The following is a 72,089-nucleotide window of genomic DNA, read 5'->3' on the forward strand; positions in this document are numbered from 1 at the left end:
AGGTCAAAACTAATATACTGATTTGATCAGTGACCAGATCACCACATAATCAATTATCCAGAGCACAATTGCTCTCTTTATGCAATATTTGCCACAATACACTATTTGGCAAACAAAGAGAAACAAACTTTAGAAATCGAGTCAGAGTCCAAGTAAAGTAACTGCTGTTCTCCTCAATGGTGACACCTTAAACACAATAAGTGGTGGTGTTTTTTTATTGTTAATTGTTAAGTAAAAAATGACTTAGTTCTTAATAATATCACTATATGGATTTTTTCAGAGTCTGGCAGAAATAAGGCCAAACAGGTTGATAATAAGTAGAGCTGCTGTTTGTGGAGTTGCTCAATGATCCTCTGCTGAAACTTTTGAGAGATTTTATGTGTTTTATTTCAGTTTATTTCATCTATGACTGTGACTGAAATCAGTTGTAATTTTGTGTTTCTCTTCTGTTTCTACATATTAACAGCAGTTGTTCATCATCAGTGCTCAATCATCACTTAATTAACCCCATCATTGTCTCATTAACCTTAACTCTGCTGTTGAGTACATTTTACTCAGTTTAGAGAGGGACCAAATATTCTCTGAACTGAGTAATTTTTACTCTGAGGATTTTGCTGTGTGAGTTAGTGGTGAAGTCGGGTTATGTGGGGTCTTAAAAAGTAAACAAATATGTGCTTATTTAATTACATTTTCCCAACTAAGCAGGTTATATTTCTTTAATATTGAACAATGGTGAAATTGAACTGATTTCTCATCAAGGCTGTTTAAGGATTGTTTGTTTGATAATTCAAGAGTCTTCAGAGTAGTAATGCTAGCTTGGGACCAAGTGGTTAAACAATAAGTGATATGAGAAATGATCATGAAGTGATAATAGATTAGTGCAGCCTCGTGACATCTAATCAGGAATAAATCTAAAATTACTAAACTGAATCTGACCCAGTTACAAACCTTTTTAACCTGTGACTTAAATGATATCTAATGTGTAATAATAATAATGTGTATTGTGTTGTACCCAAAGCACTTATCTTTAAATATCTGTGTTGTGTGCATCATCAAGACTGATTTTGCTTCATTTAAAGAGGCTGTTCACACTACAATAAATATTCTGTCACTCATTTTACTCATGTTGTTGTTTCTTTCCTCTGTTGAACACAAAAGGAAGATCTACTGGAGAATGATGGAAAAAACAGCAGTATTTCTTTCCTGCTATGGATGTCAATGGTTACTTTAAACGGTCAGAAAACTTCCTCTTTGTGTGTGGAGCTGTCCCTTCAATACTGTGTGTAATATTCCTCTATGGCCACAAGGTGGCGCTCGACATCTGACAACCACTGACACAGTCTGACAGCCCATGTGTGGCTCATTTTACCGCAGATATTTTCGTTGCACTTTTTAATGTTTGGTGTAAAAGACATCAGAGAAGACAGACACAACTATATGTGCTACTGTCAAATAGAAACTCTTTATAATTTACTAAAATACTCATTAGAGATGAGAGTAGCTTCATGTTTTAACAACTGATAGTGAAAACTGTAAATTAATATTATATTATTTGTACCCATCTGAAAAATTAAAAGTAATTTAAAGTAAATAAATTCATTTTAAAACCACTGTATTTCTAAAATTAAAGTAAATATTGAATATATTAAATACAAGTTTTAAAAAATGTTTTAAATTATAAAGTCGTCAGTAATTGCTTACAAATGTGACAAATTCAGCTGGGTTTCTCAAATAAAGCAAATACTATAATAATGTATAGTAATACTATAGTGTTGTGGGCCATCTGTTGTGGTGATAGTGTGGTGACAAAACACCTACAATAATGTAAACAAAGAAATGTAGTGTTCTATAACTATATGGTATATTACACTACAATACACCACAGTTTACTGTAGTACAATCTAAAGTATACTACAGTATTTATTATAACAAGGTGTTGTACACTAATATGTAACACACGTTACCATAGTATGGTTTGAAAACACTATAGTGTTTACTACTGTATTTTTCAATCGTGTTGAGAGATGTTATTTTTACTCTTTATTATTATTTTAATTGAAAAAATACACTGGATCCGTAACACAAGATGGACCATATATCAAAGATATCTTGATAGTACAAACTCAAAACTCTACAGGCCACCCATAGAGTGAAATGTACATAACATTAAATGAAAGGGATATTAAATATGAATGAGTTGTTATTTACAATTATAATACGGAACTGGCTGGGACACACAATACAGCAAGTTATATATGAACAACGAAATACATAAATAAATCACAAATCTATGAATAAATCAGAGGGCTGTTATTTTGTATCAGCTCGTCGCTTCCGGCGCTGTCGCGCTATGCAGATCTATACTGCATATGCTACGCTAGATTGGATGCAGTGGAGCGTCTACAGATCAGCGGGCGCAGGAGTCTCGTGGAGCCGCTGATGATGCACTGTTCTGTTGGAGAGACGCCGAGCGAACAGTAGTGCGTCCGGAAGCACTGCGCTTGGAACAGCGAGGAAACGTCCGCGTTTCGGGCTGAAAAACGTCATATAGCGGATTTCATCGACCGGAGAGTGTGTCCAGCTCCTCAGGCTACAGTTTCCGATACTTTCCCACACTTTATAACGGAACTCGCGTTTGTGGAAGATCGAGAATCGACTTCACTGAAGGGCAGGAGTGGAGCTCTGACCGACTTCAGAGAGTTATTTGAGAAGTGTTTAATATTGGATTGTAAGCGTGTATAAGTGAGTAGACACACGAGATATGTTCCCTTAAGTTCCAGGAAGCAGGGAGAGGGCCAGAGGTGAGTGTTTGCTGGACATTCTCTACAGCGGGAGTCCGAGCCACAGGTGTCCGCCTCAGGGCTCCAGCATGCCGGACTCCACCGGGAGCTTCAGCCTCCTGCAGCGGACCTGCTCTCTGGTGGTGCTGCTGTGCTTCTTACACATTTCTGTCACCGTCATTTACTACATGAGGAACTCGGACTCACGGCCAGCTTTCGCCCAAAACCAGCAGCAGAGACCGACGATACACAGGAAACTGGCGGAGCAGAGGGGCACGACCGAGGACAGCAGACCCGCGGCCAACGCCTCGAGCAGCGACCAGGAGCTGCAGATCTGCCCGGAGGATCCGCCGCACCTGGGTCAGTGTAATCAATCATCAGATAATTATTACAATTACAATAAAGACTGCGGTATTGATGCTGAACATCCAGCTTTACATCTTAAACAACTATAAATGACACTAGTGTCATTAACTTCGATTACTTTGTAGAATATCGATGTTAAATATATGCAAATGAAGTAAAAAAGGGAATAACTACACTATATAAGGCTTGTATCAGGTACGTCAACACACCTTAAGTCCAAAAGGCACTTGATTAAAAAAAACGACTAAAAAAAGTAGTGCAATCTCATCTTACTTTCTGTCAATCTTTATTTCTATAGCGCTTAATACAGTGTAGATTGTGTTGAATCTGAAAATAATCATTTAAATCCATTATACTATATAGCAGATTATTATCAGGCTGGTATTAGAGCAGTGGTGGATGCTGGAATCAGATAAAACGTTTACCTGGAAAGATGCTATTTTTATTAGCTGTGTTTTCATCTCATTTATTTACATTATGACATTAAATAAACAAGTGAAATATATATTTTCAGATCTAATTAATTTAAATTCAGACAATCTGCAAACATTTAGTCTTTAAAACACTGAATGGGTGAAGACCTCAGCAGTATTCTGACTCTGACTGGCTGTTGTCATCTTGCTCTCTTGTCTCGACTCAGTCTTTATGTTTTTAATTGTAAACCAGCAGATCTGAACTTTCAGGTTTCTCTGAAACAGCAAACTTGTAAAATTTGTGGCACTTCAGGGCCTCCTACAAATCTGATGCTCAGCTGTTCACAACTAATAAACAATGGTGGAAACCAGTCTCACATTTCAGATTAGAGCAATCTACAATCAACACTTAATTTTGATAATTATACACACGGTTAATAATTTACCAGGAATGAGTTTACTCCCTTTAAGTAAAGTTGACTGATCGCTTTTTACAGTCAGTATAAGTTTATGAATGTAAAAGTTGTTGGGTAAGATACTGTAAAAAAGTAATTAATTACATCATTAACATTGTGTTATTCTACTTTTCTAATTACCTCGTCTGAAAAGTAATTTAATTTGTAAATAAGAAATTTAATACTATAAAATCCCAATAAATGTTGACGAGAATATTTAAACTTTTTTAATATTAAATTTTTTAGGTTTAATTCTGTAATCATATAGACATTCATTTCTGACTTAAATTTCAGTTCATTGTTTATTAAGCATATGCAGTTGTCAGATAAATGTAACCCATCTAAACCCATCTAATTATATATATATATATATATATATATATATATATATATATATATATATATGTATATGTATATGTGTATATATATATATGTATGTATCCTCTTTTGAGTCTGTTGCTGTGGTGATGCACAGCCGTCTGTAGATCCACCCTCTTCAGAAAAGAGCACAGTCTCATTTGGATTTAAAGTGACAGTCACCAAAACCCCACAATTATGGTCAGTTTCAGATAGTTAGTAAACATCTGTGTGCTATTTTCAGCTCGAACTTCGTTACACACTGTAACTTTCTTTACATAGTAAATAGGTGCATAATTGGTCTCCCTTAAATGATCGGCTTAGTCCCTTTATTAATCCGGGGTCGCCACAGCGGAATGAACTGGCAACTTATCAAGCATATTGGTGCATCCCAAATGGCATACTTATACACTATTCTACGCCATTTTGTAGTATAAGTAGTGTAAGTAGTGCGTTCACACTGAAAACTAATTAATTACCCTGATGATGCACTCATTCGACTGCTTAAATGAAGTGTGGAATGATGGACACTTCACACACTACGACCGCAGCTTTGCTCACATAGCGGACGGGGCGCATATTTTAGATGGTGAAAGCAGTATTCTCCTACGAGAGTGATTATAGCGCCTCCTGATGGTGAATGTGGTTATACTCATGGCAGGTATTATTTGGTACTTTGGTCATTTATTTCACTAATTTGGCAACCGTCAAACATAATCTGGGAAACGGTTTGAGTTTCCGCTTAGTAAAAAACCATTGGTGTTGTGTTTGGGATCACACGCAGCGGATGCTCTTCCAGTCGCAACCTATCACTGGGAAACACCCATACACACTCATTCCCACACTCATACACTACGGTCATTTTAGCTTACCCAGTTCCCCTATAGCGCATGTGTTTGGACTGTGGGGGAAACCAGAGCACCCTGAGGAAACCCACACCAACACAGGGAGAACATGCAAACTCCACACAGAAACACCAACTGACCCAGCCGGGACTCAAACCAGCAGCCTTCTTGCTGAGGCGATTGGGCTACCCACTGAGCCACTGTGCTGCCCCTAAAATGAACAGTGATCCCTTATTTTATTTCAGCAGATGAGTGATTTAATTACTGCACTCGTTATTCAGTATCTAACTGCAGGCTAGTGTAAGTGGTCTCTCCAGCTGGACAGCGTTGGGTTAACTATGTTCAGGCGTGTTCTGGCCAGTTTCTCCTCTTCTTGACTGGTTTGCCTTGCTTGTCTTGTTATTATGAATCCACATATTTACCCAGTGTGCTCTAATTCATCACGCTCAGTGTTTCTGAGAAACTGGGCTTGTTATAAATGATGTGACCTGTCGCTTTTGTGTTCCTTCAGCCCGCTTTTCAAAAACAAAAGCATGTTATTACAGCTGTCATGACTCTGTAAACGGCGTTCTGTTGACAACACAGCCATTTCACCGCAGTTTCACTAGAGTGAGGTGGTATTTTCACATTATCTACAGATGGAGATTAACCGACTTCCCTCAAGCGCTGTGTGTGTCGTAATGGAAAACTGGATGAGGAGTTTAGCGTGTGTGTGTGTGTGTGTATAGTGTGTTTTTCTGTGATCCTGTAATATAATACACCTGTGTGTGAATAATAATGAGATCTCCAAGGAGAAGACACAAGCGTACACTCCTTCTGTCAGCATGCATTCAGAAAAATACATGGCTTCAGTAGGGCTGCCCGATATTGGAAAAAATATACATTGAAATAATAAAAAAATAAAAATAATAAAAATAATAGTTTTTCTGTGATATAAACTGTAAAAAACATCCCTCAATGAGCAGTTTTCCATATTTTGTAATGCATGTTTTTATTTCCCCCTGTTTATTTCTGCTTCTGAATTGCATTATGGGCTTCTGATGTTTCTTACAGCAACTTTTAACCTTATAAAGTGTGTAAAAGTGTCTTTTCTGAGCATGTGTGATAGTCTGCAGTGCTATATTGACTGGCATGGTGATGTATATTACGCTACAGAAACCTCGTAATAAACTGCAGCACATTATACAGGCTTCTTTCTCTAGATATTATCTCTTATATTATTTCAAACCACTAAAATGCCACTAAAAGTCTGTTTGTTAAATTGTAGAGTTGAGTTTTCAGCATCAGAAGTGGGCAGAGCAGAGATAATCATCCCATAATGCAATGCACCACCGCAAATAAACAACGCACGCTAAATACAGAAGCTGTTCACTAACAGATATTATTAACAGCGCAGTATTCACAACACCGTGGTATTTTCATCATACCATCAGACTCTAATACGGGCCGTGTGTGTGTGTGTGTGTGTGTGTGTGTGTGTGTGTGTGTGTGTGTGTGGTGTGTGTGTGTGTGTGTGTGTGTGTGTGTGTGTGTGTGTGTGTGTGTGTGTGTGTGTGTGTGTGTGTGTATTCTCCTGTAGTGGGTCCTCTCCGTGTGGAGTTCTCGGACCCGATCACGTTAGATCAGGTGCGGTCAGAGAATACTGTTCTGCAGGAGGGCGGACGCTTTAGACCCCCAGACTGCATCGCTCGGCAGAAGGTGGCCATGATCATCCCCTTCCGGAACCGAGACGAACACCTGAAGTTCTGGCTCTATTACCTGCACCCTATCCTGCAGCGGCAGCAGCTCGACTACGGTGTCTACATCATCAACCAGGTGTGTGTGTGTGCGTGTTTTATTCTGAGTGTGTGTGCAAGTGTATTTTATTGTGTGTGTGTGTGTGTGTGTTTGTGCTTTATTCTGTGTGTGTGTGTGTGTTTTGTGTTTGTTTTATTCTTTGTGTGTGCAAGTGTATTTTATTGTGTGTGTGTATTTTTTTATGTGTGTGTATGCAGCCTATTTATTGCATATTTAAATGTCGGCAAGTAATCAAGTTCTTCAGCCAGTAGTTATTTTACATTATGACTATACAAACATTGAATTAATCATTCTTATTGTCATACTTCATTTAAAGGGCACATATTCTGCCCCTTTTTACAAGATATAAAGTCTCTGATGTCTCTAGTGTGTGTGTGTGTGCGTGTGCGTGTGTGTGTGTGTGTGTGTGTGTGTGTGTGTGTGTTTCAGTACATCACAGCAGCATCAGTGAGTTTGTCAGTGACTGATCTTAGTTTAGTATTAGGATTTCATTTATTGTGAATTAATTCAGTCAGTGAATATGTTTTTGACTAATAGCTTTAGTTTTCGTTCTCTAAAATAACTGTGGTGTGTGTGTTGACTGCTGTAAACACTGATCTGTGACCTGGCGGGTCCAAAGGCCTGCGTGATACGTCTGCTGAAACACACAGATAAAAGAAGGACTTTAACTCAGTAACACATTTAAAGCAGAAAGACTTGTGAAGCCGTCATTTTTAATAGTCGGACAATACACATACATGATAATGATGCACATACATGATAATGTTATTATGAGAACTTCAAAATACTGTGAATAGTTATTTACACTTTAATAAGTGCCTTATATGAATATTCATATGGGTGTGTTAGTGGTTGTTCATCACAACAGCAAATAATGAAGACATAATCGGCTTTTAATTTTCAAACAAACATTAATCTGGCCTAGGGCATGCTGGGATATTGATTAGAAATGCTCCATTTATAGGCCTGTTGTTGGTTAACACTGTATAGTAAGGCTCTGTTTGTTTACATTAGTTAATTTAACTAAACTCAAGAGTAAATCTATTAATGATGTCAGTTTATTATTTATAGCTGATGTTAATCTCTTGGTTAACAACACATTAAAATCTTAATTGTTTTATTAAATGATAATATCTTATTAAAAGAGTTGAGACCTAATATAGATTAATTTCTCAATTTCATTTTAATGCATTAACTTATATTTACTAATACTAATATATTCTACCTTATCTATCTATTTATGTGTTTTTAATGATTAATATTATATGCATTATTACTTTGCTCTTAAATGTTGTTGAATTTATTCATTTGTTTCTTAATTGAATAGTTAATGTATTTGCTGTTATCGTTTATTATATGCTTTTGTAGTACATTTGGACTATAACCCACTGCACATTGCACAAAACTCTGATTATATTTCTGGAAACACATTGCACATTAATTCTGATAACTTTAAATGCAAAAAAAGTACTATATACTAATAAGGGCACTTAAAACACAAGTTAAAACACAAATAAGTGAAGAGTTTAGTGGAAAGAGACCTTGACTGTTAAAGTGACCGAGCTATGTTTGAGGTATATTATTAAAGTAATATGATGTTATAACAGTTTATTCAATATTTTGAGTGTATGCAGCCAGTCTAAACGTCTCACCTCTGTGGATTGTCTCCAGTAAATAGGAGTGCTTCTTAATCCTCTGCTTTGTTTGGTTTTATTCTGTGGTCGACTCCTCTTTTGTTATCTGGAATGTGGAGCTGGGCACGTCTGGGCATGAACACCGGATTTTTCTCATGCTTTTTATCTCTCTGGCCTTCTGGAGAAACATAGCCTAAAGCACACTCCTGTCACGCATAATAGTAATTTATATAATTAGTAATCTGAATTCAGTATTATTAATCCACATATCTACTGAATGCTGGATTCTGATTGACTGATGAGTAGTCTATAGTGTTTGGTTATTGTCAGATAAAGGCACAGCTACAGTAGTTCCAGCAGGTTTAGAGTGCATTACACCTCCATATCAGTCCGATGAATGATTAGAGTTATTTCACAGATAACAATTTAATTTAAAGGAACATTTCAGTATTTCTGAGATGTTATTTGCTTAATATTGCATTCTCTTATTCAATATTTGTTCATTTATGGACATTTCCAGAATAGAGAACTATTAATAAATCACAGCATGCAGGGGATGTTTTAGATGAGCATTAATTCCAATTCCATTTTACTCTAAAGAGGGATGACACTTAGGTCATTATATAATCTACACTACCTGACAGAAGTCTTGTCGTCGCTCCCAGTTGTAAGAGCACCAAATAATAACTTGATCATGTGGAAAAGTGTCAGAAGGTGGATTTTACTGATGAATCATTTGTTAAACTGCATCCCAATCATCACAATTACTGCAGAAGACCTACTGGACCAAGGATTCTCACAGAAATCAGTCAAGTTTGGTGAAGGAGTCATCATGGTTTGGGGTTATATTCAGTATGGGGGCGTGCGAGAGATCTGCAGAGTGGATGATCAACATCAACAGCCTGAGGTATCAAGACATCTGTGCTGCCCATTACATTACAAACCACAGGAGAGGGACAATTCTCCAGCAGGAGAGCGCTCCTTCTCATACTTCAGCCTCCACATCAAAGCTCCTGAAAGCAGAGAAGGTCAAGCTGCTCCAGGATTGGCCAGCCCAATCACCAGACATGAACATTATTGAGCACGTCTGGGGTAAGATGGAGGAGGAGGTGTTGAAGATGAACACAAAGACTCTTGATGAACTCTGGGAGTCCTGCAAGAAGGCTTTCTTCACCATTCCAGATGACTTTATTAATCAGTGATTTGAGTCATGTCAGAGATGTATGGATGCAGTCCTCCAAGCTCATGATGGAGTCAGACACAATATTCATTCTGTTTCCACTGCAGCATGACCACATATTCTATACTGGACATTATTGAAGGTTCAGTGAGCAGACTTTAGTCTAAGCAGAGTCAGACCTTACTGTCCTAATCAAATCAGTCAACATCAAGACATGATCAGATTTTATTGTGCTCGAGAGGCCTTTGCCTTTCATATAAGACACTTCTGATACCTAATCATCAACTAGAAGTCTTTGGTTGTTGTTCCTAAAACTTGGATAGGCTGCAAGGCTTTTGTCAGGTAGTGTATGTGCTCTTAAACAGTCAACTTTATTAATAATCACAAAGACATGAGACATGTTCCTCCATCCTGTAGTGGACGTCCATCAGAAAACCCACGCCATCAGTGTCTATAACTGCTGCTCGAAACAACTTTTGCTAAAATTAAATGTAAAAAAGTGATATGTCTATTCAGCATTAGAGGTATATTTATGTCTGTTGAATGCTTAATTCTGATTAGCTGAACTACTAATACATCACCACTGATCCTTAAGTAAAGTCTTAAACTCTATAGTGTAAAAATAAGGGCTTAATTAGTCTTAATGTGATTAATCTGTTTCAAAGGTCTAAAACTCTCTGTAAGGTAGATTTAGCTTTTGTTTTGAATCTGCTGAAAGCCTCTCTGTCTGTTTATCACCCTGAATGAAACAAGCAGAAGCCGATAAACTAGACACTCGCTGGGATTTCACTTACACAAGAAGCATTTTCTAGACAAACACAATATATAGTCTTGTTTTTGTAGAAATGATGAGTCCTAATTAAGTGAGTTTTTCCTCAAAACAAGCTAAATAATCTGACAATGGCAGGAGAAAAATAAATCTGTTTTTCCTTTTGACATGAAATTATTCCACTTCCCCTATTGTCAGATTATTTAGCTTGTTTTAAGGTAAAACTCTCTTCATTTTGACTCATTATTTCTGAAAACAACATTTTTTTTTTTTTGCTTGTCTAGAAAATGATGACTGATTTAAGAATTGTTATCTATTTGGACTAGAAATGAGACAGAACCTCTAGATGGAACAGCATGTCATGCAGTGTGTTGTTGTGTTTCAGTAAATAAGGTTTCAGACTGGTTCTTTTATCAGCTCTGGCAGAACAAACGTCTTGATCGAATGCATTTCAAACAGTTATCCTCAGTGGTTTGAGGAATTTTCCACATAGATAACGAGACTAATGTGTGTGTGATTGAGTGTGTGTGTCTTCACACTAATGCTGATTCTCTTCTGTTTTCTTCAGTGTGTCATGATGGTTTCTCTAATTATTCTCTTGCTCTCTCTGCCACCCCTTGTCCTTTCCGCACCTTGCATTATTTTTTCACCCTTCCATCCCTCATTCCTGCCCTTCTCCCTGTTTAAAGCTCTGTATGCGCTCAGGAAAAGGTGCGAGGTCTCGATCTGTCTGCGCTTCGCTGCCTGCGTCTGCTCAATGGTAAACTTCTTCATTTTCTGTTTCTCTCTCTCTCTTTCTCCTGGTCCTGGTTTTCCCACGGAGGGCAGTTCTGTGCCAAAAATAGCTGCGTTTGCCATTGTGAAAGCTCTGAAGTTCCGTTTTGGAGGACTGGCTTTGCATTTATCTGTTTTTAACCCCATCAAAGGGTCAATTCACCCAACAATTGAACTTTATTAACCTTCAAGTTGTTTCTAATCATTATGAGTTTCTTTTGTCTGTTGAAGATATTTTGAAGAATGTTAGAAACCTGTAACCATCAACTTCCATATAGGAAACAAAATACTACGGAAGAGTCAATGGTTACTGGTTTTTAACATTTTTCAGAATATCTTCTTTAGTGTTCAACAGAAGACAGAAACTCAAAATGTTAGATGCAAATAAAATGCTGACTGAATATTCATTTGTGAGTGAACGGTCTCTTTTACCAGTATTGGAGTAATGCATTACAAGTACTGAGTTTATGTAATCAGATTAAGGTTATTAAGTAACTCATAATGTAACCCAACTAAAGTAATTAACCCAATTAGTTACTTAAGGTAATCCACCATTTTAATGCATTACAATCAAAGGCAATCTTATTCACCCTCCTGTGAAATTCGTGTTATTATTCAAATATTTCCTAAGTGGTGTTTAACATTGAAGCATTGCTCTACTTTAGGTTCCCAATGCATTTAGAAATACACTGATTTTTGCTGCATATTATGATGTCGTGTTATAACATATATATATATATATATATATATATATATATATATAAAATCATATTTTGAGTGTTAATGCATTTAGGGCAAATTAAATTTAAACTATTATTTAATTAAATTAGTGAATTTTTAATTGCATTTTGCATCTTATAAAGCATTAAAATCAGTATGTAGTTTGCATCCTAAAACTGTGGTTGGAGGTTCTTAATTGTCGTCTTCATTTTGCTGCTTTGCATTTATGCTCAAGGTCAGTGAAAATTTCAATAAACAAAATACACTGACGTTTACATACTGCATTGCTGTTTTGCATGTTGCATTTTAAAATGAGTTTTAATCCCATTTTAACAGATGAAGGATTTTCTCACAGGGTTTTCTACATTGATTTTTTTCTGGAGAAAGTTTTCTTATTTTGGCTGAAATATGTTTTTTAAGGTCAATATTATTAACTCCCTTAAATTATTTTTGTTGATTGTCTCCAGAACAGACCACTGTTGTCTAATAACTTTACCCTAATTACCCTAGTGAAGCCTTTAAATGTGACTTTAAGCTGAATACTAGTGTCTTGAAGAATATCTAGTCTAATATTATTTGCTGTCATCATGACAAAGAGAAAATAAATCAGTTATTAGAGATGAGTTATTAACACTATTATGATCAGAAATCTTTCCTTAGGAAATATTTGAAAAATAATTAAAATTTCACTAAAGGATAATAATTTTGCCTTTGTGCTTTTTAAAGCTGCATTCATCAACACATTAACTGCACTGTATAAAATCTCTTCTAATGAACAGTTTCTGTATTGTGTGTTTATTTGTGGTGGTGAATGGCATTATGGGTTGTTGATCTCTGCTCGGTCCAATTTTGATGCTGAAAATTCTTGTCAACGAAGGCTGCATTTACACTGCAGATCTTGATGGTCACTTCTGATTTTGTGACTGCATCAGATTATTTTGATGACCTGCTTACATCATCTTTTAAAAGGGACTCGTATCTGATCGTCTGCATTTACACAGCACACGGCAAAGGTGCAAGGGGCAGGAAAAAAGAGCGGGCGCTGACCAACAGCTGATAATTAAACAGTGCTTTTTTTCTTCTATTCCTGTATTTAATCTGTTCGCAGCTTTTGACAAGCTGTTTTACTATAGTTTATGACAGAAAGGTTGTCATTTGGCCGTCTTATTTTGATATATAGGCTTTTTTAAACCAGTAGACGTCTTAATGTAATGTCCATGGCGTGATTTATGCTTGTGATGTATGCACTAGTTTTATATTAGTTTATATTGGTAACGTGGTGGACATCGTGCTCTCTTGCTCTTGTTAACATGCTGAAATACCTGTGCCACATGACAATATAAAAGCATATTTAGTCCTCAGGTCTGAGATTTAAGGTTTGGGATTCTGCTGAAGTCTGTTCTGAAATGAAAGTGTCAGACTTGACGTCATTCGCTATGGTTTATAATGATCTACCTGCTCACACTGCAGACTCGAGGGCACAGATCTGATTCATAACGGATAAATTTCCACATATGAACAAGGCCTGAATCTGATTTGAGTAAATCTCATGTGATTTGTTCCTGTGTACACGTACATGGGCCATATCTGATCTGTGCCACATGGCAGAGAAAAATCAGAATTGAGTCACTTGAACAGTGCAGTGTAAACGCAGCCAAAGTGACTTCTGTTGACATTTGAGTTGTTTGAAATAATATACTAATATCTAGAGAAATAAGTCTGTAAAATAGCAGAAATGTGCTGCAGGGTCGTGCTGTAGTAGTACATGTGATACACATAACATTATTTCAGAATGAAAATGCTGAATTTCACAGAAAGGCGACACGTTTACTCCCCTGTTTATGGTGCGCGTTAAAGGCTGAGAAAACACCTCCTGTGACGGCGCTAGATGTGTGTGGTGTTGTATAATGGCAGGTTTCAACACTCAACAAGGTTAAAATAAAATGTAAAATTATTTAACAAGTTTTTTCAGCAGCATCAGATGCTTCACAGACTTACTGAATGGTGTATGTTCAGTCTCAATGTTATAAAGTAGCCTCAAAGGAAACCGTGACAGAGGCTGCTAATGACTCTTTTCTTCCACAATTTAAGGCACAATTATAATAAAGTTAGATTTTTGATAACTGCTCATATCTTCAGCAGTACTTCAAATCACTCTAAGATAGGGTTGCACGGTTTATCGGTACTATGGTAGAATCGTGAGTAGCTCCAGAATACTGGCGGTGCCTCTGTAGTTTGTAAACGGTAGTATCGTCATTAATGGTTTATCCACAATAGATAATGTTGCTTGTGGAAAAGTCACTAAAATGTTCACACGTTTGTGCAACAATAAACCATTTTATTTTGAGTAGTCTGTAGAGCCCTTCAAGGCTGCAAAACTGTGTAGAATTAGCATCTTTTATGGTAGCCTATTGCACGTTTTCTAACGCTTCAGTTCGAACGCACATCTGAATCTGTTCATTTCTGTCTCTGTTAATATGAATTATTAGCAACCGCTAATATAATCGATCTCTTTAAAAGAAGGACTCACAAAGTCAAATTATTAATTGCTTTGGATTGTTACCTGGTAAGACTGAAGAAAATAGATGGAAAAACCCAAAATAGCAACAGGAAACATTAACAGTTTTGACCACTCCATATAGCCTAATTTTGGCCAGTTTTTTTTGGTAACAAAACGTTATTCTGTATTGTTGGTCATTTATCTACAGAATAAACAAAAATAATGAAGACATTTTAGATGAAGTGGGTGCAAATAATACTTTTTGGCCTTAAAAAAATTATGAATTGCATTCAAGTATACTTATTATGACATAAAATATAGTATTTCTGACCAGTGGTGTAGTCCTAAAAAAATAGGTGGTGTACTATTATCCACCCAATCCAAATTTTAAAAGTAGTCAAAGAAACGACGAAAGTCAATGTATATTTGATTCATTTGATTTATATATATACACACACACACACACACACACACACACACACACACACACACACACACACACACACTGCACAGCTGTGGTTTGCTGACTAACTAAAAAACGAGTTCAGGAGCGGGATTCTGCCGCCGCTTTTATATCAAATTTAAAGGGGACTGAGGCGATCCTTTAGTAGTGTACAGGTAATCGCAAAGGTGTTAGGGGGGCTAAATGGAAATATAGTAGGGCTAAAGCGATGCCCATGCTATTTTACAATTTTACTTGAACGTTTCAGCAAGACATCATTCAGCTGATTTGTTGTGATCTTTGAAAACTCAAATACTCAACGTACAAAAATAAGGGAAGTCTAATAACCTAAACAAGTGAGTATACTGAGAGTACGATCCTCAGAAGTCGTAATACCCAAACAGCTCATGGAAAAAAGTAGGCATACTGAGTATACGTGAGTATAGCAAGGACTACACCACTGTTTCTGACAATTCTCTTTATAATTTGAGTTATGAATTACTGTATCACAATACTATAGTGATACTTCAGCTGGTATAGTATTGTGAGATTAATTAATGGTATCGCGACAACCAAGACATATAAGATGTTGATTTTTATAAAGACTTAATATAAAACTTGCCTCTGAAGGGGAGAGAATGGCGCCTTCTCTTCAAATGCCTTCTGTGTTGACTCTGGAGCGTCGGGCGCATGCGCAGGGTAAAGGAATACTCGGGAGTCCAGTGAACTATCTATTAGTTAAATCAACTATTTTTAATGTTAAATCAGTGAGTGACCACCATGCTATTATTTTAATCTACATAAACTACAAATATTTTGTTATCTCCACTAATATTAGTGAATCTAAGTTTACAGTGTAGAGAAATAAGTGTGTAAATTAGCAGAAAATGTGCTGCAGTTTTTTACAAGGTTTCTGTAGCGTAATATACCACACCAACACACACAATACAGCACTGCAGACTATCACACATGCTCAGACAAGACACTTTATTAAAACTTTAAGGTTAATAAGTGTTGGAAAAAACATCAAGATCCCATAATGCAGCTCAACATCAGAGATAAACAGAGGAAAATCAAAACATGAGTGTCCAAATATGAAAAACTGATCATTTAGGGATGTTTTTGACTGTCTAATGAAAGGTAAAGTTAGGTAAAGGTTAGTGGATGAATGCTGTGTGAGTGAGCGATGAGAGGTTTCATCAGTGTAAGGAACACTGCTCTTCTTCTGGACTTCAGCTCTTTGTGTTCGTCTGCTTTTTAACTCTGTGAATGTGAAGGAATGTGATCAGATCTGCTGCTGACACACGAGAAGATGCTTTATGTGCACTGAAAGACCCGCACAACTGGAGAAGCTGGTTGTTCTCTCTCTGTGTGAGAGTGTCTCTGTGTGTGAGTGTGAATGTTAGTATGTATGTTAGTGTGTGTGTGTGTGAGAGAGTCTGCTTGTGTGAATGTTAGTGAGGTTAACAGCAGATCTTCACCCCTGAGGCTCTGTCCTCATCAGGTTTCATTCCTCCAGAAAGAGCAGAATGAGCCGCTGCTCTTCTGAACAGCTTTTTTCCAGGATCTTCTCTATGAAAAAGCACCAGAGTTTCCAGTATTTTCAATAATTCACAGATCAATGGTCAATCAAATACTGAATTATTTTAATAAGCTTGTATATATTTATTTATTTATTTGTTTTATTTTAGGTTTTATTTTAGGTTTACTTAATATATTATATATTATTTTTATTTACATTTTATTTAATTTATTTATACACCAAGTTGCGAAGCGCAGTTTGGAAAGCGTATTTTTAATAACTCATCTCTAATAACTCATCTTGTCTTTGGCATGATGACAGCATGTAATATTAGACTAGATATTCTTCAAGGAGGAGGAAACAAATTCTCCAAAACAAATGTATAATAGGAAATACAGTGAAAAATGCTTTGTTAAACATCACTTTGTAAATATTTGAACAATAATTTAAACGATTCACTAGAAATATATTGCCTTCAGCTGTACGAGGCATCTAAATCATGAATTATTCATATCTGTTTCACCTGTCACCAAGGGCGTAGATTTGCTCTTGACATTGGTGGGAACATAGAGCGCAAGCATTGAACAGCTCAAATTCTGTTTTGCGCTTTTAAAAAACACGATTAAAGTATTTAATAATATAAAATGAACACTTAAAAATATAAATAATCCCGTCACATACTGCAAAAGTCTATTTACATGATTGTACTGCAGTCTGGCTTTAGGGAGGTATGGATGTAGAGAAATTGAGAGAGGTGTGCGACACAATTGAACTGGTTTATCCCCGTTATTGATTTTCATAATCATGGAGGCCAAAATCAAAACTGAATTTTAATTAGTTGCACAGCCTTAATTCATAATAATATTATGGTGAACTAGTAGAGAACTTGAGTTGGTGTAGTTTAAGAGTTGACCAGGATTACTTGAAGTAGATTAGATTATTGGTTGGGATATTTCAGTTATTGGTGGATATTGGTGGGGACACGTCTCCTCCAATTCTACGCCCTTGCCTTTCACCAAGTAAACTGAAGGAGTGGTTTTATATTACACTAATTAGAAATGTAGAACTGGAATGAATTGCAATGTTGTATTATACAGTAATGTAATAAACCAATATTATTCTCAGTAACAGCCTTTAAACAGTGCTATCACGTTATGTTAGTTGTTAAAGTCTTCACGAACCCCGCTGAACTTTCACCGAGCATAAAAACAGCATCACGCTTCACTGCTGTACCTGATGGATAACTCACAATTGTCTGAAGTTAAACAGCAAAGTGGAAGTGAAATCATTTTTCTTCTTCTTCTTCTTCCTGAAATGATTTACTTCCTTCTAGAAGTGATCAGAAGAGACGGCCGGGTCAGTGTAGTCCGCAGCTTCAGCCTCTGCTGTTAGTCTGTTTAGTGTGTAAATCTCTGTATAAATATGGTTGTTTGATCAGTGTGTGTGTGTGTGTGTGTGTGTGACCTGTCTGATATGATCAGCACACACACTGAAACGCGTGCTGTTTATCACACTGTGCTGTCTCATGTGAGATTTCATTTAGCTGTGAAATTGAGATGATTGATTGAATATTTCCTGAGTGCTGTTTAATGGAGAATATTCTTTCAACACTTTTAAATAAATGTATTTAAATACGATATTGGAAATATATTACATTGCAGTATGTTGTTTTTCTGCAATATATATTGGAATATGACTATAATTCCACCAGATAGCTTGAAGAGCTTTATTTAGGAAGAACTCCTTCATTTAGACTGACTTGGGATCATTAAAATATTCCTTCATTTTCCTTCGGTTTAGTCCCTTTGTTCGGCAGGAGTTACCACAGCGGAATGAACCGCCATCTTATCCAGCATATGTTTTACTCAGCGGACACCCTTCCAGCCGCAACCCAGTACTGGGAAACACCCATACACACTCATTCTCACACACACACACACACAAACACTCATACACTACGGCCAGTTTAGTTGATCAATTCCCCTATAGTGCATGTGTTTGGACTGTGGGGGAAACCGGAGCATCCGGAGGAAACCCACACCAACATGAGGAGAACATGCAAACTCCACACAGAAACGCCAACTGACCCAGTCGGGACTCGAACCAGAGACCTTCTTGCTGTGAGGCCACAGTGCTAAACATTGAGCCACCGTGCTCCCCCTCTTATTAAAATTAATAAACTATTTAAAAGCATAGATTAATACAATAAAGCACAGAAAAGAAAATGTACAGTGCTCTATGGTTTTCTGGGGAGCCAAACTGTATTCACATACAGAAATTGACTAATCGCATATAAAGACACTGTATAATCTTCATTGTAAATGGGTAAATAAAATAAATCATTGGTAAACTTACAAAAGGTGCAATTTCTTGTCCCATGTTTAAAAAACACAAGCAGATGATAAAGATTTCCTATGGTTAAACTCCACAAATCTGATGTTTTCAGAAGTATGGCTTTTGCTCGAATATAATCCCAACATATAAACGCACATTGCAGATATCCATGCTGAAACCATATATTGTGCAGCACTACTTTTAAACATAATATCAAAATAAAATTAATTAATCGCACACAGTCATGCACAGTACATATGCAGTGAAATGCTTATACATCAGCATCTGAACAAAAAAACATAAATAATATTAATAACAATCACAATTAGGGGGTATAATGCGTCAAAACAGACAATTGTAGATGTATAAATAGCAGTTATAGCTGTAGAAAATAGAGCAAAATATAGATTAACATGTTGATAGTTTCATTAACTTATGTATTTTCTCTTTGTCATGATGACAGCACATAATATTAGACTAGATATTACTCAAAACACTAGTATTCAGCTTAAAGTGACATTTAAAGGCTTCACTAGGGTAATTAGGGTAAAGTTAGGGTCATTAGGTGAGTTATAGGACAACATTGGTCTGTTCTGTAAACAATCAAACAAATATATGTGGCTATTAATGTTGACCTTTTAAATCATTAAAAACTGCTTTTGTTCCAGTCAAACTAAAATAAATGATAAATAATAAATAATTAAATATAATAATACTTTATAATACTAAATAATAAAATACTTTATAAAAATAAATACTTCATAATAGGCGTCACGGTGGCGCAGTGGGTAGCACGATCGCCTCACAGTAAGATGGGCGCTGGTTTGAGTCCCGGCTGGGTCAGTGTGTGTTTCTGTGTGGAGTTTGCATGTTCTCCCCGTGTTGGCGTGGGTTTCCTCCAGGTGCTCCAGTTTCCCCCACAGTCCAAACACATGCGCTATAGGGGAATTGAACTAAACTGGCCGTAGTGTATGAGTGTGTATGGATGTTTCCCAGTGAAGGGGTTGCAGCTAGAAGGGCATCTGCTGCATAAAACATATGCTGGATAAGTTCTGCTGTGGAGACCCCAGATTAATAAAGGGACTAAGCTGAAGGTAAATGAATGAACACTTTATAATACTGAATAATAAATAATTCATTCTCTAGAAGAAAAATATTTCAGGAAATACTGTGAACATTTCCATTAAACCTGTTTATTTTTGTTTGTGGAAGAGTGAGATGTTTGACAGCAGGTCTGATGATGTTGAGCTGTGTATAGTGGATGTGTAATTGTGAACACTGTGTGTGTGTGTGATGACAGGACGGTGAGGACACGTTTAATCGAGCTAAACTCCTGAACATCGGCTACGCGGAGGCGCTGAAGGAGTATGATTACGACTGTTTCGTGTTCAGTGACGTGGACCTGATCCCGATGGATGACCGCAACATCTACAAGTGCTACAATCAGCCCAGACACCTGGCCGTCTCCATGGACAAATTTGGCTTCAGGTGCGTCAGTCCTGCAGAGATTCTGCTGTTCTTGTTGTGTTTCTGGTCGGTTTCTGCTCCCGTGGGAAGCAGAATTCATTCATTCACGCACCGGCTGCGCAAACGCCACATGCACCGCTCCGTAAGATTATTCTCACAATAAATATCTGTTCTCTCATCCTTCTGACTGAGTTTATTCTTCTGAGGGGAACACTTTCAGTGCTGTGAATAGCTTGTAAAGCCTCTCTCATTGTGGTCAAAGTAGGTGAGTAAATGAATAAGTGAAACTGATGGGCGCGATATGGATTGTCATGAACAGAAAATGGTTGAGCCTAATATAGGCTACTCTGAAACTGTGAATATTTCACTGTCGCTTTATTTATATCAGTATTTTATTGAACAGACCTGTCAGTGTGTGTGCTGAAGCATATAAGCAGTATTTTGTGGATAACTGACCAACAAAAGCGAAACATTAAAATAACCAACAAATACAGAACGAAATCAGTTTCAAAAAGATCATTTTTCAGACAAAATCTAATATTTCAGACATGTTTTCAGTTTCTGCGGTGAGTTTAGGTGAGGGAATGTTGAAGTAAAGCTGGCCTCAGACGCTTTAGTCTGCTTCAAACCCTATTTTTGCTAAAGAAGATATGTTATTTGAGTTTATCTCAGAACTATAGAAACTGAATTATGTTTAAATCAATAATATAAAACATCTGCACAGTATCGGGATCAGATATGCATCAATCGATACGCAAAATTTCGGTATCGGGATCGCATCGGTTCCTAAAGAATGGTGTCAGTGCATCCCTACATCATATCGCAATCTATTTCACAAACAAACAAGACATCGCAATGCCAGATTTATGCAGTATCATGCAGCTCCAGTGTCCTGTGTCCTGTCCTGTGTTTCAGACGTCAGCTGTGTTTAGACCCACATTATTGTTTGTTTTGAGTGTGTGTGTGTGTGTGTGTGTGTGTGTGTGTGTGTGTGTGAATATGATGCTGGTGCAGATGGAAATGCTGCGGTGTGTGTATTTGCATGGTGTTCAGCATTCAGGACTGCTTTACAGTGTGTAAACAGAGGATGTGTGTTTATAGGAGATGCTCTTTATCGTTGTATTTACTGGATTTCGGTTCAACTTTGAGTATTATTTCATCGCTTTTATTTTGTCACGTGTTTGTGTTTGATGAATATTTTTAGCACGGTGTCATTATCAGCACGGCTGCTTTACCTCCAGCTGAAGACGAACATGACTGTGTGTGTGTAACCGGAGTAACACGAGGTTGTTGAAGGTTATTCTGCTTTTCCAGAGAGATTATTTATTGGTTATTTTCACAGTTAATCCTCCACAATACTGTTGATTTAACCCAGAATATTTAACCCAGAACATCCTTTAACTCCCTCTGGGTTACTCCAGCAGGCCTTTGAGCTGTGGTTAAGTTCAGCGTCAGAGAGATGATCAAACACACACTGCACTGACGTCACACCGCTCAACCTGTAGATGCTGGAGTGTGTGAGTGTGTGAGTGTGTGTGGGAGTGAAACACACACTGACATCACAGCACTGAAACTGTAGCTGCTGGAGTGTGTGTGAGTGTGTGTATGCATGTATGGGTGAGTAAGTGTGAATGAAACTGAGTGTGTGTGAGCATATGCAGACATGCGTAAGTGTGCGAGCCTGAGCATGTGTAGATGTGCGTGTGCGTGTGTGCGTGTGCGTGTGTGTGTGTGTGTGTGTGTGTGTGTGTGTGTACACGTGTGAGAGAGAGAGATCATGTTATGTGAGCATGCACATGTGTGTCAGTGTTGTACGGACGTGCATGCATTTGTGTATGTGTGAGCATGTGCAGACGTGTGTGTGTGTTTGGCATGTTATGTGAGTGTGTGCAGATGTGTGTGTTCTCTTTGTTCATGTTTAGAGTGTGTATCTCTGATAAAGGTCTGGTTAAGCCCACACACACTCAGTGCTGCTCTTAGTTGTGTGTGTGTGTGTGTGTGTGTGTGTGTGTGTGTGTGTGTGTGTGTCTGCAGTGTTCTCTGCTGTTCCTCCATCTGGTTGTGATTTGTTGTTTGGAGTGTTACAGCAGAGCGTCAGCGGCCAGAAGCTGATGCAGGACAGAGAATCATCTGTTTCAGGCAGAACACAACACAAATAATATTCAGAGATGAGGATGACGAGGATGATGAGGATGAGGATGAGGCACTGACGCTCTCTCCTCCACTGCTGAAGTGTGTGTTCATCAGAATGTCTGCTCCTCTTCATCATGTGTGTTTTTGTCGTGATATGTGAGTTCACCTGCAGCTATATTCACACCTGATCATTCCTCAGGACACACACATGCAGACGCAGAGCTGGAACTGGTCTTACGGCTCTTAATTCTGTCATCATCTGCATTGAGTCTCAAACCTGTTTGAGTTTCTCGCCTCTGTGAACACACAGCCAGATACAATGAACATTCTTCACATTATCTGCTTTGTGTTCAACTGGAGAAACAAATGAAATGAATGTGTTCAGGTGTCTGTCTGTCTGTCTGTCTGCCTGCCTGCCTGTCTGTCTGTCTGTCTGTCTGTCTGTCTGTCTGTCTGTGTGGTTGAGGATCGAGCTGATCTAATGTTCACATCACACAAAAATGAATGGAAATACTGGATTAAACCACACACACACACGCACACGCACACGCACACACACACACACACACTTCTGTAGAGCCCCTGATGTTCAGTTTACAAGATTTCTTTCTCTCTCAGTGCTGGAACTCTCGTCATGTTTATCCAGCTAAATTAACTCTTTGAGTGTCAGTTTTTGGGGTTTATTTGTTTTGCATTATAGATCTATATTATTATTATTATTATTATTATTATTATTATTATATAGAGTATATAGTCTTGTATTTGACAGTAGATAACAGTAAATTGAAATAGCCTTGATCTGTAACACATTAATGTTTAAAAATATAAATATTAATGTCATTTATGGAACAACAGGACTGAAAATAATAATTCCAGTATTACATTGTTAAATGAACTGTGTTCTGTTTTTTAGTATTAAAAACCCCAATCTACACTACTGTTTACTACTAGTTTGGGGTCAGTTTGTTTTGTTGTTTTTTTTCATGGTTTGTTTTTTAAAGAAAATGATTCTGTTCATCAGGGCGGCATTTATTACATGTAAAAGTTAAATATTTATTCATTTTAAATGACTGCTTTCTTATTGAATGTAGTTTCAAATGAAATGATTACTCCAGTCTTTATGGCTTTTATTACTATTACCGTTAATAATAATAATAATCATAATAATCATAATCATAGCAGCATGGTGGCACAGTGGGTAGCACAAGAAGGTCTCTGGTTTGAGTCCCGGCTGGGTCAGCTGTGGTTTCTGTGTGGAGTTTGCATGTTCTCCTTGTGTTGGTGTGGGTTTCCTCCGGGTGCTCCGGTTTCCCCCACAGTCCAAACACATGTGGTGCAGGTGAATTGGGTAGGCTAAATTATCCGTAGTGTGTGTAAATGAGTGTGTATGGGTGTTTCCCAGTGATGGGTTGCAGCTGCAGGGGCATCTGCTGTGTAAAACAGATGCTGGATAAGTTGGTGGTTCATTCTGCTGTGGTGACCCCAGATTAATAACAGGACTAAGCCGAAGGAAAATGAATGAATAATCATAATAATTAATAGTAGAGTGATTTCTGAAGGATTGTGTGAATCTGAAGACTGCAGTAATGAAGCTGAAAATTCATCTTTACAGTCACTGGAATACTGTCGGCACCAGTGGTGTAGTGGTTAGTGCGTCGACACATGCACTCCGGTGATCACGGCCTCGCGGTCCTATGCCGATCCTTTCCCCTCTCTCTGCTCCCTATGCTTTCCTGTCAATGCTCTATACCAGGGGTCACCAAACTTGTTCCTGGAGGGCCGGTGTCCTGCAGATTTTAGCTCTAACCCTAATCAAACTCACCTGAACAAGCTAATCAAGGTCTTACTAGGTATACTTGAAACATCCAGGCAGGTGGACACCGGCCCTCCAGGACCGAGATTGGTGACCCCTGCTCTATACCATCCTATACAATAAAGGTTAAAACCCCCCAAAAATAATAATAATAAATCACTGGAATACTGTTAAATTAATAATATCAGTTATATTATATTATTAAATTATAAACTTCTTTGAACAGTTATTTTATAACTGTAGTTTTACAGTTTGTTCTGTATTTTTGATGAAATAAATGCAGCTTTGGTGAGCAGGAGAAGCTGATTTTAAAAACATTTAAAAGTCCTATTGACCCCAAACTTTTGACGGTAGTGTAAATTATTCAATATATATTTAACATATAGATGAACATATCTTTGGTTTCACCAATACATTAAACTGCTCTTGTTTTGTAACATTAATTATTTTAATATATAAGTATTAATGTAAATCAGTTTTTAATTATGCAACAACCAAAAGCAGAAAAGGTCATTTCCACTATTTATCAACACACAAACGGACGGTTATTAACACATATTTTATTATTTATAACTAATTAAATTACATTATTATTTATAGGAATATTTTGTATTAGAGGTAAAGATCATCTAGATTTGTTTTGTTTGTTTAACAGTAAACTTAAGGGTCTTGTTCTGTATTTCTATATTCACTGTATACAGTGCTCTGCATAAATGAGTGCACCTCCTGTTGAATATTCATATTTCATCCATGTCTCAGTGAATATAGACAGTAATGTTTGGTGCATTTAAACAGAAGTTTTATTAAACAGAGATATTCATTAAAATAAGAGTTTTCTCATGCAGCATCTTTAGGAACAGAACAATAATACATTAAAATTCAACATCTAAATTAAAAAATCCAACAGAATGTAACATTATTATGTCTTGATTATTCCTGTTTATTATAATTGTTTAATATTTTCCTCCTCGTGTGTAGTGGTCTCTGGACTGTGATCTTGTTAGATTAGATGATCAGTTTGTCTTTGCTAGTGACTAATCTACTGTATCTGCACACATATACTACTGTACAGCAGCCTGGAGACAATATTACTGTAACAGAGAGATCAGTGAGCTATATTATTGTGATATAGATTTTACAAGACGCTATATAAATATATCTGAAATAAAAAAAAAGGCAATTATTAATCAATAGTTTTATAACTAAAATTGATGATGACTAAATATGTCTATATACCTATAATAAATATTATTTTAATAACTCATGGTGCCACTGGTTTATATCTGACAGCAGACATGTTCTGAATCTGGGCTGTGTTTTCCTGACATCAGACTCCTGCTATGGTAATTCCTACGTCAACCAGGAGCTGTTGTTTGGGTTTCTAGAAGAGACGCTTCTGATAATGACTGTAGTGTGTGCGTGTGTGTATGCGTGTGTGTGTGTGTGTGTGTGCGCGTGTGTGAGAGAGAGATGAGCTTCAGTTCATTATAAGCGTTTCTCATCACCACTTGCATATGGCAGTGCAAAAAGCAGCGTTGTGGAGATGTTAGTTTTCTGGAACACACTCCTCATCTGTGTGTTTGTGCTCGTCTACAGGCTGCCGTACACACAGTATTTCGGTGGTGTTTCGTCGCTCAGTAAAGAGCAGTTCCTGAAGATCAACGGATTCCCTAACAACTACTGGGGCTGGGGCGGAGAAGACGACGACATCTTCAACAGGTCTCAGAACATACACACACACACACACACACACACACACACACACACACACACACACACAGAACTATACTGACAAGCATCGCTCCTCATATCGTTATAAACACAGAATACAAATGCTCCATTCAACTCCAGTGACTCACTGAGTCAAGTGATTCATTTAGAGTGAGTCTTCAGTAAATGACTCACAGATTCAAATGGTTTATTCAGAGTAAGTATACAGTAAACAACTCACTGATTCAATTAATTCATTGGCAGTGAGTCTCTAAGAAACGACTCACTGATTCAAATAATTCATTCAGAGTTTCCAGTGGAAAAACTCATTGATTCAAATAATTTGTTTCGCGCTAGTCTCTAGTGAACAACTCAATGATTAAATTAATTCATTGCGAGTGAGTTTCGGGTAAACAACTTACTGATTCAAGTGATTCATTTAGAGTGACTTTCAAGTAAACAACTAACTGATTCCAGTGATTCATTCAGAGAGAGTTTCCAGTATACAACTCACTAATTCAAGTGATTCATTGTGAGTGAGTCTGCTGTAAACCACTCACTGATTCAAATAATCTGATCTAAGCGGCTTTCCATCTAATGATTTAAATCATCTGTTCGTGGTGAGTCTCCAGCAAACGACTCACTCATTGGAATGATCTGTTTGGCATTAGTCAGCAGTAAACAACTCACTAATCCAAATGATTCATTCGGAGTTTCCAGTGAATAACCTATTGATTCAAATGATTTGTTTAGTGCTAGTCTCTAGTGAACAACTCAGTGATTCAATTGATTCATTGAAAGTGAGTCTCGAGTAAACAACTCACTGATCCAAGTGATTCATTCCGAGCGACTTGTAAACTACTTACGTGTGTATATATATATATATGGAGTTTTCTGCAGTATTATTATATTAGTGTGTTATTATAGAGTGTGTGTAGTGCGTTATTATATTAGTGTGTTTCAGTGCACTTCTGTCCTTTCAGTGACGTGTGTTATTTTTGTGTGAATCCTCCAGAATGACAGAAACTCAGCACACACCCTTACTGAAAGTGTTAAGAGTAAAAATAAAGCGCTGTTTTCCTCCCGTAGCGCAGTCAAGCGCAGAGCCCTCTGCTCCAGTAAACCGGAAACATCGATTCAGCTGAGGCTCCGCTTTCAACCTCACACTTCCTGTTTCTGAGTCTGACACAAACAAACCACCACACCTCTACACAATAATACTGTTCTGAAGATTCATTCAGCTTTACACCGCTGAAATGAATAGCATTTGACCATATATTCAAATCAAAATATGATGATTTAAATCACAAAAATAGATCACAATATTACTGCAGGTAACACTGGAGACTGGAGTCAGGATTCAGAAAATATCAGCTCTACATCACAGAAATAAACAGCATTTTACCATATATTTAAATCAAAATAACATATTGAAAATCTGATCAAATATTAATTATGGAATGTATGTTTAAATGCTATTTATTTTTGTGATTTATAGTTTTAAATATTTAAAATCACAAAAATATATCACTATATTATGGCATGTAACACTGAAGACTGGTGTGATGATTTTAAAAAAAATCAGCTTTTAATCGCATAAATAAATTGTGTTTTACTGTATATTTACATCAAAATATGATCATTTAATTCACAAAAATATATCACTATATAACTGCATGTGACACTGAAGACTGGAGTAGTGATTCAGAAAATATGCGCTTTACATCACAGAAATAAATGACATTTTACTGTATATTTACCTCAAGATATGATATTTCAAATTGCTAAAATACATCACAATATTATTGCATGTGACACTGAAGACTGGAGTAATGATTCAGAAAATATCAGCTTTAAATCACAGAAATAAATAGCATTTTACCATATATTCACATCATAATGTGATATTTCAAATCATAAAAATGCATCACAATATTATTGCATGTGACACTGAAGACTGGAGTAATGATTCTAATAATTTCACCATTAGGTTTCAGAAATAAACGACATTTTGTCATATATTCGCATCAAAATATAATATTTCAATTCACAAAAATATATCAATGTTATTCTGGAATAATCATCCTGAAAATGTAGCATTACTTCACTAAAATAAACAACATTTTACCATATATTCTCATCAAAATGTGATGTTTAAATCACAAAAATATGTCACAATATTACTGCATTTAGCATACAGTATGTTTATTCATGCAAACAGACCACCATAAAATCATTACTAATGGAGTGCAGCCGAGCGTTCCAGCATATTTGAGAAATTCTGTTTTTCTGTTTGAGATAAGAAATGTCCCACTAGCAGAAGGACGAGCAGATTAAACTCTTATCATGTGTACAGAAGAAAGACGGGTGTTTTCCCACAGCTCGTGTGTGTGTTTCTCCAGCCTCTGTTATTTAAAGGACAGGATGGTCTGGGAGATCTGCTGGCATCAACACCTGCTCCGCTCTTGTTATTCATATGAACAAACAGTTCAGGAAACAGAACAGGAACCGCTGCTCATTTGAGGATGCCTGAGAGTGTGTGTGATATTCATAATAAGCCCTCAGATATCAAACTCTGCCAGACGCACGTGTACACTTTCATATCTCAGGGTTACAGTCTACAGTTTTAGTTTTCAGTTGCTTATATAGCCAAAGTGAACTAGGTCATAGGTTTATGGTAAAATGTTATTTATTTTTGTGATGTAAAGCTGGAATTTGCAGGATTATTACTCCAGAATAATATTTAAACATCACATTCTGATGTAAACATGGTCAAATGTCATTTTATTCTGTGATGTAATTCTACATTTTCAGGATTATACTTGCAGAATAATATTGGTATATTATTAGAATTTTAAATATCACATTTTGAAGAGAATAAATGGAGGAATGTCATTTATTTTTGTAATGTAATGCTAAATGTTTTGCATTATTACTGAAGAATAATATTGATGTATATTTTTATGATTTAAAATGTCACATTTTGATGTGAATATATAGAAAAATGCTATTTATTTCTGTAATTTAAAGCTTGACATTTTATAATCATTAATCTAGTCTTCATATATTTTTATGATTTTAAAAATCACATTCTGATGTAAACATGGTCAAATGTAATTTTATTCTGTGATGTAATTCTACATTATCAGGATTACTATTGCAGAATAATATAGATTTATTTATGATTTAAAAGATCACATTTTGATGTGAATATATGCTGAAATGTAATTAATTTCTGTAATTTACAGCTGGAATTTCAGGATCAGTACTCCAGTCTTCAGCATTACATGCAATAATATTGTGATGCGTTTATACATTTAAATTGTGTTTGTGTGGTTTTGGATTCAGTGTTTTGTTCAGACTATTTGATTCTTACAACTGAGAGTGTTGCATGATGGAAACACCACATTCAGAATAAAGATCCTTCCCTTAATTAATTTTTACCGTCGCTTGAAGATTAATGTGAAAATATGGAAATAGATTTGCCAAATACACTCTGGCATCGTGAACATTAGACCCTTGTAGACTACTAATATAATAATATAATATAATATAATATAATATAATATAATATAATATAATATAATATAATATAATATTATATATAATAATATAATAATATAATATATAATAATATAATATAATATAATAATATAATATATAATAATATTATAATATAATATAATATAATATAATATAATGCAGTCCCCCAAGTTTTTCACAAGTTTTTATAGATTTTTTTAACTGATTTTGTGGTGTTAATTGCCAGTAATTAAAAAAAAATCCATTAAAACATATATATATATATATATATATATATATATATATATATATATATATATATATATATATATATATATATATATATTACTATATTTGGTAGCCTACTATGTTAGATGTGCAATCTTCATGACAGAAATGATCAAAATAAAGCTTCTTTATTTTGGTCTCTTGTCAAGACGAGATCTAAAACAGGTAGGGATTAAGCTAAAGGAAGGTTGTATAACCTGTATTTTTACCCACGATCTTACTTTCTCTCTCTCAGATTTCATACCCAGAGCATCTGACATTGTGTACATTGCTGAGTACATGCGTTACGGCATCCCATAATACACCTAAAACACAGATTCCTGTAAAACACGTCAATGGCAGGGAAGCGTTTTATCTTGTTAACTGCAAGGAAAGAGGTTAACGAAATCATTTATTAATTTAAATCACATCATTATACCAGCCATTCATGTAAAGCACAATTAAGGTCCTTCAATTCAGTCACGTCCACTGTCTGTTGTCCTTGAACCAATCTCCATCATTGTAAGCTGCTTGCTTTTCTGTCTGTTCCATTGCTCCGTTTGTTAGAGGTTTGCTCACACTTTCTTTTGCAGTCTGAAGCGCGTAATTCACTCTATTTGCACCACAGGATGTCTAATCGCATCTTTGCACATACTTCACATGTAAATCACTCGTGCTTTATCCGCGTCTGCTAACTGCACAGGCTGCAAAACATTTTCCCCCACTCTCATGTAATGTTAGGATTGTGAGGGCGCTGGTGAGACGTCATTTTTCGAGAGACACTTCATGTGCGCTGCGTATGCAACATTTATAAGTCACGTAAAACAAATCAATGCAAACTGAAATCAATCTAATTTTATTTTATGGTTTGGAATTTGATGTTTTATGAGATTATTTTAAGAATTTTGCAGGATCTCAAAAAATTGTGAATGTTGTAGATTTTGAGTTGGATTCAGCGATCACAAAATTGTGAAAACTAGGGGGTCTGCTAATGTGAAATAAAATAAGTTATCAAATATGAACAAAGCCAATTGTTGGGTTAAAGGTGTACATTAATTTTGAATGGAAAAACTAATTAACTCTCTGTTGCATTATGAAAAAACAGCATTAAACAGCATTATGTGTGCATTGTTTACTTTTGGTTGCTAGGTTACCAATACTACAGTCGGCTGCTCTAACAATTGATGGAAACGCAGCTAGTTCCGAAACTTGCTGGGTGTCCATCAGTCTGTGTTGATGCAAATTTTGAAGTATTGTGTGAGAAATGAGTGATGAAAACACCAAATTGCAAACAAATTTAATTCACAAAAAACATTTTTACACTCTTGAGATGGGTGTGGACTTGTGTGAAAGGATTAACGTTAGTAATTAGATATTGAACAACATTTGCAAAACAGTGAACTTTACGCTTGTGTGCCTCCATTACACTTGCCAATTAAAATTGAACAGGAGGGCGAATAATTCTGACTTCAACTGAATGATAAGTTATGGCATCTCCCTGCTCTAGTCTGAGGTAAAACTAAGCATTGTGTGAGTTTTCTGAATGTTGAGTATTTTTGCAGGATCTCCTCCAGAGGGATGTCGATATCTCGGCCTGACGGACTCCTGGGCCGCTGTAGAATGATCCGTCATGAGAGAGACAAACAGAACGACCCAAACCCTCAGAGGTACTTATGACTAATATTATTGCATGGGGAATTATTGGGGATGCACAGAAATTAATATTCTGGGACACACTTTATATCAGGAGACCTTCACTAATATGCACTTACACTGACATTAATCATGTCTTACAATCCACTTATTGTGTAAATACATGTTTTTACATTGTACTTATGATTGGTTAAATACATGCATGCAATTAATTACTGTAAGTACATTTATAATTACACTGTTGACCATCCCTTACACAGTACACCTGCCCATACCACTATAACCCAACCTGTATCCCACCCAGAGGTGTTCTGCAATATGTTATCAACACACACTACAACATATTTTAATAGGAAGTATATTTTAAAATGATAGTAGAGGTATTGTTTCAATTCAGAAATTATTATGCTCACTTCATGTGTTCTTTCTGATGGCAGAGCTACACCTGAAAAATGCAGGTGTAAATGCCCAAAACTAACCAACCAACCAAACTAACCTACTAACCAACCAACCAACTTACTAATCAACTAACCTACTAACCAAGTAACTTACTAACCAACCAACTTACTAAACAACCAACCAACTTACTAACTGACTTACCAACCAACTTACTAACCAACCAACTAATCACCCAACCAACCAACTAACCTACTAAACAACTAACTTACCAACCAACTAACTTACTAACCAACCAACTTACTAAACTAACTTACTAAATAACCAACCAACTAACCATGCACCCAACCAACTAACTAACCAACTATCCACCCAACCAACCAACTAACCTACTAAACAACTAACTTATCAACCAACTAACTTACTAACCAACCAACTTACTAAACTAACTTACTAACTAACCAACCAACTAACCACACACCCAACCAACTAACTAACAAACTAACCACCCAACCAACTAGCCAACTTCCTAAACAACTAACTAACCAACTAACTAACTTACTAACCAATCAATCAACTAACTAACTAACTTACCAACCAACCAACTAACTTACTAAACCACTAACTAACTAACCAACCCACCCAACCAATCAGCCAACTTACTAAACAACTAACCAACCAACTAACTTACCAACCGATCTACTAACCAACCAACAAACTAACTTACTATCCAACCAATCAACTAACTTACCAACCAACTAACTCACTTACTAAACAACTAACCAATCAACTAACTTACCAACCAACTAACTCACTTACTAAACAACTAACTAATCAACTAACTTACCAACCAACTAACTCACTTACTAAACAGCTAACTTAATAACCAACTAACTTACTAACCAACCAACCAAACAAACAACTAACTTAATTACCAAACAAACAACCAACTAACTTACCAACCGATCTACTAACTAACCAACCAACCAACAAACTAACTTACTATCCAACCAATCAACTAACTTACCAACCAACTAACTCACTTACTAAACAACTAACTTAATAACCAACTAACTTACTAACCAGCCAACCAACCAACCAACCAAACAACTAACTTAATAACCAAACAAACAACCAACTAACTTACCATCCAACCAACCAACTAACTTGCCAACTAACCAACCAACTTACTAAACCAGCCAACTAACTAACTAGCTAAATTAATTAACTTAATTGTTCATTTAATCGGTTTTAAATGCTTTGTGTGATGCTAATGATGTCATTTCCTGTCACAGATTTGACCGAATCGCGCACACAAGGGAAACCATGACAACTGACGGGATCAATTCGCTAAAATATAACGTGGTAAAAATCGAGAAAGACCTGCTCTTCACCAAAATCACAGTGGATGTGGGCAAACCCTGATTCCTGCACAGAAACCAAATAAAAACTCCACCAAACGTGCCTTCATTCTGAGAGTGGATTATAGAGAGATATATTTGACAGACGGGAGTTTAGCCATCTTTGCACATGTGATGGCGAGCGCAGGCATCGGCGGACTCTTCTGGAAGCGTCCGGAGGGTTTCACACTCTCTCCTGCCGAGGAACAAACTATATTTTGAGCCATTTAATTGCATTAAATCGCTGATGTACATGAGACGATGCGAGCTGATCTATGGGATTATTACTTCTTTATTTTATAGAGTGATCGTTAATCAGGAAGCTGAGCAATGCAAAACGATTCTGGGGGATCTGCTAATCAAGGGTTGTGGATATTCTGTAATCATCAACCAGAAAACTGGCATTTTTGGGGAGTCACGATTATGTTTACTTTACAGTTTTAATTAAACCCTAACAAGCATTGTGCGATACTGAAGCCATGATTTAAACACCGCTCATAATGTACGCAGCTTTAAATGAACTCATGTTTAACTTCATTACTGACTCGCTATTAAATAAGAGTAAATATCATTAAATCAGCATATGAGGCGTTATCATAAACTAATACATGAGTGCTGAGCAAAGATAATCACCATTAATTACATTCAAATTAAAAGGTAGAGTTGACAATTTAAGTGTGTGTGTGTGTGTGTGTGTGTGTGTGTGTGTGTTTTATATATTTATTAGGTATATCTAATACACACACACACATTAAAAATAAGTGCACAAACCTATTTAGTTACATCGTTATTTAAATGTATTTATAATTAGTGTCATATATTTTATGTCTAAATATAGACACATATTTCCTCAAATATATTCATGCACACACACATATATATATTATGTCAAACAAACTTTTATTTTGGATGTAATTAATCTACGCCAGTACTAAATAACATTTCATTAAATTACAATTTTAATACATTCATTCGTTTATTTTCCTTCAGCTTAGTCCCTTATTTATCAGAGATCACCACAGCGGAATGAACCGCCAACTATTTCAGCAAATGTTTTACACAGCGGATGCCCTTCCAGATGCAACCCAGTACCCATACACACTCATTCTCACACACACACTCATACACTACGGCCAGTTTAGTTGATCAATTCCCCTATAGCGCATGTGTTTGGACTGTGGGGGAAACCGGAGCACCTGGAGGAAACCCACACCAACACGAGGAGAACATGCAAACTCCACACAGAAACACCAACTGACTCAGCCGGGACTCGAACCAGCGACCTTCTCACCCAATTTTAATACATTTAAGATTGTATGAATGTATTTAAATTAGCAAACTTTTAGGAAGGTTTTCATGCAAATGTTATAAGCAGGATCCCAGGTGATCTTCAAAACTCACTCAGATCAACACAACAGCAAAACTCACTTCATTTGGACTCATTATTGCTGATTATTTCAGTTTTGTCTTAAATAAATGACTGCTTTTAGAGTTTGTAGATATTTTACTAGAAACGAGGCACAAACTCTAAGTAAGAGAAGCTTTTATTGCAGTGTAATATCAGTTTATTGTGTAAATAATGTGCAATATATAGTGTATTTGCTGCCTGTAGAGTATACAGTACTACATTTTGGGGCATTTAAAATAAATGTGTTGATTGAAAAATAGACTGAGCTTTATAAACAGTGAAACCAAGGCTTCAGTTTCACACAACGCTTGTTGTTTTGTTAATAAAGACTGTATTATAAATGGCATCTTTTTAGCAGGTTATTTGTACTTCTCAGAGCCTTTTAAATGACTTCTCTTCACGAGATGTCTGAATGTATGGCCTGCGTGGGGTTGATTCTCAGTGCTTGATGCACATTAGAGGATTATTATTATTAATATTAATATTATTTGCTGGAGCACCAAAAGCGGAGGCATCAGCTCAGTGTTTGGTGCATTAATCTTATCTTTTATCTGTGCTGGTTTGGGGTTTCTGGTGGCTGCGCATCAGCTCCAGCTCCATCAGATGCATTTGATTGTGTTTATTCCACTAAAGGGGACCTATTATGCACTTTTAAGCAGAGTTTAAGCACACGTGTGTGTGTGTGTGTGTGTGTGTGTGTGTGTGTGTGTGTGTGTGTGTGTGTGTGTGTGTGTGTGTGTGTGTGTGTGCGTGTGTGCGTGTGTGCGTGCGTGCGTGCGTGCGTGCGTGCGTGCGTGCGTGCGTGCGTGCGTGCGTGCGTGCGTGCGTGCGTGCGTGCGTGCGTGCGTGCGTGCGTGCGTGCGTGCGTGCGTGCGTGCGTGCGTGCGTGCGTGCGTGCGTGCGTGAATATCTCGATGGTCAACATGAATTAATTGTAATTGTTTGAATGAAACACTTTGATTGACATTCTCCCTTTGTACGTGTCATCAGAGGGGGAAAGCCCCGCCCACTAGTGCTCATCTCATTAGCATAAACAGCAGCCCTGAGTGAGAAGCAGCCGTCTGTCCATTAGATATTAGAGCTGAAGATAATGTCAGCATAGACTAAGAGGATTCTAGATGTGGAGTTTTAGATGAGGAGCGACATAGACTGACAGAAGCATCAAGCGCACACACACACACACACACACACACTCATCAGAGGTCATATTACAGCTTGTATGAGGGGGGTATAATAGGTCTCCTTTAATGCACGGTGGATTTCTGTGATGTCCGCTGGTTATGAAAGGCACATGACTATCCGAGCGCTCTCTACTGTAATGAAGCCATCGAGAGCTCTGCTGAATGAACCTGTCGATACTTGCCTTGTTTTCTCTCATATGTGCTCCAAAGCTCTTCTGTATGAACCAAAAACAATGCAGACCAAGCAAATGAATGTATGTCAGCCAGAGCTGCGTGATCACAGCACATGCACAGCGCAGACGTGTGATTAATGAGATTTATTGTGATGCATTGGTTGTTTGACCAAAATTTGACCAATCAGAGCCAGGGGCTTAACTATCTTTAGCCCCGCCTACTCAGTAGTTTCTGCTATTGGCTGGAGTGAATTAACCCAGAGCTGAAAATAAACACTAGTGGGCGGAGTCTAGCTGAAAGAGTCAGCAGCCAATCAGAGTCAGAATATCTGCATATCAGGTTTACACTCATTTAAAGACTGAATGTTTGACCTTTGACACAGTTTTAGTCTGGATTAGAGCTTTAATATCATTACAGAAATTAATTCAAAACACAGCTATTAAAAAACTGCACTTCTCTAGGGACATCTGATGTCATTATTGCAATACTGGATATGTTCCATCAGTGTGGAGCCGCTGTAGGTGATGAGGAGCGTCAGTCTGTCTGTACTGGATGTACAGAAGGTTTAAGTTGCACAGACACAAATGTTCCTGCACGCCGAACACCCAGAAGACTCGTAGATTTCCTTTCCAGCCTGAAAATCTCTCCAAAGCCTTGTAAATGTGTGTGTTGCAGCAGTTTCAGACAACGGCCTGAGTTTCAGAGCCAGCACATCATTCCCTCAGAGTTCAGTTTCAAATCATTTGACTTTTCTGTCTTTCCATCACACACACACACACACACACACACACACACACACACACACACTCGCATGATGCCTGTGTTTCTCTGACTTCAGTGGATTTCATTGTGGAATTATGGAAATGAAATAATTAAATTGTGTTTGATTGAACTCTGGGAGTTGTGGGTTTGTTGACCTGAGAGCTGATAGTGTGTAGGTTTACACACGCACACACACACACATGCACACTCATGCACATGCACACAGACAGACACACACATTTGCTCTCACACATGCACAGACACGTTCATGCGCACACACCCAAACCAGTTAAACATGTTAATATGTACTTAATGAGGACTCAGTCAAGATGAATGCAGAGAAGGCAAGTGCATTTCATACACAGTGGCAGTTCAAAGTACATAAAGAGGAATAAAAAAAACAAGTATAAGAACATAAAAACAAAGAATAACGGATTAAAAACAGATTAAAATGTGTTAAACAGACACAATAGTGTGATGTGTGTGTCGTAGCACAGTGCTCATTCAGTAAAGGCACAGCTGAACTGATGTGTGTTTCAGTCTTGATTTGAATGTGCCTAATGTTGGAGCACATCTGATCATTTCTGGAAGCTGATTCCAGCAGCAGGGGGCGCTGTTAGTAGCTGAAAGCCGATTCACCCTGCTTTGACTGAACTCTTGGAGTTTCTAGTTTACTTGATCCTAAAGATCTGAGTGATCTGTTAGGTTTGTATTCAGTGAGCATATCTGTAATGTATTGAGCTCCTAGGCCATTTAGTGATTTATAGAGCAGTAATAATACTTTAAAATCTATTCTGAATGTAACTGGGAGCCAGTGTAGAGACCTGAGGACAGGTGTGATGTGCTCTGATTTCCTGGTACTGGTCAGAATTCTGGCCGCAGCGGTCTGGATGAGCTGTAACTGTCTGACTGTCTGTTTGGGAAGGCCAGTGAGGAGGCCGTTACAGTAATCCACCCTGCTGCTGATAAAAGCATCAACAAGTTTCTCTGAGTCTTCACTGGAAACAAAGCATCTGATTCCTGCAATGTTTTTGAGATGATCGTCAGCTGATTTACTGCTCTGACATGACTACTGAAACTCAGATCTGACTCCAGAGTCACACCAAGATTCTTGACCTATTTTTTGTTGTTTGACCCTTAGAGTCAAGATACTCATTCACCTGGAGAAGCTCATCTCTGTTCCCAAACATGATCACTTCAGTTTCCTCTGTGTTTAACTGAAGAAAGTTTTGGCACATCCAATTGTTCATTTCATCAGTGCATTGGCAGAGGGTGTCAATAGCTGCATTTCCACTGTCAGGCCAGTGTGAGCCAGAGCTTTTATTGGGTCGGGCCATGCCAATAGCCCGGGAGCATGAGCAGTAGGGCCGAAATCATGTCGCGTATCCACTCTCAGGCTAGTAGCTTGCAGCGTGTCATGCAAACCCTGCCTCCAGAACGCCCCCTGACCCAAATGTCACACAACCCGGCCAATGCAGCGGGAATCAGGCAGATGAAGCACACCATCACATCATCACCAAACCATTAAACTGAAGCGATACAAACAGATGAGCCGCTACTGTACAGCATTACACTATATGTGTATACACACAGGCCGGTGTGTGTTTTCATTCATTATATTCATTTACTCGCAGACTGTAAAAGCGCACCTACAGGTGTTTCTCGACCAGGCGCAGGTCAGATTTACTCCAGGTCATCATTTATTTTATTTATATTAGTTTTGTCTAAAAAATAATTAGACCTGATTAGATTAGTCCAGTTTCATCAGGAATGCATCCCAGATCACCTTCTGAAGTGTTTGAGTGATCAGATTTCTATCCGATCAGAATAAAACGAATGAAGTGACCAAACAGCCTCAAAAACACAGACCTGACAGCATTAGTGCCTTAGCTGTGACGTGATATCTGACGGCTGAGGACTCCGCTTGCCATTAAAGCCTTCACCAGACAGTTATTTAAAAATATAATAATAATAATAGAGACAAAAATAGGGAAAGGGAGGTCATGTACTGGACAAATCACTAAATATATACAGGACGTCCAGGGCTAATGCGGCCAGTTAGCCTAGAACCTCATGTATTGGGACAGATCCTCATCTGTTAGGAAGTAACGTCAGCCTTAACTCACCCTGTTAGCCAGTCTTTCTGAACATGTTTAGTATTTCGCCATAATGACGCCTGTTTCTTTTCCGCCTCTCTTGCTCTAGTATGGATGTCGCATTAGCGCTCGGTGGGTTATGTCACATGACTCGCATCTGTGGCTTATTTAAAATGACACTTTATTATAAAATATAAATATTGTTTAAATTACAGCAAATTATTAAAAGACAAATTCTGGACCTTTTGGCCGTGGGGTTGCTTCGTTCGAACCACCTGAACCCCCCCTCCCCTGGCTACAAGCATATGACACTATTGTGTTGAGTCTACACAAGTGGACGCGTCATTTGTAAAGTTTTCTGTCTTCCTGTTGTGTTCATATTGTGTATTACCTCTAAAAGAAAGGAAGAAACCAGCTGCTCATGACATCAACTGAGCTGTAAAGAGAGCGCTTTTGCATCCGGTCTCTCTCTTACACACACACACACACACACACATATAAACGCGCACGTTTCATGCACAAACACACTTTTTAAACTTGACAAACTCTGAACAGCTGAACGTTACTCGCTTGTAAAGATCAGCTCATCAACACACACACACACACACACACACACACACACACAACTATAAACATTAAGCCATACAAACTAATAAACACACACACACACACACACACAAACACTCACAGAAGCACACTGATGCTAGAAATACATCAGTCCTCTCACACACTCACATATTGCGGTGTAAAACCAGCGTAACAGTCATCAGCATAACTGTGTGTGTGTGTGTGTGTGTGTGTGTGTCAGTGTGTCATCAGGGCGGCTCGTGCTAGGTTGTTTCAGCTAGATGAAGATCACATGTGTGAAATGTTTATGGTGTGTGTGTGTGTGTGTGTGAGTGAGAGAGAGAATATGTGTGTGTGTGCGTGTGTTATCAGGGCTGGTTGTGCTGGGTCGTTTCAGCTAGATGAAGATCACAGGTGTGAAGTGTGTGTGTGTGTGTGTGTGTGTGTGTGTGTGTGTGTGTGTGTGTGTGTGTGTCAGCCTGTAGATTTACACAAACAGGCCCAGCAGATGACACAAATGACCCAGAGAGAACATCACAGCTCTTACCTCACACACTCACACACACACACACACACACGTCTGCATCTGCTCTCTATAAGAGTGTACTCACACTAGGCAGGGTTGTTGACCTGTGCCGGGGTGTGATTGCTGATGAACACTGTCCTGCTAAACACTCTCTCCTCCTCTGCTGGAGCTTCATCATGATAAACAGCCTTTACTGCAGTGAGGGACCCCTGCTGAGTGAACACTGCACACTGATGAGGGAACACACACATTCACTGAGATGAAGATCAGCTGCTTTCTTAATGCTGAACACATCTGAGGACTGAAGCTAAACTGATCTGCTGTACTGTCGAGCTTCAGTGAAGAACAGAAATGAGCTCAGATTTCTGAGGGGGTGAATAATTGTGCCCGCAGCTGCAGCGAGTGAGGAGTCAGGGTTAATCTCACAGCAGCTCTGAGCACTCTGATCTGAGCACTGCTGCTGCTGTATTCTGGAGGACAAACTGACCGGTTTATAGTTCAAAGAATGTGTGTGTGGGTGTGTGTGGGGATGAGATTGTTTACATTTTCAGATACAAACTAAAGATTTAATATTTGCTTTAGAAGTGTGTTTTAGATGGTGGCAGCATCCTAAAACACACACACACACACACAAACTGGCGTCTGGCTGATCTGGAGACGGTGTGTGTTACGCTACCATAAATACCTGAGTTTATTACTCTGAGGAACTGAACAATAGGGTGCAAAGCTAGTTTGATCAGTGTTTACCTGTCGAACACGTCAGCTTGACATGTTTCTCCAAAGTTGTCTTCTGTGTGTGTGTGTGTGTGTGTGTATTTAGTATTTTCCTCCACGACGGCCTGGAAACACAACTGTCCATTATTCTTTATCTGACACACTGTTATATTGTGTGTGTTTGTCTTTATCAGGGGAATCAGGATTGAGCAGAAGTTAGGGGAGATTATTTCTTTCTCTGAACACCAGGGGTTTAGTGTGCATGTGCGTGTGTGTGCGTGTGTGTGCGTGTGTGTGTGTGTGAGTGAGTACTTGAGTCTGTGTGATTGTTCTGCTCTACACTCAGTCTGAGAGGGCATTTCTCTTTCCTGTGTAAAAGTGATGTGACCTTGAGCTGCAGGAAACACAGAGCCACCAGTGACAGACAGAACCACACATCCTGCCAGTGTGTGTGTGAGAGACAGAGAGAGAGAGAGAGAGAGAGAGAGAGAGAGAGAGAGAGACTGTGTGTGTGTGTGCAAGAGAGAGTTTATGTGTGATGTGATCAGATCAGTGATAGTATCAGGTAATATGGTAATATCAGCACAGTTGTTGTATAAACAGATGCGTCTGGTTATGATCTCTGCTCTATGAAGTTCACAGTCGGCCGTGTTGAGACTCTCTGTGTGTGTTTTTGGCAGTAAATGCAGAGTAATCCAGCAAACCCTGTTCAAGATAATGAGAAACAGAGCAGAGCTGTCCGGTCATCTGTTTGTGCTTTACTCCTGAGTGTGGAGGAGGCTGGCAGAGATCTGGAGGAACACTGAAACTGTGTGATCAGAAACTACTGAAGCCGAGCGATCAGAAACTACTGAAACTGTGAGATCAGAAACTACTGAAACTGTGTGATCAGAAACTACTGAAGCTGAGCGGTCAGAAACTACTGAAACTGTGTGATCAGAAACTACTGAAACTGTGTGATCAGAAACGACTGAAACTGTGTGATCAGAAACTACTGAAACTGTGTGATCAGAAACTACTGAAACTGTGTGATCAGAAACTACTGAAACTGTGTGATCAGAAACTACTGAAACTGTGTGATCAGAAACTACTGAAGCCGAGTGGTCAGAAACTACTGAAACCGAGCGGTCAGAAACTACTGAAGCTGAGTGGTCAGAAACTACTGAAGCCGAGTGGTCAGAAACTACTGAAGCCGAGTGGTCAGAAACTACTGAAACAGAGCGGTCAGAAACTACTGAAGCTGAGCGGTCAGAAACTACTGAAACTGTGTGATCAGAAACTACTGAAGCCGAGTGATCAGAAACTACTGAAACTGTGTGATCAGAAACTACTGAAACTGTGTGGTCAGAAACTACTGAAACTGTGTGATCAGAAACTACTGAAACTGTGTGATCAGAACGACTGAAACTGTGTGATCAGAAACGACTGAAACTGTGTGATCAGAAACGACTGAAACTGTGTGATCAGAAACTACTGAAACTGTGTGATCAGAAACTACTGAAACCGAGCGGTCAGAAACTACTGAAACTGTGTGATCAGAAACTACTGAAACTGTGTGATCAGAAACTACTGAAACTGTGTGATCAGAAACTACTGAAACTGTGTGGTCAGAAACTACTGAAACTGTGTGATCAGAAACTACTGAAACTGTGTGGTCAGAAACTACTGAAACTGTGTGATCAGAAACTACTGAAGCCGAGTGGTCAGAAACTACTGAAACTGTGTGATCAGAAACTACTGAAGCTGAGCGGTCAGAAACTACTGAAACTGTGTGATCAGAAACGACTGAAGCCGAGTGGTCAGAAACTACTGAAACTGAACGGTCAGAAACTACTGAAACTGTGTGATCAGAAACTACTGAAACCGAGCGGTCAGAAACTACTGAAACTGTGTGGTCAGAAACTACTGAAACTGTGTGATCAGAAACTACTGAAGCTGAGCGGTCAGAAACTACTGAAACTGTGTGATCAGAAACTACTGAAGCTGAGCGGTCAGAAACTACTGAAACTGTGTGATCAGAAACTACTGAAACTGTGTGGTCAGAAACTACTGAAACTGTGTGGTCAGAAACTACTGAAACTGTGTGGTCAGAAACTACTGAAACTGTGTGATCAGAAACTACTGAAGCTGAGCGGTCAGAAACTACTGAAACTGAACGGTCAGAAACTACTGAAACTGTGTGATCAGAAACTACTGAAACCGAGCGGTCAGAAACTACTGAAACTGTGTGGTCAGAAACTACTGAAACTGTGTGATCAGAAACTACTGAAACTGTGTGATCAGAAACTACTGAAGCTGAGCGGTCAGAAACTACTGAAACTGTGTGATCAGAAACTACTGAAACTGTGTGGTCAGAAACTACTGAAGCTGTGTGGTCAGAAACTACTGAAACTGTGTGATCAGAAACTACTGAAACTGTGTGGTCAGAAACTACTGAAGCTGTGTGATCAGAAACTACTGAAACTGTGTGATCAGAAACTACTGAAACTGTGTGATCAGAAACTACTGAAACTGTGTGATCAGAAACTACTGAAGCTGTGTGATCAGAAACTACTGAAACTGTGTGATCAGAAACTACTGAAGCTGAGCGGTCAGAAACTACTGAAACTGTGTGATCAGAAACGACTGAAGCCGAGTGGTCAGAAACTACTGAAACTGAACGGTCAGAAACTACTGAAACTGTGTGATCAGAAACTACTGAAACCGAGCGGTCAGAAACTACTGAAACTGTGTGGTCAGAAACTACTGAAACTGTGTGATCAAAAACTACTGAAGCTGAGCGGTCAGAAACTACTGAAACTGTGTGATCAGAAACTACTGAAGCTGAGCGGTCAGAAACTACTGAAACTGTGTGATCAGAAACTACTGAAACTGTGTGGTCAGAAACTACTGAAACTGTGTGGTCAGAAACTACTGAAACTGTGTATTCAGAAACTACTGAAACTGTGTGATCAGAAACTACTGAAGCTGAGCGGTCAGAAACTACTGAAACTGAACGGTCAGAAACTACTGAAACTGTGTGATCAGAAACTACTGAAACCGAGCGGTCAGAAACTACTGAAACTGTGTGGTCAGAAACTACTGAAACTGTGTGGTCAGAAACTACTGAAACTGTGTGATCAGAAACTACTGAAACTGTGTGATCAGAAACTACTGAAACTGTGTGATCAGAAACTACTGAAACTGTTTGATCAGAAACTACTGAAACCGAGCGGTCAGAAACTACTGAAACTGTGTGGTCAGAAACTACTGAAACCGTGTGATCAGAAACTACTGAAGCTGAGCGGTCAGAAACTACTGAAACTGTGTGATCAGAAACTACTGAAGCTGAGCGGTCAGAAACTACTGAAACTGTGTGATCAGAAACTACTGAAACTGTGGTCAGAAACTACTGAAACTGTGTGGTCAGAAACTACTGAAACTGTGTGGTCAGAAACTACTGAAACTGTGTGATCAGAAACTACTGAAGCTGAGCGGTCAGAAACTACTGAAACTGAACGGTCAGAAACTACTGAAACTGTGTGATCAGAAACTACTGAAACCGAGCGGTCAGAAACTACTGAAACTGTGTGGTCAGAAACTACTGAAACTGTGTGATCAGAAACTACTGAAACTGTGTGATCAGAAACTACTGAAGCTGAGCGGTCAGAAACTACTGAAACTGTGTGATCAGAAACTACTGAAACTGTGTGGTCAGAAACTACTGAAGCTGTGTGGTCAGAAACTACTGAAACTGTGTGGTCAGAAACTACTGAAGCTGTGTGATCAGAAACTACTGAAACTGTGTGATCAGAAACTACTGAAACTGTGTGATCAGAAACTACTGAAACTGTGTGATCAGAAACTACTGAAGCTGTGTGATCAGAAACTACTGAAGCTGAGCGGTCAGAAACTACTGAAACTGTGTGATCAGAAACGACTGAAGCCGAGTGGTCAGAAACTACTGAAACTGTGTGATCAGAAACTACTGAAGCTGAGCGGTCAGAAACTACTGAAACTGTGTGATCAGAAACGACTGAAGCCGAGTGGTCAGAAACTACTGAAACTGAACGGTCAGAAACTACTGAAACTGTGTGATCAGAAACTACTGAAACCGAGCGGTCAGAAACTACTGAAACTGTGTGGTCAGAAACTACTGAAACTGTGTGATCAAAAACTACTGAAGCTGAGCGGTCAGAAACTACTGAAACTGTGTGATCAGAAACTACTGAAGCTGAGCGGTCAGAAACTACTGAAACTGTGTGATCAGAAACTACTGAAACTGTGTGGTCAGAAACTACTGAAACTGTGTGGTCAGAAACTACTGAAACTGTGTGGTCAGAAACTACTGAAACTGTGTGATCAGAAACTACTGAAGCTGAGCGGTCAGAAACTACTGAAACTGAACGGTCAGAAACTACTGAAACTGTGTGATCAGAAACTACTGAAACCGAGCGGTCAGAAACTACTGAAACTGTGTGGTCAGAAACTACTGAAACTGTGTGGTCAGAAACTACTGAAACTGTGTGATCAGAAACTACTGAAACTGTGTGATCAGAAACTACTGAAACTGTGTGATCAGAAACTACTGAAACTGTGTGGTCAGAAACTACTGAAGCTGTGTGGTCAGAAACTACTGAAACTGTGTGATCAGAAACTACTGAAACTGTGTGGTCAGAAACTACTGAAACTGTGTGATCAGAAACTACTGAAACTGTGTGATCAGAAACTACTGAAACTGTGTGATCAGAAACTACTGAAGCTGAGCGGTCAGAAACTACTGAAACTGTGTGATCAGAAACTACTGAAACTGAGTGATCAGAATCTACTGAAACTGTGTGATCAGAAACTACTGAAACTGTGTGATCAGAAACTACTGAAGCTGAGCGGTCAGAAACTACTGAAACTGTGTGATCAGAAACTACTGAAACCGAGCGGTCAGAAACTACTGAAACTGTGTGATCAGAAACTACTGAAACTGTGTGATCAGAAACGACTGAAACTGTGTGATCAGAAACGACTGAAACTGTGTGATCAGAAACGACTGAAACTGTGTGATCAGAAACTACTGAAACTGTGTGATCAGAAACTACTGAAGCCAAGTGGTCAGAAACTACTGAAACTGTGTGATCAGAAACTACTGAAACCGAGCGGTCAGAAACTACTGAAACTGTGTGATCAGAAACTACTGAAACTGTGTGATCAGAAACTACTGAAACTGTGTGATCAGAAACTACTGAAACTGTGTGATCAGAAACTACTGAAACTGTGTGATCAGAAACGACTGAAACTGTGAGATCAGAAACTACTGAAACTGTGTGATCAGAAACTACTGAAACTGTGATCAGAAACGACTGAAACTGTGTGGTCAGAAACTACTGAAAATGTGTGATCAGAAACTACTGAAGCCAAGTGGTCAGAAACTACTGAAACTGTGTGATCAGAAACTACTGAAGCTGAGTGGTCAGAAACTAATGAAACTGTGTGATCAGAAACTACTGAAGCCGAGTGGTCAGAAACTATTGAAACTGTGTGATCAGAAACTACTGAAACTGTGTGATCAGAAACTACTGAAACTGTGTGGTCAGAAACTACTGAAACTGTGTGGTCAGAAACTACTGAAACTGTGTGATCAGAAACTACTGAAGCTGAGCGGTCAGAAACTACTGAAACTGTGTGATCGGAAACTACTGAAACCGAGCGGTCAGAAACTACTGAAACTGTGTGATCGGAAACTACTGAAGCCGAGTGGTCAGAAACTACTGAAACTGTGTGATCAGAAACTACTGAAACTGTGTGATCAGAAACTACTGAAACTGTGTGATCAGAAACTACTGAAACTGTGTGATCAGAAACTACTGAAACTGTGTGGTCAGAAACTACTGAAACTGTGTGGTCAGAAACTACTGAAACTGTGTGATCAGAAACTACTGAAGCTGAGCGGTCAGAAACTACTGAAACTGTGTGATCGGAAACTACTGAAACCGAGCGGTCAGAAACTACTGAAACTGTGTGATCGGAAACTACTGAAGCCGAGTGGTCAGAAACTACTGAAACTGTGTGATCAGAAACTACTGAAACTGTGTGATCAGAAACTACTGAAACTGTGTGGTCAGAAACTACTGAAACTGTGTGATCAGAAACTACTGAAACTGTGTGATCAGAAACTACTGAAGCTGAGCGGTCAGAAACTACTGAAGCTGAGTGGTCAGAAACTACTGAAGCCGAGTGGTCAGAAACTACTGAAACTGTGTGATCAGAAACTACTGAAACTGTGTGATCAGAAACTACTGAAGCTGAGCGGTCAGAAACTACTGAAGCTGAGTGGTCAGAAACTACTGAAGCCGAGTGGTCAGAAACTACTGAAACTGTGTGATCAGAAACTACTGAAGCTGAGCGGTCAGAAACTACTGAAGGTGAGTGGTCAGAAACTACTGAAACTGTGTGATCAGAAACTACTGAAGCTGAGCGGTCAGAAACTACTGAAGGTGAGTGGTCAGAAACTACTGAAACTGTGTGATCAGAAACTACTGAAGCTGAGCGGTCAGAAACTACTGAAACTGTGTGATCAGAAACTACTGAAGCCGAGCAGTCAGAGAGTGACTTCATGATAGAGATGTTTGTTATGGGCATTTTGTGGTTTTCTCTGCTGTGTGTGTGTGTGTGTGTGTGTGTGTGTGTGTGTGTTTGACTCAAACCCTTTCCTCAGCAGGGATTATTGTTCTTGGCTCCGAGTGTCAGCCATGATTCAGCGATGTTCACGGGCCCCGGGGCCCTGTGGGACACATTAAACCCAGATGCAGATGCGGATCTTCTCACTCCAGTCATTCTGCATATTCTCCACTTCTCACATTCAGCTTCTGAAACGTACAGTTACTAAACACTCATGACAAATATAATCTATTCAAAGATGACGTCATTACAACTGTAGAATGCTTATAAAATTTAAGTTAAATTATTCAAAACACTCAAGTTCAAAGAATGATTTTACAGTTCGCGACATCTTTACTTTGTGTATTGATGCATAGTAAAGTAAGGCACGTTTATTCATGCTAAACAGAATATACCTCAAAACAGAGCAGCACAACTGTCAACACTAATAATAATCATAAATGTTTCTTGATCATTAACTCCTCATACTATACTGATTTCTGGAGCATGATGAACACTGATGACTACAGTGACGATGCAAATAAAATAATATATACAAATAATAATGACACTATTATATATTCACATAGAAAAACATGATGAATAAATGTAGCATCTGTAAGAGAAAAGACACTAATATAAAAACATGCAATAAAAAGATGGAAATATTCGTAGAAAATAAATATTAGTAAATATGAATATAATGCATAATATAATATGTATACATATACACTCACCGGCCACTTTATTAGGTTGCCTGGTCTGATGAGTCTCCATTTCTGCTGCCACATTCGGATGCTCGGCTCACAATTTGACCTCAACAACATGAAAGCATGGATCCATCCTGCCTTGTATCAGCGGTTCAGGCTGCTGGTGGTGGTGTAATGGTGTGGGGGAGATTTTCTTTGGGTTCATTAGTACCAATTGAGCATGGTGTCAACACCACAGCCTACCTGAGTATTGTTCTGACCATGTCCATCCCTTTATGAGCACAGTGTCTCCATCTTCTGATGGCTACTTCCAGCAGGATAACGCACCATGTCATAAAGCACCAATCATCTCAGACTGGTTTCTTGAACATGACAATGAGTTCACTGTACTCAAATGGCCTCCACAGTCACCAGAGCTCAATCCAATAGAGCACCTTTGGGATGTGGTGGAACAGGAGATTGGCATCATGGATGTGCAGCCGACAAATCAGCAGCAACTGTGTGATGCTATCATGACAATATGGAGCAAAATCTCTGAGGAATATTTCCAGTAGCTTGTTGAATCTCTGACACCAAGGATTAGGGCAGATCTGAAGGCAAAAAGGGGGTCCAACCCGGTACTAGTGAAGTGTACCTAATAAAGTGGCCAGTGAGTGTATATAAAATATAATACATGAAACCCTTCTTCAAGCATTCCAGTATAGTTGATATTAATCTTAAACTATTATTCAGTCTTGTGATCGTCTTACTGAATATGTTATTTGTATCCTGAATGCTCTGCTGATGCAGTTATATGATTTATAAATGTAATGATATATTTTGTTGTTGTTTGTTTATCCAGGAAACTCTTGCTTTTCCTGGTAAAATAAAGGTTTAAATAAACAAGCAATGAAAGCTACACCTCTTCTGACATAAATCATCATTATACACTATTGTATTTCTTGTTCTTTAAAGACATTAAATGAGTTGAAGAAACAGGTTGAAGCAGTAAATGATCTCTCTAACACTCACTTTACACACTGTGGAACAGGAAGTATATTTCTCAATAACTCATATAAAATGACGCTGCTTTTACAGCCACTGTGTTTCCAAACATCTGAACTCATTTCCTGCTTCTACAGTAGAGCAGATGGTGTTTCACCACAGCAGCGCCTCCTGCTGGACCAGAACAACACACTCATTTATATTTTAGACATTATTTATAGCTCTAACATTCTTCAAAATATCTCATTTCATGTTCAACAGAAAAAAGATGTTTATAACTGACAAAACACACACACACACGCACACACACACACACACACACACACACACACAGTTTGGCTGATTCAGCTGTTTAATTTTACATACAAAAACTTCCTTGTACAAAAAAGCAGACGTATAGAACTATTAGAACCTGTGGAGCTCTGAGAAACTATTCTTACAATGATTGTTCATCACAGCTCTGGTTATTTGAGTGTTATTCCTCCTGAACAGTGTGTGTGTGTTATATTCCTCCGTCCGCTACTCTCCTGAGCAGTGTCTGTCTCTGCGCGGCGCTCATGTTCTCGCAGGCCTCCAGCAGGTTGCTCAGGATCAGTGTGTGTTGGACGGTTCTGGCCTTCACCCACACTCTGCCGTTCAATCCCACCACCATCTCACAGGGGAACATCTTCTCCAAATCTGAAACCAGATCACTGTGTGGAGCCAGCAGCCTGCGCAAACACACACACACACCATCATCACTAATAACTGCACATTTACATATTCACTTCGCTTCGTTGAGATCTGTAAACTCAGGGCTTCTGCTAGAACCCAGAACAGCAGAGTCCACTAAAGGAGGTCGAGCCTTCTCATTTATAGCTCCTAAACTCTGATATAGCCTTCACTGAGAGATACACACTCTCAGTTCAACACTAGATTAAAGACCCATCTCTTTAATAAAGCACACACTCAGTGCATCACATAAAGGTATCGTGCTCCATGCAGGTGAGTGGGCTTGACAAACCACCTGTAGGACACACTCCTCCTGTCCTCCTGCAGCAGACACTGTGTTAGAAACTCTCCTATGCTTTACATGTGTGTCTCTATAGCTCCTATTTTCCCTGCAGCCTGTGATGTTGAGTGTGTGTAGCTGTAAGTCAGACCTGCGCACGAGTCCCAGCGAGACTTTAAAGAGCAGCCCGTCGCCTCCGAACACACCCATCCCATTGGCTCTCCCGCAGCTGTCGATACACACCAGCTCCGGCTCCATGTCCTTGTTGGCGATGGTGAACTGACCGAACACCAGATCTCCAACCTGGAGGAGGAAACAGCAGCGTTAGGACTCATACACACCGAATGCGTCTTTGTTGGGATGAAGAGGGACGATCTGTCATTGCACTGTCGATCATCAGTCTGTCATACCTGCACGTTGGGTCTGTTCCTCTTGGTGGCTCCTTCAAAGGCCAGGTAGGACAGAGACGCCTGCTCACTTCCTCCAACATCCACTTTGAAGACGTCTCCAGACTTTGCGGTCACGATGCCGATCACACTCTCACCCTTAGCTGGAACATACTGCAGGAATGAGCGGAGGTTACTCCAGAACACTGACAGCTAGAGGAGTACAATGGGTTCATGGGACGTTCTAGAAATGTTTCAGCCAAACATGTAATGTATTCACCCTTTACTTGCTCCTAACTAGTTCAGAACACTAAAGATATTTTGAAGAATGCTGGAAACCTGTAAGCATCGTCTTCCATTTGTTTTTCCTACTATGGAAGTTGATGGTTACCGGTTTTCTGTATTCTTCAAAATATCTTCTCTTGTGTTTGACAGAATAAAGAAACGTGTAAAGGTTTAAAACACATTGAGAGAGAGAGTAGTGAGTACATTATCACTATTGAGTGAACTGACCCTTTAGGGAGACAAAAATAAATGATTTATAAAGACCAAACAGCATATATATCATGTATATTCAATACAGACAAGCAGATGAACTCAGAATATCAGCGCTGTGCCCTAAAATACTACTGAACATTATTAAAGTTGATTCAGGAATTACAGAGTTTATATTGAAGAGTAATACACTCTATTCTGAATCGGGTATTCTGATCAGTAGTGTGTGTTATTGGGTGTTTTCTGATTATTAGTGTGTTGTCTGCCCAGTGGTGTGTTTTCTGATCAATAGTATGTGTTAGTGTGTTTTCTGATTATTAGTGTGTGTTTTATGATCATTAGTGTGTGTTTTCTGCCCAGTAATGTGTGTTTTCTGATCAATAGTGTGTGTGTGTGTGTGTGTTTTTTTTTTCTGATCAATAGTGTGTGTTTTCTGATTATTAGTGTGTGTTTTCTGCCCAATAATGTGTGTTTTATAATCAATAGTGTGTGTTAAGTGTGTGTTTTCTGCTCAATAATGTGTGTTTTATAATCAATAGTGTGTGTTAAGTGTGTGTTTTCTGATCAATAGTGTGTGTTTTCTGATCAGTAATGTGTTTTCTGATCATTAGTGTGTGTTTTCTGATTGATAGTGTGTGTTAGTGTGTGTTTTCTGCCCAGTAATGTGTTTTCTGATCAATAGTGTGTGTTTTCTTATCATTAGTGTGTGTTTCCTGATCGTTAGTGTGTGTTTCCTGATCAATAGTGTGTTTTCTAGTCAATAGTGTGTGTTAGCGTGTTTTCTGATAAGCAATGTGTGTATTCTGATCAATAGTGTGTGATGGTGTGTTTTCTGCCTAGTGTGTGTTGGCGTGTGTTTTCTGATCAATAGTGTGTGCTGGCGCGTGTTGTGTGTGTGTGTGTGTGTGTGTGTTTTCTGACCCGTCTCTGCTGACAGTTGACCCAATACATGTTGGGTTGTTTGTGTTTCAGCACTCCAGCTCTACACACACGGATCTCCGCTCCGCTCCGCCTCAGCCCCGGGCCGCAGATCATCCTGTCCGCTTTCGGGTTCGCGTCACCGGCTTCAGGCGGACTGAAGGAAAACAGCAGATCACCTGGAAGAACCACATCTCCTATCCTCTCCTGCAGACTAGTGTGAACTGAGGAGTCCATGATGGAGGAGCGGAAAACACACACAAACACACGTGTCTGAGCACTTCCGGCACAAGGGACTCTTGTCCTATACAAAATAACGGCTTTATGCTTTTACAGTCATGGCGTTAAAGCGATGATTCAATGAAAAGTGAATATTTACTCAGTATTTACTCATTAAAAGCTCTCCAACCCTTTATTTAAACAACAAAAATATATTTTAAAGATATTTCTAATGACATTCCTTATATTACTAGACAGCGGTAACCATTTACATCCATTAGAAGAAAAATAAATGCTATTAAAGTCAACAGTTACTGGTTTCCAACACTTTAAATAACTTGTGTTCAACTGAAACATGGGATTCAACCTGTTTGTGACGAAAAGTAAATGATGACAGGGTTCATTTTGGGGAGATCTATTCCATTTGTTGTGTTTGTCCGATTTAATAATATTTAGTTTACATTTATTGGTCGTTTTTAAATACTAAAAGGAATGAAATCGGAAAAACACAATAAATAAATCAACAACCTAAACCAAAAGAGAAAAACATTCCAGCAAACAAATTTAATTAATTACCTTTAATTTTGGTAACTAAATAAGAACCAAAACTGTCAGCTGGGTTGTACATGATACTGGAATATACAGAAAACTGATGTTTTTGAGCAGTTAAATTAAATAATTCACAATAATTTAAATAATTAAAGGTCTCCCTCCACTTCCAGGAGTTTGAACACCGCTGAGCGGGAAATGAGGACTTTTGTGGCATTTCCGTTATGGCGGAGCACACAGAGGCAGAAGGCATCGGCCTGGCTGCAAACAGGTGCAGTTTTCGCTTTATTTTTCCCTCTCAGATAAACACAGACCTCTGGTTATCATTACTCTTAGTTTATCCCGAAACTCCACTGAGTCTCGTCTCCAACACGGCAGATTTGAGTGTGTTTTAGCCTCGTCTGGCCCGTCGGAGGGTGGACAATGAAAGAGGCACAGCAGCAGTCGCCTCACTGTGTTTATATCGCAGTTTCCGCCGATAATAAGAGCTTCAGGACACACACTGATATTCAGAAATAACCTTGTCAATCTGTAGAGGGTGTGATGTGGCTGTGAGATCAGCTGAACAGTGTGTTTATGACGGATACGATGGAGACTGGTCAGACTGGTGTTCTCAGCGCGTCAGATTCTGGTTTACTGTAATATTAACTGTAGTAAACACCGTCAGGGATGCAAGAGTCAGTGCAGATACACTCCTCAGACATCAGGGATCATCAGGAACTGTGATTAAAGTGTGTGTTCTGCTCATCTTCAGCGTGTTTATGGTGTGGATATCTGTTATTAACAGTGTTTACTCTCGCAATCAACGGATTACAGTATCGCGTTACTTTATTAAAGCAAACTGGACGTGTGTTTCTGAGGCAGGCGATATACCGTGAAAGGGCTGTTACTTTGTTTGTGGCAGAAAATGAGTTGTTGGTGTTTTGGGGATATTCAGGATTTCCTTTAACGCATGGACATGTATCTTCAGCTAATTGTGTTGTTTATTTATTGTCAGATTGTTCGTTTTTTGTTGTATGATATATTACATCAAAATATATTGCGATAAACAGATATTATTGTAGTTTTATTCCACTCATTATATAATGCCAGACAATATAATATCATCACAATGCAAGTGCGCTCTTCCAAAGAACACATCATACTTTATTTGTAAGAATATTTCATTTAATTATAGTCATTTTAACAGTTTAATAATCAGCCATTAGAGTCAGAATGTGAAACACATATCCTAAATAAATAATAATAAATGATAACAAGGTAAAGAGTAACAGAGGCTGTGATATCTGCTGTCAGATCTTTATTCAGTCATCAGACACGCACATGAGAATATACTATAGTAATTTATAGTAAACACTGCAGTGTATTTACCCATGCTGACACCTCCTATAGAGATAGAGATGTTGCTGAATTGGTTTGTATGTATGGGCTGTAAATACTGCATCACTAAAAATGATTGAGGTCATGTCCATATAATGGCCTATATATATGGTTGTCAGTATATGAGCTGAGTTATGTGGTGATATGTAATTTCTGTCATTTAAAGTGTGTGTGTGTGTGTGTTCAGCATGTCTCAGCAGGCTGCTCTGCATTTCCCCCCCGTCACTGCTCCTCCTGCTGCTCCGCCCGCCCGCCGCCAGCCTCTCCTGAGCAGCCCGGTGCCGCCCTACACCCTGATGAGGAGTCCTCCGCCTGCCGTACGCCCGCCCTTCACACGTCTGCCCTTTGACCCCAGCGTGCCTCCGCCCATGGGCACACCGCCGCTGCCGGTACATTCACAGGTACAGCACGCTTGCTCACACTTGAGGGAGAGTAGGAGAGTTTTTGTGCGATATATTCCTTTAATCTGCAATTTGAGACTGGAAGTGAGGTTATGACTGACACTATGGTTCTTCTCCTGAAGAGACCCCCGTTCATGCCTCCTCCTGGGGGATCCATGCCTCCTCCACCCGGTATGATCTTCCCTCCAGGAATCCCTCCGTCAGTGGCTCCAGCTCCGGCTCCGGCTCCCACTCCTTTGGTCTCCACTGAGGAGATCTGGGTGGAGAACAAGAGTCCGGAAGGAAAGGTAAGGGTGTGGGTCTCACTCATTAAATGCCCTGTCAAATTAAAATATATGTGTTTATTTAGAAAGATGTTAGTATCAGTCTGTTATGGCCCGTTTCCACTGGTCAGTACGGGTCACCTTTATCAGGCTTGTCTACGTGCTGGTGATGCTTCTCTGTAAACCAATAGCGTTCAGCTACGCATCCAGCTCCACCTTTTGTTATGCATGGTACTCTTTGCAAAGGGTACCCAAAAAGTGGTACGGTACGGTTCGCTTTAAGCTACCTTTTGACAGTGGAAATGGCCATAAAAGCATACCTTACCATACCGAACTGTACCACTCAGTGGAAAGGGGCCATTAGTCTTCAGGATGTCTATAATCTAGAGTCTCCAGAACTCACAAAGTTCACATGTAGATGATGCAGTTTGTCTCTTCCGCCGAAATGGATCAGCATTTCTATACGTGTCAGTTTCTAATAAAATCTGACCAATCAAATGCTCTCCAGTGTCTGACATGCCCCGCCCCCTCTCATTAACTGTTCATTTGATGCGCTTGAGCTCAACATTATGAAGCTGTCAGTAACTCCTGCTGTTGTGTGTTCTTCTTACAGGTGTATTATTATAACGCTCGCACCCGAGAGTCATCCTGGACCAAGCCTGAGGGGGTGAAGGTGATCCAGCAGGCAGATCTGTGTCCTCTGATGATGAGCCAGGCGGCTGTGGCGGCGGCGGGTGGAGGATCCACAGCTCCATCCGTCAGCATCCCATCAGCAGCAGCAGTCAGCGGCTCCACAAACACACTCGCAGCCCCTAGCGCCGGCCCCACAGCGGCCCCCAGCATCGCTGCAGCATCACCTCTGCTGCCCACTCCTGCCACAGGTCACCTTCTGTTTTAATATACTAAACATACATGCATAATAATGTAAACAAATGAGCCAATACTCTTTGATTAGTTTACTTCTATACTTTATTTCTATGAAGTAATACAATTGAACGTATTAAATGCAGTTTAAAATGTGGTCGATATTATTAGCCCCCTTAAGAAACAATGCTCTGACTTTACTGTTGTCTAATGACTTGCCTAATTACCCTAGTTAAGCCTTTAAATGTCACTTTAAGCTGAATACTAGCATCTTGAAGAACATCTAGTCTAATATCATGTACTGTCAACATGGCAAAGAGAAAATAAATTACATTATTAAAACTATTATTGAAGATTCTCCACTAAACAGGATTGTAAGTTAGTCTCTGTACCTGAGCATTACAGCAGTGTTTATTGTAAGCGTGCCCTGTTGAGTGTGTGTGCTCTTGTGTTTGCGTCTGCAGCTCCAGATGTGGTGGAGATGCCGTCAGTCGTGACCTCTGCCCCAAGTCCCATGCCAACCCCAATACCAGCTGTCAATCAACCCACGGTCTCGGTCGCCATGACAACAGGACCACCCACTCTGCCTGTGGCGCTGTCCCACACCGTCCCACAGCCGGCCACTCCAATTCCAGGATTCCCTCCGGTGATGGTGCCGCCGTTCCGGGTGCCACTGCCCGCCATGCCCATCCCACTGCCTGGTGCGTCTGACATCTGACCACAGATGCTCTCTCTCTCTCTCTCCTGTCTGTCTCTCTGTCTTCTCTCATCATCTAAACTCACCTGTAGATTAATATGAAGGAAAAGCAGCCTCTGTCTTCATTTACTCTGTGATCAGTTGAGTCTTAAAGGGGACAGTTCACCCAAACGTGTTATTTCTGCCATAGTTCATTCACTCTTTACTGATTTTAAACTGCGTCTAACAAAATTATATCATGATAATGATGTATATCATCATGTAGTTCTATTTCTGTAAATAAATTAATAGTTTATAATATAATATAGTTATATTTCTATTATTATTTTATTAAATTATATTTATTTACATATGAGTGCTGGGCAAAGATTAGTCACATCCACAATAAAAGTTTGTTTTGACATAATGTGTGTGTGTGTGTGTATCTTTATTTTGTAAATATACACACACATGCATATATTTGAGAAAATGTTTATTTATATTTATATTTAAAATATTTATGTTATTATATAGAAATTAAATATATATGTGACAAATTTTTATATATGTGACAGTGTTGTATTCATATTTATGTTTTTGTAATATCCATGTAATAACACACACACACACACACACACACACACACACTAATACACACACACCTTTATTATGTCAAAACAAACTTTTATTTTGTATTAAATTACAATTAATTTTTGTCCAACACAAATATATATATATACACACCTATAAATAGACCATTTTGAGGGATGTAAACAAAAACAATGGTCCTAACGTACTTCCTGTTTTACATTTTTAATTTTTATAGCCTCACAGAATCCAAAAAAGTCCAAATATTAATAAATAATCCTGTGGCAGGTGTTTTAACTTAAAGTTATCATTGAATTGCCTCTTGTTACAGTTTGATAACAAGCAGGAAATTTTCATGGGCAATGAAATCACCTCATTGAAATTATAATATACACAGTTGAAGTCAGAATTATTAACCTAATTACCCTAGTGAAGCCTTTAAATGTGACTTTAAGCTGAATACTAGTGTCTTGAAGAATATCTAGTCTAATATTATTTACTGTCATCATGACAAAGAGAAAATAAATCAGTTATTAGAGATGAGTTATTAACACTATTATGATTAGAAATGTGCTGGAGAAATCTGCTCTCTGTTAAATAGAAATTGGTAAAAAAATAAAATAAACGGGGCTAATAATTCTGACTTCAACTGTGTGTGTGTGTGTATATATATATATATATATATATATATATATTACTGCTGTGCAAAGATTAATTGCTTGCAAAATAAAGGTGTATAAACATAATATGTGTGTTCATGCTGCACATACATTAATATATGCATGAGAAGTTATTTTTTTAGATTTAGAAAATTATAGATGTACATAATACCAATTATTTATACATTTAAATATCTCTGTAAATATTCTGTTACTTATATTAAATAAAAAACAACAACTTTTAACCACCATTTTTCCCAGCACTAATATATATATATATATATAGATGTATAGATATATATAGATATATAAAGATAGATATAGACTGTAAACAATGTATATTATGATATTAAATGATAGCCCATGATATTAAACAATAGACCTTTTCTGTATATATCAGCATAGGCCTAATTCAAGCCTTTAAGTTTTTCATCTGTCAAATACAAAAGAAGATATTTAGAAAAATGTTGTAAACCGGTATCATTGACTTCCATATTATTTGTTTTTCTACTATGGAAGTGAATGGTTTCAGTGGTTCAGCATTCTTCAGAATATCTTCTTTAGTGCTGAACAGAATACAGGTTTATAACCACTTGAGGGGGAGTAAATAGAGAGTAAATGTTGATTTTTGTGTGAACTGCCCCTTTAACTGCTGTGTTAGTGAGGCCTGTAGATGGCAGTGTTTTCATGCGGAGTGTTTCCAGGATCTCCTGGAGCAGTAGATGACGTATGTTTGTGTCTTTTCCAACACTCTGCCTGCTTATACGCTCTTTCAGGTGTAGCAATGATGCAGATAGTCAGCTGCCCCTATGTAAAGACTATCTCTCCCACCAAAAACGGTAATTCCCTCCCCGTTATGGCATGTTAGTAACTGTTGTGCATCTTTTCATTTATCTGTAATTCATTCAGTCAGAGGACCCTGCTCTTATTGAAGATTTTAGTGAACAACAGCTCAGCAATCACATCCAAAATAAATGTTTGTTTTGACATGATATACATGTGTATAATATATATTTATGTATACGTGATACACACACACACACACACACACACACACACACACACACACACACACACACACACACACACACACACACACACACACAAAACATTGGTCACATAGATATTTAAATTTATATATCATTTGGATTATTTTCTTTTCGGCTTAGTACCTTTATTAATCAGGGGTTGCCACAGCGGAATGAACCGCCAACTTATCCAGCATATGTTTTATACAGCGCATGCCCTTCCAGCTGCAACCCAACACTTGGAAAAATGAGTGTGTGTGTGAATGAGTGTGTATGGGTGTTTCTCAGTGTTGGGTTGCAGCTGGAAGGGCATCCGCTGTGTAAAACATATGCTGTAATAGTTGGTGGTTTATTCCACTGTGGCGACCCCTGATTAATAAAGGGTCTAAGCCGAAAAGAAAATGAATGATTAATGTAAACACCTGTGGCCATAGATTAATTTACATGACACTCGCTTCCATTGGGAAACCTCCATCAGATCGTATTGACACACACTTTTGGCGTTCATCTTTTTCTTTTGAATTAATGATTTTAAAATGAATTAGATTATTTTTCCCCATGGTAAACTTTCAGCAGTGGAGTTTCAGGCACTAGACAGTCAACTAGATAATCAACTGCTGAAGATCTTTGTTCTAACTGTGCTGTTTATTATTTGTTTAATGCTTATTTATGTGATATTGTGGTGGTTTTGTCTTTGCATGCTTTAGTCTTCTATTTAAAGGGCCAGTTCACTCAGAAAAGCACATTCTGTCATTTACTCTAACAGTTTAAAACTAAACTCAAAATCACACAAATGCATGAGTAAAATAATGAAGAATTCAGGCAATCTTCTTTATATTAATGATTATTCTGTGTGCCCATAGTTTATCATTTTTTACAGAAAGAATAGAGAACACATTTTTATAAATTATATATATTATTTTTGCTAATTATTCTATAATTTCACTCCGTTTGTCAGTGACTTCTTTTAGTTTTTAGTTTTATTTTACTTAATGTAAGTGTGTTTTGAATAATAGTTTTCATTGTTGTGTGAACTGACCCTTTAATTAAATGTTTAGTTTCTGATATTTCCTGCAATACTTGAATAAATGTATAATGGGCATTTTGTCCAGTTGTTTGGAGTAGAGACCTGTGCGGGACGGATTTTTCAGTCCCGCTCCTGCAAAACTAAATATGTTTTCATCCTGCTCCTATCTAAACAGAAATGATCGAACAGAAAAGCATTTGTCCTGATACTGCTTGAGAATGTGTGCCTTCAGCAATGCCCAAACTCTGAATATGGGTTAATATGGGTTATACAAATAGGTAAAATGTTCAACATTTAGCGAAATAAATCAAAATAAGCCGAATTAACTAATTAAGTGATTAAAAATCTAAAGACAATCACCTGTCAAATAGCTTTTTAAATTGTTTTGTTTAGATGTTTAAATTGTGCAGTAGATAAATAACTGAGTGTTTGTTTTTGGTAAATTAATTTAAAGATAGAGCATATTTGCTGGAGTCCCGTAAATAATCATGTTCTCCCTCAGCCCACACATACACCTTCAAATCCTGTCCCACAGGGAAAGCAGGTCTCAACACTGCTGAACGGGCTTTTCTTACTCAGAGTTTGTCCTGTTTCTAGTCCAAACATTTTTAAATCAAGAAGCATTTTCTAGACAAGCAAAAATAGTGTCTGATTTCAGGAATAATGAGTCAAAACTGAGCGAGTTTCTCATTAAACAAGCAGAATAATCTTGTTTTTCCTTTTGACATTAGATTATTCTGCTCGTATAGTAAGTGCTTCTTGATTCAGGAATGTTTAGATATTTGGACTAGAAACAGGATAAAAGCTGTGAGTAAGAGAAGCGTGTTCAGCAGTGGAGTTGTGGATAATTTAACTGTAGTCATTTCTCCCTGGTTGTGATTTAGTCAGTGTGTTGAACGCAGTCTGATGTGTGTTTGTGTGTTATATGAAGGGATGCTCCCTAGCATGGCTCCGCCTTTAGTACCCATGATACCCCCTCAGATGGCCATGGCTGGACCCGCGGGACTGCCGGGAGCTCTGGGCACATCAGACTGGGCAGAGTTTAAAACCCCAGAGGGAAAGTCTTATTATTATAACAAACACACACAGGAGACCACCTGGGACAAACCGGAGGAGCTCCGGGACACAGGTTAGAGATACACATCCTCAGCTTTCAGCGATTGTGTAGAATTTTTGGTCCCTCTTTATATCAGGTGGCCTTCACGAATATGAACTTACAGTGAGATAAGTGATTCGTTATGGTGTGCTTATTGTGTAAATGCATATTTTGACATTGTACATATGCTTGATTATATACCTGCATGTATTTACATGTGTCATGTATTCCTGTAAGTACATTTATATATACACTGTTGATCTTCCCTTACATCTAAACCCACAGGTGTCAAACTCAGTTCCTGGAGGGCCACAGTTCTGCACAGTTTAGTTCCAATCCTCATTAAACACACCTGATTGAACTAATTAAGTCATTCAGGCTTGTTTGAAACCTGCAGGAGAGTGTGTTGGAGCAGGGCTGGAACTAAACCGTGCAGAGCTGTGGCCCTCCAGGAACTGAGTTTGACACCTCTGCCTTAACCCATCCTTAATCCTGCCCATACCACTATAACCAAACCCGTATCCCAGCTCAAGAAAGTGTATTGTATTTATATATTGATTTAAGTACATGGTAGTCAAGGCCACTTCATATAAAGTGGGAGTGAATGTTTATTTTTTAACTGGTGTTTTGGTCAGTGCACAGCAGCGGCCATATTCACAGAGCATCTTAAAGAGATGTCTCACCCAGAAAAAAACATCATTTACTCTCACTTGTTCCAAACCTTTTAGTTTTCTCTGCTGATAAACACAAAAGAAGATGTTTTGAAGAATGTTGGAAACCTGTAACCATTGACTTCCATAGCATTTGTTTTTCATATAATAGAAGTCAGTGGTTACAGGTTCACAGAAAAACATCTTCTCATGCTTTTAACTGAAGAAAGAAGCTCATAAAGGGTTTAGAAACACTCGAGGGAGAGTAAATAGTGAGTTTTTGTTTTAAGTGAATAATTGCTCTAAGGCTAAAAGCAGCTCTTAACATTTAGTTTTAGGAAAGGGTCATTTGTAGATATTTTATATATATTTCAGAATATACAGGAAATGACCCAAAATATGGCTGCTGAAACACATTTTTATGTTTAATAATTATATATACAAATACATTTTTGGACATTATTTAAATATATATAAGAATTAAATATGAAATATATAGTCTTAATATATATATATTTTAATATTTAATTCTTTCCCAGACATTAGACAAGATATCTAGTCATTAAAGATTACATATTGATAGATGAATGCATGGATGGATGCCTAGATAGAACGACAGAGATAGATAGATAGATAGATAGATAGATAGATAGATAGATAGATAGATAGAACGACAGATAGATAGACATATAGATGGATGGATGGATGGATGCATAGATAGATTGGTGGATGGATGGATTGATGTATTAATGGATGCATAGATGGATGGATGGATGGATGGACCATGGATAGATGGACAGATAGATGGATGCATGGATGGATGGACCATGGATAGATGGACAGATAGATGGATGCATGGATGGATGGATAGGTGAATGCATGGATTGGATGGATAAATGCATAGATGGATAGACGGATAGATGGATGCATGGATGGATGTATGAATAGATAGATATAGATAGATGCATGGATGGATGAATGCATAGATGGTTGCATGGATAGGTGCATGGATGTATGGATGCATGTATGGATGGATGATGGATACATGGATAGGTGGACAGATAGATGCATAGATGTATGCACAGGTTGATGAATGCATAGATGGATGCGTGGATGGATGGATGGACAGATAGATGCATGGATGGATGGATGGATGCATGCAGGGATGGATGAATGGATACATAGATGGATGCAAGGATGGATAGATGGACAGAAAGAGGCATGGATGGATGTATAGATGGATGGATGCATAGATGGATGGAAAGTTGTAGATAATTCTAATCTTGAAAATGAGTAATTTTGATGAACCTGTGAGATGATGAGAACATTAGATCTCCTGCAGATCTTGGTTTATACTTGTGCACCAAAATCTGCTGTGAGAGTCTCAGCTGGCTTATTTTTTACATTATTACCTCACTTTATTCTTCCTCATCTGAGTGTGTGTGTGTGTGTGTGTGTGTGTGTGTGTGTGTGTGTTTATGTGTGTGTGTGTGTTTCAGAAAAGGAGAGTGAAAAGATGACGGACACTGTGGAGGAGATGATGGAGGCTGAAATCCTGAGCATGGAGGATGGTAGCCCACAGATCGACCCGCCCAAAGAACAGAAGGAGGTGTGTGTGTGTGTGTGTGTTACTCTTGTCAAGAGTGTGTTTATTAAGAGTGTGCGTCGTCATTCGTGTGTGTGTGTGTGTTTTGCTCTCAGGAGCTGAAGGAGGAAGAGATGACGGAGGAGCAAAAGGCCGCTAAAAAGGCAAAGCCTGTCGCAACGACACCCATTCCTGGCACACCGTGGTAAAACTCTGATCATTACTGGGTCACTGACTGATGAGCACTGGAGGAGTTGGGTTAATCTACAGCCTCTCTGTCTGTGTGTGTGCAGGTGTGTGGTGTGGACGGGTGATGAGCGTGTGTTCTTCTATAACCCCACCACCCGTCTCTCCATGTGGGAGCGGCCGGAGGATCTGCTGGGTCGAGCTGATGTAGATAAAGCCATTCAGGCTCCACCGCACAAGAGAGGCCTGGACAACAGCCACAGACTGGGTAAACACACACACACACACACACACACACACACATTATTAAACACACACAAACAGGCCTGCTCACATCACCTAAACCAGAAAGGGGACTCAGTTAAGGTCCCCACAGGTAAACATTGTTATAAGTCGTACAATATGAAGTATTTTTAAATGTAAAAGTGCAGAGTGTGTGTGCTGAGTGTGTTGAGTTCAGGGGGAGATGAGAGAATACACAGTCTGTACACTACAAACATCACTACAGATATAGAGAGAGAGACCATAGAGATAAGAAACCAGATCTGTGTGTGTGTCTGTGTTTATTACTGTCTAACTCGTCTGCTGGTGTGTGTGTGTGTTCTGTCCAGCGCTGATTAAAGACGAGCAGGAGTTTCCTGTTTCTGAAGACGCAGCAGATGAGGAGCCCAGCAAAGCCAAGAGGCGAAAGTGAGAGTCGCTCTAGATTGTGTTTCTGTCTGATCTGAACATGCACCGTGTTGGTGTGGGTTTCCTCCGGGTGCTCCGGTTTCCCCCACAGTCCAAACACATGCGCTATAGGGGAACTGATCAACTAAACTGGCTGTAGTGTATGAGTGTGTATGGATGTTTCCCAGTACTGGGTTGCAGCTGGAAGGGCATCCGCTGTGTAAAACATATGCTGGAAAATTTGGCGGTTCATTCCACTGTGGAGACCCCTGATAAATAAGGGACTAAGCTGTATGATAATGAATGAATGGAGTAACTGTGTCACGCATACTGATGAATGGGTTTATTCATGAAATCTGTTCACATTGTAAGTTATTGATTCTAATCAGATATAAAGTTTATCCCGCTCAGTTGTGCACATTTTCAGAATGCACGCACATCTAGACATTTCCATCAAGTGTATTTCCTATGTGATAATCTGAAATGCACATATAAACATGTCGATGGAAACATCGCTATTGTGATTAAAGAAAGCCAGGAGATGTTTTAGTTTGATGCTTACTGACAGTGATGTGAGTAGACCTGTTTGCACTCAACTGTGTGTGTGTGTTAGGGTGGAGGAGAAGATGGAGCTGGACCCTGAGAAGGAGGCAGCGATGGAGGCAGAGCTGAAGGCGGCGCGGGAGAGAGCTGTGGTTCCTCAAGAGGCCCGAATCAGTCAGTTTAAGGAGATGCTGCTGGAGCGAGCAGTAAGACACACACACACACACACACACACACACACACACACACACACGCTACTGCTCACACTGCTTTATTTTTATAAGAACATGCTTATGAAGCCAAATCTGTGCCAATCACAAGCAAATCCAGCATTCTGCAAACCAACACAATCTGCTTTGCACAGAATCGCTCGACTCGTAAACTAACCTGACATTTAGGAATCGCAGTGTATTTTTAAAACATTGTGACAGAGTAATTCTTACTGTAAATGCACATGGTGCTGTTCTTCTTATCAATTTTATATTATTTAAAAAATAATAATTATTAATGAATAAATTAGAGACACAGTTCAGCCAAACAATGAAGACTCTGCCATCATTTGCATCATGCTCCAACCCCCAGTTTCTTCTTCAGTTGAACACATGGGAAGATATAATCGTGTATTTTTGTTCCTACTGTGGAAGTTAATGTCTGCATTTTCCAGGGTTCTTCAGAATATCCTGATTTGTGTTCAACAGAAATAAGAAACTCTTACAAACACTCGAGAGAGAGTGAATGTTCATTTTTTGGGTGAACTGCCCCTTTAAGGCCTGATTTACATTTACTTTGTACAGATATACTTACAGAATCAACACTGATCACTCTTCCTAACCAAATGCCAGAGCGATTTGTCCGGGCGCAGTTCATGCTGTGAGATTTATATATTTATTTTCTGGTCCGAAAGGTTAAACCCATCATTTGTTTTAATCTTTGAGTGCTCATTAAAATACTCCGCTGACATTTCCAGGTGATCAGAGCAGCGCTGATCAGTGTATTCCCGCATCTCCGCCGCAGATTTCATGTTTCTGCTATCAAATATAAATCAACGTATATACGTCACACATATGATGGAGATCCTTATAATCTCATTTGGAAATCCTCATGCCAACCGCTCTAGGTTAAAAGACAGAACTGTTACATACTGCATTAGAGATAATTTTATATAATGTGAAAGACTTTTTTGATCTTTGTTGATTTTAACACACACCACTGATCAGAAAACACACACTAACTATCAGAAAACACACACTAACACACACTACTGATCAGAAAACACACTACTGATCAGAAAACACACACCACTGATCAGAAAACACACACCACTGATCAGAAAACACACACTACTGATCAGAAAACACACACTACTGATCAGAAAACACACACCACTGATCAGAAAACACACACCACTGATCAGAAAACACACACCACTGATCAGAAAACACACACTACTGATCAGAAAACACACACCAACACACACTACTGATCAGAAAACACACACTAACACATTATTTATCAGAAACGCACATTACTGGGCAGATAACACACACTACTGATCAGATAACACACACTACCTGTCAGAAAACACACACTACTGTCAGAAAACACACACTAACACACAATACTAATCAGAAAACACACACTCCTGATCAGAAAATAAAAATATTTGCACGTTTTCCACATTTATTTTATTAAACAGATTTTAGGCTGTATTTAAACTGCAGATCTTTATAATAATAATTAGAATAATATGTAATAATTATTATATCATATATAAGCATCTGTTTTTAACTCGAGGTTGCTGTACAACAAATATATCATTTCTAAGCAGTTACACATCCTATAAAATGGAGAAATTCAGATTTTGTTACAGTATTTAATCATTTTCTCTGTTTTATACTGTTGGTTTATCGTTATTAAATTGTATATATTTGTTGTATTGCGTTCTTGAGTTCATAAAAGATGTTTTAAATCATATGTATTATTATTGTTGTTGTTATTGTTATTATTATTAATATTATTATTATTATTATTATTATTATTAAGACCTGCAGTTATATGCAGCCTAAGACTCTGCGTTATATATAGTATAAACCCCGGCCTGTATCCGCAGCTCTGCCCTTTGCCTCGCCGGCCTGTGAAGAGATGAAAGTCAGATTTCAGTCTGATCTTCAATGCAGGACCTTCCTCCTGTATTCAGCCGTGCATACAGGCCTCGCTAATTACACACTCTCGTTATGCCAATTAGTGATGTGTGTTGAAGCAGGACTCCTGTGTGTTATTTATCAGGGCTGAGGATGAAAAGCAGCGGCTCACACACACTGACTCCAGCACTGCAGGAGCAGAAACACCCGCTGAAGACACACACACACACACACACACACACACACACACACACTCCTCTTGATATATAGACCCTAATTAACTGCTCAAATCTCTCTCTCTCTCTTTTATCAGGTCTCTGCTTTCTCTACCTGGGAGAAGGAGCGCCATAAGATTGTGTTTGATCCGCGTTACCTGCTCCTCAACCCTAAAGAGAGGAAACAGGTAGTGATTTTGGTTTAAAACTGAGTGATTTTATTTGTGAAGGGCTACACAATATATCCCTATAGTAATTAGGCATCTCTATAGGCAAATACAATCAACTTGACCTGTTCATTTTAATATCATTACATTAATAAATGATTTAACAACATGGCTAATAAAATAATATTTTTCTAGATGTTATATCATAAATAATAAGGCTATCCCAATACTCAACATCGCATTTTATTCCAATATCATGTAGCTCTAATTTCAAGCCAGTTTAAAACATTCAGGCACAATAAATTGTAATGTTTTTAACTTTAAGATAGATTAATTGTATATATGTACACGTATGATGAAGACTTATTATTATTATTATTATTATTATTATTATTATTATTATTATTATTATTATTTAATTTTTGATTTGAGGAGTTGTTGCAAAGTTGTTGTTTTCAAGCTATCTAAAAGCACAAGAAATGATCATTTTAATTGTGTTATCATGATGTTATTGATCGCGCTTCACTTTTTCCACATTTGTTTATGTTCCAGCCTCATCTCAAAATTAAATTAATTTACTTCCTCAACATTCTACACACTATCCCCCATAATGACAATGTGAACAAAGAGTTTTTGAAATTGTTATAAATTTATTAAAGATAAAAAAGCTGTAAAATCAGATGTACATCAGTATTGACAGCCATTGGCTCTAAATGGAGCTCAGGTCCATTCTGTTTCCACTGATCATTCTTGAGATGTTTCAGCAGCTTCATTGGAGTTCACCTGTGGTCAATTCAGTTGATTGGACATGAACTGAAAAGGCATACACCTGTCTATATAAGGGCCCAGGGTTGACAGTGCATGTCAAAGCACAAACCAAGCATGAAGACAAAGGAATTGTCTGTAGACCTCAGAGACAGGATTGTCTGGAGCACAAGGCTGGGGAAGGTTACAGAAACATTTCTGCTGCTCTGAAAGTTCCAGTGAGCACAGCGGCCTCCATCATCCGTAAGTGGAAGATGTTTAACCACCAGGACTCTTCCTAGAGCTGGCCGGCCATCTAAGCTGAGTGATCAGGGGAGAAGAGCCTTAGTCAGGGAGGTGATCAATAACCCGATGGTCACTCTGTCTGAGCTCCAGCGTTCTTCTGTGGAGAGAAGAGAACCTTACAGAAGAACAACCATCTGTGCAGCAATCCACCAATCAGGCCTGTATGGTAGAGTGGCCAGACAGAAGACACTCCCCGCCTGGAGTTTGCCAGAAGGCGTCTGAAGGACTCTCAGAGCATCAGAAACTAAACTCCCTGCTCTGATGAGACTCAAACTGAACTCTTTGGAGTGAACGCCAGGCGTTACGTTTGGAGAAAAGCAGGCAGCGCTCATCACCAGGCTAATAGCATCCCTACAGTGAAGCATGGTGGTGTCAGCATCATGCTGTGGGGATGTTCTTCAGCAGCAGGAACTGGAAGACTAGTCAGGATAGAGGGAAAGATGAACGCAGTGATGTACAGAGACATCCTGAATGAAGACCTGCTTCAGAGCGCTCTTGACCTCAGATTGGGCGACGCTTCATCTTCCAGCAGAACAATGACCCAAAGCACACCGCCAAAATATCAATGGAGTGGCACAACAACTCGGTGAATGTCCTTGAGTGGCCCAGCCAGAGCCCAGACCTAAATCCTATTGAACATCTCTGGAGAGATCTGAAAATGGCTGTACACCGTCGCTTCCCATCCAACCTGATAGAGCTAGAGAGGTCCTGCAAGGAGGAATGGGCAAAAATCCCCATAGACAGGTGTGGCGAGCTTGTGGCATCATATTCAAAAAGACTTGAGGCTGTAATCACTGCCAAAGGTGCATCAACTAAGTGTTGTGCAAAGCCTGTCAACACTGATGCACATGTGATTTATCAGCTTTTTATTCTTAATAAATTTACAACCATTTCAAAAACTCTTTTTCCACATTGTCATTATGGGGAATAGTGTGTAGAATGTTGAGGAAATACATCAGTTTAATCCATTTTGGAATAAGGCTGGAACATAAAAACATGTGGAAACAGTGAAGCGCTGTCAATACTCTCCGGATGCACTGTATAATGTACCTGTAAGAAAGTGGAATTGTGTTGATGTATATACATGATGAAGGCGGATTATTGCATTTGATTATTCATTTGTTTGCCTGAATACTGTTAGACTTTCAGAGAATCATAAAATACTGTTAATTTCACTGTATTGATCAGTTCTTGTGATTTGGTTTATTATGTTTAAATAAGATGCACTTTAATCATCCTAATCTTTCTAAATAGATCTGTTCAATTAATTAGCTAAAAGGTCTAGATAATATTGCTCAGTGTTGTAATGCAGAAAAATAATATATAGATTCTTATTTTTCAATACCGGCAGGTGTTTGATCAATATGTGAAGACGCGTGCTGAGGAGGAGAGGAGAGAGAAGAAGAATAAAATCATGCAGGTTAAGGATGACTTCAGGAAAATGATGGAGGAATCGAAACTGGGTGTCAGGTAAACACTGAAAGAGCTCATTTACTCCTGCTGAATGAGTTTCCAGAGTGTGTCTGTGATGTTTCTGATCTAAACACCTCATCAGTCTGCATCAAATCAGGATTTACAGCGTTTATGCTGATAAACAGAGTCAATTGGGATCCTAATTTTCCATAAGGATATCTATAATCTAGTGTGCACTAAAACAGTGACATAATTCACATTTAGAAGATTTAAACCTGATGGAAATATCTAAAGTGTGCCACTTCCATCTAAATAAGTCAAAGATTTATTTCATACTTCAGTTTCTAATAAAATCTTCTGACCAATCAAATGCTCTTAACTATCTGACATGCCCCGCCCCCTTCAAGACACCATCTTCAACCACTCATTGGCAGAGCAGTAATAAAACAAATGCTATTGGCTGTTTTTTTAGGGGGGAGGGGCTAATATCTTTCAATTCAAATGACATCACACATGGAATAAAAGAATTCACTTTTCAAAGCTCTTCATTAAATTTGCATGTGTGTAAGTCATATGTTAGAGGCAAAAATGATGCTTCTATAGCTGTAATCTTAAAGCGTAATCTAACCATGTGTGTGTTTTCCCCTGTAGAACGACCTTCAGTGAGTTTGCTGCCAAACACGCCAGAGATTCCCGCTTTAAGGCGGTGGAGAAGATGAAGGACAGAGAAGCCATCTTTATTGAGTTCATGACGGCATTCAGAAAGAAGGAGAAGGAGAACTCAAAGAACCGCGGCGAGAAGGTGAGCGAACACTGTTTATACACACACACACACACACACACACGCGCTTCAGATGCCGGTCTTATTAAACTTTCAGGAACGCCGCTTGTTATTTATCTGACATTTAATACAATAGAGAGAAGCGCTCAGCGGGAACGCACAGAAAACCATCATTATACGCTCAATTTGTCTTCTGAAAGGCTTCACCTAGAGCTGACATGACCTGAAATCCAAACCTTGATTGGTTACTGAACGGCTAATTACTTTTCAGTGTAATTATTTATTATTATTTATTATTTTAGTTTTTCCTCTCATAGTTCATCTGCACTGTAAATATACTCAACCATTGATTCATTCATTGTCCTTCAGCTTAGTCCCTTTATTCATCAGCGAGGTCTCCACAGTGGAATGAACCACCAACTATTCCAGCATATGTTTTACACAGCGGGTGCCCTTCCAGCTGCAACCCATCACTGGGAAACACCCATACACACTCATTTTCTCTCACACACACACACACACACACACACACACACTTTGGCCAGTTTAGTTGATCAGTTCCCCTATAGCGCATGTGTTTGGACTGTGGGGGAAACCGGAGCACCCGGAGGAAACCCACACCAACATGGGGAGAACATGCAAACTCCACACAGAAACACCAACTGAGCCAGCGGGGACTCAAACCAGCGACCTTCTTGCTGTGAGGCGATCGTGCTTCCCACTGCACCACCGTGCCACTACTCAACTATTAAATGCATTTTTTATATTCTTTATGATATTAAAATAATTGAAAAAAACTAATTAGCATTGGTAATGTAATGTTTACAGGTTCAACGTTAAAATAAAAAAGATTGCTAAATAAATGCTAAATGTAAACGTTGAGCTGACGTTTGTAGCTTTCTCATGATGCTGTATTCTGCGTAATCATATAGTAATCATATATTAGAGCTGCACGATTCCAGCTAAAATGAGAATTGCAATTTTTATTTTATTTTTATTATTTTTTGCTTAAAATAAAGATCAGGATTTTCTCACGATTCTGTAGATGTAAAATAAATATTAATATGAGTAGGCTATTATTATTTTATTTCTTAAACACATGGTAAAACAACACCAATAATATAATATGTAGCTCTACTCTTGGTTAAAATGCTCAATTTTGTATAAATAGACTTGAAATGGTGCACTTGAACAGACTTTATGTCCTGAACATTAATGCAAAGTAAAGTAAACATTTATTCTCATGCACAACACTGTGTTCGCTATGAATGATAAACATATTAAACGCTTGTCATAATCATAACTCTGAAATGTGATATGTTCATTTAAATGATGTGCACACTTTCGGTTTCATTTTCACTGCTAAGTGCTGTTCATACTTCGCTCATGGCTCTCAAACGATAACTCTGTGCCACAAACTGAAGATTATTTACAACTTTATTACCTGTTACTCACAGCCTGTGCAGGTTCTGTTCACTAAAGTAGACATACTTACCAACACTCCCATTTTTCCCGGGAGTTCCCCATATCTCAGACCCATCTCCCTTTTTGTTCTGTCTCCCGGAAAACTCCCAGAATTACAGTGATTTTACTGACTTCATTACACACATGCTCCGTGTTAAACCGTATTAAACCTGGGAAACTGATTCTTGAGCTGCCGCTGATCACAGAGAGCTGAACAGATCTTTAATCCCAGTTTCTTTGCAAATCCTGTTCTGTGGACATGTTAATGTGTGGAACGGATGAAAGTGAAGAGGAATGGGGAGTCACTGAAGAAAGTGAAAGTAAACAGTGGACGGGGGAGGACGATGATTGAGGAGGGGGATCTGTAAAATGAGGTGTTGATCAGATTTCAGAGATTCCGGATCCAGCGTGTTCCGGTGTCATGAGAAATTGGGTCCACCTAGGATCCTATTGGTTCACTGGAGTTGTAATGGGTATAGTTTGTGGCGCCTGATTAAAAAAATCTAAATAAATGCAGTGAAGTCTCATATAAATGTATGTAATTTAAAAGAGCGTTATAATGACATAAAACTATTTAAATTATGTATTGTGTATACTGATGTACAAATAAAGGCATGTGTAAAGCTTTTATTTTAGGTATTATTTTATTTTAGCACCTACGACGTACAACGTACAACTAATGTA

The 72,089-nt window shown here is 38.6% G+C and overlaps 3 protein-coding genes across 5 annotated transcripts in view; 2 read left to right on the top strand and 1 right to left on the bottom strand.

Annotated features, from left to right (window-relative positions):
- The first annotated feature begins 2,464 nt into the window (after positions 1–2,464).
- On the top strand, positions 2,465–34,500 carry b4galt1l (DP-Gal:betaGlcNAc beta 1,4- galactosyltransferase, polypeptide 1, like). The gene is made up of 6 exons (XM_056472042.1): positions 2,465–3,140; positions 6,796–7,031; positions 20,189–20,376; positions 25,898–26,020; positions 31,363–31,467; positions 33,145–34,500. Exons 1-6 carry the CDS (start codon positions 2,870–2,872, stop codon positions 33,272–33,274), a joined length of 1,053 nt encoding a protein of 350 aa, XP_056328017.1. The 5' UTR covers positions 2,465–2,869; the 3' UTR covers positions 33,275–34,500.
- A 14,835-nt stretch (positions 34,501–49,335) lies between these two features.
- On the bottom strand, positions 49,336–52,071 carry exosc3 (exosome component 3). The gene is made up of 4 exons (XM_056472272.1): positions 51,795–52,071; positions 50,403–50,552; positions 50,144–50,295; positions 49,336–49,711 (listed from the first exon to the last, which is right to left on the bottom strand). Exons 1-4 carry the CDS (start codon positions 52,026–52,028, stop codon positions 49,504–49,506), a joined length of 744 nt encoding a protein of 247 aa, XP_056328247.1. The 5' UTR covers positions 52,029–52,071; the 3' UTR covers positions 49,336–49,503.
- Positions 52,072–52,777: 706 nt separating this feature from the next.
- tcerg1a (transcription elongation regulator 1a (CA150)) overlaps positions 52,778–72,089 on the top strand; it is a 26,876-nt gene continuing 7,564 nt past the window's right edge. The window contains exons 1-15 of one of the 3 annotated variants that reach the window (XM_056472043.1): positions 52,778–52,830; positions 54,127–54,340; positions 54,463–54,627; positions 55,217–55,484; positions 55,932–56,168; positions 58,167–58,229; positions 60,377–60,574; positions 62,691–62,800; positions 62,893–62,981; positions 63,070–63,230; positions 63,574–63,652; positions 64,245–64,380; positions 66,629–66,718; positions 69,099–69,217; positions 69,812–69,962. In XM_056472043.1, coding sequence (XP_056328018.1) covers positions 52,784–52,830; positions 54,127–54,340; positions 54,463–54,627; positions 55,217–55,484; positions 55,932–56,168; positions 58,167–58,229; positions 60,377–60,574; positions 62,691–62,800; positions 62,893–62,981; positions 63,070–63,230; positions 63,574–63,652; positions 64,245–64,380; positions 66,629–66,718; positions 69,099–69,217; positions 69,812–69,962 — 2,127 coding nt within the window. In that variant the 5' untranslated portion in view covers positions 52,778–52,783. The remainder of the gene's footprint in view (positions 52,831–54,126; positions 54,341–54,462; positions 54,628–55,216; positions 55,485–55,931; positions 56,169–58,166; positions 58,230–60,376; positions 60,575–62,690; positions 62,801–62,892; positions 62,982–63,069; positions 63,231–63,573; positions 63,653–64,244; positions 64,381–66,628; positions 66,719–69,098; positions 69,218–69,811; positions 69,963–72,089) is intronic. The other 2 variants (XM_056472044.1, XM_056472045.1) reach the window with 2 other exon arrangements.

The sequence above is a fragment of the Danio aesculapii genome, chromosome 14 (genome assembly GCF_903798145.1).
Source record: "Danio aesculapii chromosome 14, fDanAes4.1, whole genome shotgun sequence".
NCBI lineage: Eukaryota > Metazoa > Chordata > Actinopteri > Cypriniformes > Danionidae > Danio > Danio aesculapii.

Excerpts from the sequence above, each read along its gene's own strand:
- b4galt1l (XM_056472042.1), top strand. The coding sequence starts at position 2,870 with ATGCCGGACTCCACCGGGAGCTTCAGCCTCCTGCAGCGGACCTGCTCT. Across the intron at positions 3,141-6,795 it reads GGAGGATCCGCCGCACCTGG|TGGGTCCTCTCCGTGTGGAG; the intron begins GTCAGTGTAATC and ends ATTCTCCTGTAG. Across the intron at positions 26,021-31,362 it reads GACGACGACATCTTCAACAG|GATCTCCTCCAGAGGGATGT; the intron begins GTCTCAGAACAT and ends GTATTTTTGCAG.
- exosc3 (XM_056472272.1), bottom strand. The coding sequence starts at position 52,028 with ATGGACTCCTCAGTTCACACTAGTCTGCAGGAGAGGATAGGAGATGTG. Across the intron at positions 50,553-51,794 it reads TCAACTGTCAGCAGAGACGG|TATGTTCCAGCTAAGGGTGA; the intron begins GTCAGAAAACAC and ends TCATTCCTGCAG. Across the intron at positions 50,296-50,402 it reads GGAACAGACCCAACGTGCAG|GTTGGAGATCTGGTGTTCGG; the intron begins GTATGACAGACT and ends TTCCTCCTCCAG.